This window comes from Balearica regulorum, chromosome 1, assembly GCF_011004875.1.
Source record: "Balearica regulorum gibbericeps isolate bBalReg1 chromosome 1, bBalReg1.pri, whole genome shotgun sequence".
NCBI classification, from domain to species: domain Eukaryota; kingdom Metazoa; phylum Chordata; class Aves; order Gruiformes; family Gruidae; genus Balearica; species Balearica regulorum.
Window position 1 is genome coordinate 116,092,961 of NC_046184.1, and position 71,292 is coordinate 116,164,252.

The 71,292-nt window shown below is 42.1% G+C and overlaps 3 protein-coding genes across 5 annotated transcripts in view; all 3 read left to right on the forward strand.

The window, feature by feature from the left end:
* The first annotated feature begins 12,069 nt into the window (after positions 1 to 12,069).
* IFNAR2 (interferon alpha and beta receptor subunit 2) lies at positions 12,070 to 33,040 on the forward strand. The gene is made up of 9 exons (XM_075770936.1): positions 12,070 to 12,401; positions 18,869 to 18,965; positions 21,900 to 21,941; positions 22,250 to 22,364; positions 22,554 to 22,717; positions 25,210 to 25,382; positions 26,874 to 27,036; positions 27,465 to 27,583; positions 31,006 to 33,040. Exons 2-9 carry the CDS (start codon positions 18,923 to 18,925, stop codon positions 31,687 to 31,689), a joined length of 1,503 nt encoding a protein of 500 aa, XP_075627051.1. The 5' UTR covers positions 12,070 to 12,401; positions 18,869 to 18,922; the 3' UTR covers positions 31,690 to 33,040.
* Positions 33,041 to 34,869: 1,829 nt separating this feature from the next.
* On the forward strand, positions 34,870 to 48,248 carry IL10RB (interleukin 10 receptor subunit beta). Of its 2 annotated transcripts, XM_075770949.1 has the most exons (7): positions 34,871 to 35,045; positions 37,368 to 37,491; positions 38,802 to 38,971; positions 41,196 to 41,362; positions 43,630 to 43,780; positions 45,278 to 45,435; positions 47,495 to 48,248. In XM_075770949.1, the coding sequence occupies exons 1-7, from the start codon at positions 34,997 to 34,999 to the stop codon at positions 47,705 to 47,707; spliced, it is 1,032 nt and encodes a 343-aa protein (XP_075627064.1). In that variant the 5' UTR covers positions 34,871 to 34,996; the 3' UTR covers positions 47,708 to 48,248. The 2 variants fall into 2 exon arrangements, with proteins under 2 accessions (XP_075627074.1, XP_075627064.1); XM_075770959.1 differs by lacking the exon at positions 45,278 to 45,435 and having other exon boundaries at positions 34,870 to 35,045; positions 47,495 to 47,743.
* Positions 48,249 to 62,282: 14,034 nt separating this feature from the next.
* IFNAR1 (interferon alpha and beta receptor subunit 1) overlaps positions 62,283 to 71,292 on the forward strand; it is a 23,386-nt gene continuing 14,376 nt past the window's right edge. The window contains exons 1-2 of one of the 2 annotated variants that reach the window (XM_075770702.1): positions 62,283 to 62,465; positions 70,263 to 70,383. In XM_075770702.1, coding sequence (XP_075626817.1) covers positions 62,372 to 62,465; positions 70,263 to 70,383 — 215 coding nt within the window. In that variant the 5' untranslated portion in view covers positions 62,283 to 62,371. Of the gene's footprint in view, positions 62,476 to 70,262; positions 70,384 to 71,292 lie in introns of both variants that reach the window. The other variant, XM_075770696.1, reaches the window with a different exon arrangement.

Here is a 71,292-nt window from a genome sequence, read left to right on the forward strand (position 1 = left end):
CAGGTGTAAGTACAGATCAGCAAGCAGCTTAAGAGAAAGGAACAGACCCAAGGTCTCCCAAGTCCAAGGACACAACACTGGGCTTATCATTACTACACAAAATTCAACAATTACCAGATAACCACCTTACTGTCTCTGAAACTTGTGGGAGCCCTTTTACAACTTCAGGTTTTTGACAACTGTAACACAAGGATAATTTGGACAACTTCACAAAGGGATTATCAGAACTGACTGTTTTGTGGTATCCGGCACAATGCTTGTAAATATAAATATAGATTAGGGTAAAAATTATTTTCAAAGCAAATGGATGCTAAGGTTTCTCTAAAATAAAGTTTAAGAAATGTGGTTAGTTCATTCTTTTGTAACTCCAGGAGCTGTAAAGCTTTAGCCTTTGAAAATGATCTGTGCCTTCATTTATTTTAATCCTCTCTGGATTTCCATCTATTATTTAGAAGTGTAAAGTGAGTTGTTTATGCAAACAAGGAAAATGATAGTTTCTGATTTTATATGCAGAATCATGACATTCCACTACAATGCATTATTAGCATGATAATACTTTGCACTTTTATCGTGGCTTCCATACAAGGAATTCACAGTGCTCTGAAGAAATTGCCTCTTTGGCCATTCAATTTTATATTGTCAAATTGTCTAGGAAAATATGTTTCTGCAATCTTTGGACTGCTCTCAATTAAATAAACTGTATTTAACATAATGTGAATGTTTATAATTCCAACTGGTTCAAAAACTGTTGCTTTTGAATAAATACTATATACATATCAACATTTAATTGCGTAGTAGTCCCCTGCAGCTCCCTGCACGTTGCAACTTTACAGATGTTCCAAATAGCTCAATGGACTGTGTAAAGAAAGATCACGATTAAGAGTTGTCTTGCTAAAAGTCTAAATGCACCAGCAGGTCCTGCTAGCTTTCTGTGTACCTTCAGTCCAGTACAGATTTGATATGCAACTGCTTCTCCCAAGCCATCAATCAAAAAAAAAAGCCCAACAGGACACTTGCTTGGTTTTCTTTTTAGAATTAAGAAATGTAAGGGGTTTTTTTGTGTTCTCTAGACACTGTCCACAGGAAGCACATCTTCTGAGTAGGTATCTGTGGCAAGCTGCACAGGAGCACTTCTGTTACTCTGCAGCTAGCTATCATTTGTCTGTGCGCTGTGGTTGGATGCAATTTTCTTGGCAAGTTGCTGGCTGTAGAGTTACCATTATTGTCTTTGTGAAGCACTAGGTGCCATTTACTTCATAAGGAAACAACAAAACATCGTCAGTGATGCTTACGTAGCCCTCCATTGCATATTTCAGAAGAGAAGGGAAGAAAAGAATGGGAGATTTTTAAATATCGTTGAGATTAACAGGTACCTGACTCATATCTGACTCTTACTGACTTCTGCTGGGACCTGAGGCCCTCTGAGATCTCCACCATACAAACCACCTATAAGACCTAGTTCAAAAAGGATTGTAATGTTGACCCCACCAGGCGATCATTTCGACACTGAAAAAAAAAACCAGAATGAACAACGGTGACCACAACTCACCACCACAAAAAATAATGACAGTACAAAGAGTGATCAACTATCATCCCTGTATCACGGGACTGTAGGTAATGTTCTGGCAAAGGAATACATTTCTAAGAGCACTTGATAAAGATGCTTGTGCATTCTTTCAGTTCCTGTATCTAGAGGGACCGGAGCTATATATGCATATGTGTGTGTGTATATATATACACCCACATATGTATATGTGTATATATATACACACACACACACACACATAATTTTATTTCTTTTTAATCTGGGCTAATGGGAAAAAAGGGCAATTTAATTCCTCAGCCTTGCTAGCCTGACACAGTTGAAGCAGCGGCTTACTCTTGAGAAAAAAGATGTGAAGGATGTCATGGCTGTAAGTGGCAAGATGCTGCTTTGGGTGCTTCTCTTGTCTTAACATCATTGCCTACCCTGTTTCTGCTGCTTTAGAAATCAGACAGCAAAAAATCTCACCACAATAACACTAAAATCCTCTGCCTTCCCTCCTATACACCTGTCAGCTCTTCAGTCACTGTCACATGCCAGCACTAATACTCTTGAGAGTCTTCTCAATTTCTTCCTATCTCCTCGTGCTACAATCCTCTCTCCATACCCCCATCTGTCCCTTACTGACATCTAGAGTCCCTTACCTGTCCTCACCAACACACACAAAACTCAGTCACAGTTTTTTCCTCTTTTTTGTGTGTGTGGTTTTTTGTTTGTTTAAGACCAGAAAATAACCCACACTCCAGATATAGTGGTCCCTATTTTTTTTTTAATTTAGATAATAAGCTCTTTGAGTCTGAACCTTTGCCTTATTTGTTTATACAAACTGGGGTGGGATGCTTACTTGGAGATGCAATCTGTGAGACTCTACCTGCATTGCACAGGTTCAGTCTCAGCTAGGATCTTCAAAATGTATCTTACAAAGCTAACAAGAGAGACGTACCTCTGGTTCAAAAGTCTCCTGTTCTGAAAAGCTTCCGGGATTCAGAACTAGGGATCAATAGATGGAGTTTGCTAGCTGGTTTCTATTCTCAGTAAAGCCCACCAGTAAAGAGGTTGCCTTGTCCCCCAGACAGCCAGAACTATAACCATCCACAAGGAGAATTTGGAGATCAAGGACAGCACCTCAAATCCTGGCAGTGAGTAAGAGAGTGACAGGAACTGCACATAACCCATCCCACAGGAGAGTGAGGGAGCACAGACCCACACAGGAGCTTGTGACAGCCAGATCCACGCAATACAGCATTCACTTTTGTCAGGTCCCCCAGGCAGATGTTGCTGTCATGTTCAGGTGGATTGGGCAGCTCCTTCAGGAAGGAGGCCAGGGAGAGGTGCAGCTGAGGGACAGCAGGCAGTTTTCCTGAAGCTGATTCTTTTCCTTCCCCTGAGGTGTCCTGGGAGCCCATTGTACCACAAGCTGCTTCTTCCAGCCTTCAATGAGAATAAAGTAGGGAGTTTTCAAATACGTACATCAAGCAGACTCTCTCAGGCCCTTAAATGTATTCAGGTGTCTACTTCTTCTGAAAACAATGCAAGTGTTTTGCCCCTAAGCTGATTTAAGGAGCTGGGCTGCATAGTCTTACGTTTCCTTCTCTTGCATTTTAATTTGTTTTGTTTCCTCTTTCCTGAGCCCTGTGTCTGCTAGAAGCATGATCATTTCTCATGTGTGTAAATTACCATCAGGAAATGGCTCACACCCACCGCATTGCTTCACTGGTATCTTGATGTTTCCTGTATCATCATCTAAGGAGACAAAACTACCTCCGTTTAGTAAAAAGCAACTACCAAAAGTTAAAATAATTACCTACAAAGAGAGTACATGTTTCCTTCATCTAATTAGATAATATGCCCAGGTGTTTAGCACCAAGGCATCTACTCCTTAATTGGAAAAAGTCAGGGACAGAAACTAATTAGCAGCATTAATCAAAAGCAGAGATCTAATGATAATTAACAACACATCCCCACTATAAACCCAATCCCTTTATTATAAGGTGTTCCAAATTGTAAAATTAAATGAATGGAGTTTTACAGTGTTTCCAATGGCCATCTTCTGGCAAAACTATGCATTATTTCCCCAAAATAAAGAATACCGATCAGACTAAACAATGCCATTTTTCACACAATGGCTGTAAGTAGTTTGTCCAGTAACTTAAAAAAAAAAAAAAAAATCAAATTCCTAGGTGTGCTGGTTTTGGCTGGGATAGAGTTAATGTTCTTCATAGTAGCTAGTACAGGGCTGTGTTTTGGACTTGTGCTGAAAATGGTGTTGAATATAGTACAGAGCTGTTTTCATTCCTGCTGAGCAGTGCTTACACAGCGTCAGGGTCTTTGCTGCTCCTCACCCCACCCCACCAGCGAGGAGGCTGGGGGTGCACAAGGAGTTGGGAGGGGACACAGCCAGGACATCTGACCCCAACTGACCAAAGGGATATTCCATACCATATGACATCATGCTCAGCATATAAGGGACTGGGGGAGGAGGAGGGGGATGTGTTTGTCTTCCCAAGTCACCGTTACTCGTGATGGAGCCCTGCTTTCCTTGAAATGGCTGAACACCTGCCTGCCATGGGCAGTGGTGAATTAATTCCTTGTTTTGTTTTGCTTGTGTGTATGGCTTTTGCTTTCCCTATTAAACTGTTTTTGTCTTAACCAATGTGTTTTCTCACTTTCACTCTTCTCATTCTCTCCTCCATCCCACCAGGGCGGAGTGAGCAAGAGGTTGCGTGGTGCTTAGCTATGGGCTGGGGTTAAACCATGACACTAGGTAACTCTCCATATTGCAGCCACTGAGTGCCCAGTGGCCAGGCAGGTGTTCTTGCTGGAGGAAAATGGTACCTACCACACTCAAGGAAGTGCTCACACTAGCAAGAAAAACCATATGAAGGGAAAGGAAACACAGAGTCTTGCTAAGATTATATTTTTCCTGCTCTCCACAAGCATGGGAGGCTACAGGTCTTAAAAGTGTTGGCAAAGACTTCAAACTTTTGTGAAACAAAGGACAAGCCAGCTGCAGCCAGACCCACTGCCCTCCTATGAAAGCCTCTGAGAAGGCAGGGCTGGAGGGGAAATCCCCCTCTGCAACTCCCCCCTTCAGCCCTGCCATTTAGGAAACCCTGCAGTTTTCCACAAATGTCAACACATTCAGACACATCCCAGCACATCATTTAAATTTGACTGCCGAGGGGTTTAGGTTCACTGGTGCTCAGTAAACTGAAGCTGCACTGGATTTGCAAGAGGGAGAAACCGCTGGGTTGTCACCTTAACTGCCCTCCTCTCTTCCCTGGGACTCTCCAGGGTCACTCCTTCCATCCTCCCTCCAACTTCTACCCAAACTCCTATTTCAACTCTGTTCTTTTCTGGGCTTCCCATTACAGAGCTAACAGAAATGCATCTTCACGGTGAGCTAAAAATTATCATCCCATATAGAAACATAGTCTGCAGTTGGTTACTGCCAGCTGAGCTGCAAATTATGTTATTATAATATTAACAATGATTTTCCTAGGCTCTGACATGCCATTAAGTGATTACTTACAAGAAGGAAAGCACTGAGGGAAGGAAAGCATTAAAACAGTGAGGCTCAGTGTTTAAGACCGCAGGAGTTGTGCTCTCAAGAACGAGATACCCACAGAAAGAGAAATTTCTGCCCACATCTGTGAAGCCTGCTTCCCAGGTCCACCACAGCACATTTTGCACATGGAAGCCCTTCACTAGCTGGGTAATTTCTAATGCCGCTCACTTGCTCTTTTCCCATCTACTCACAGAGTCCTGCAAGGAAAAAGGGAATTCTTACCTGGTTCAAACCTTCAAAGGAGTAAGTAAAAAACCAAGGGCAAGAGAAGAAATCTTTGCACCAGAATAACATGTAGGCCAGTCATTTGCAAACAAAATGTTCAGGTCCTGACTGAAAACTCCTGACTGCTGAAAATCCCACTGCTGGGCAATGGAAGATTTTACACTCTTTCTCTACCCTTTTGAGGCCCTTTACTCACACGCACTCATGTAAGGATTTAATAATCTCATTTATTTCACTGAACCAGTTTGTGCCAGTAAGACCAAGGGTGTATGTAGATGCTTGCAGGGTTACAGTAACACCTAAGTTTCATCACTGCTTTTAGCAACTGGACTGTGGTTTGTGTGCATTTCATGTTACACATGGTGCCTGTCAAATACTGTGGAAAAACTTCCCAGGGATCTAAGCCCCCAGCTTTCCAGAAGGTGAAGTTTACAAAACAGAAAACAGAAATAAAGCCCCCTGAGGTACAATCTTCACATGTCCCTCAAATGAAGGTTGTTAGGATTTTTCATTCTTTTGCACCGAAGAGAGCTGTTACACATCATCCTTTTCCCAAAGGACTAAGGCAACAGAGACTGTTACTGAACAACATCTGATACAAAATAAATATAACTACTCTGTCAGCCCACTGCAGCTCCAACACAATCTTTTTATTATTTTGGTATTTCTATATTATATTTTAGTGAGGAGACAAAGCAAAACAGGAAAAATATAAATGATCATTTAATTCAGTGTGTGGGCTACGAATAATTGTCATCAATATTGATTAACCCTTGGGGACACCACTGAATTTAAAACCCGCAGACAATGAAATCCCAGCTGATGCATGCTCTGCTTTGAGTAACACTTATTACATGTTTCTATGTTTATATTTATTTGAGAAAACTGTGAAACTAATGGTCTCACACTGGGAATAATATGTTATCATATGCTCCAGGATTGTGCAGTTTCTGCAGCTCCCTCCCAGGTGCTAATCAATGACAGGTTGATGAAAGTTCTTCTAAAACTGAGTACTCTGAAAAAAAAATCAAACTATTTCTGAGTGTTTAGCAGCCCCAGAAAGCATTTGATAGTCTTCTAGCTCAGTGCTGGTTTTTAATGAATATAAATCACCAGAGACCAGATTCTGTACCACCCTACTGCAAACCGTACTAGGTTAATTGACTTCACTGAGGTAGTGTGAGTTCATGCAGAATTTGGCTCAACAAGTCGTACCTATATGGTTTTAGTTATTGCACTACAGGCAGTGAAAACTATGGGTCAGGTACCAAATTCACTGTTAGTGTGATACCAAATCAGATCCCAACTCCGTTATGGGATATACCAAGGCAATAAAGGCTAGCAGAATCATTTTAATAAAGAGGACAAGTTGCTAGTAATATTAGCCAGGCAAAATAATTCTCTGTAATCTATCTTCCAATTAATAAATATTAAACCAGACTTTTTTTCACATGTATTTTGTATTTAATAGCATAACAATTTCATCCATGGCTTACTCCATGCCTAGAAATGGATGTTTCACTGGGGTTTTGTATGAAGGTTCCCCTGTCTGCTTTCATTACACTCAGTGCTGTTATGTGATGATACACTATTGTGTTTAGTTACTGAAAATACTCATTATAGAAGACATTTTAAACATAAGAAAACATTCAGTAAATGTCCTGATTTAGTTTTGTTTGGGTTTTTTAGTTTTGTTTTTTTACTTAAGACTTCTCTGTTTGTATTATAAGTACCTCACATGCCAGAGAAAACATTTAATTAATCAGGCAGAAAAGGGCAAGTTGTATTTAATCAAGTACAAAACACTAACATGATTTTGAATTAAAGCTTCCACCATTAAAAAAGAAGAGATCTGAAGTAGTGATCTGTGCAATTTGAGTCAAAACACAGTGGTGGTAAAAACTGACTGAAATGAGTCATTTGCGAGGTATTGAAGTAATACCAGAAACCTACTGTGTTTCTCGGCTTTGCACAGTGAAATCTTTCAAAACAAATACGCATAAGCATTTCTGTGCACAGAAACCACATCTCTCCCACCAACAAATCTGAAAGCATGTCAAAGCATATGTCCAAGACAAGAAGACAGATTAAAGATATGCATGAATAATTAAAAAAAAAGAAAAAGGCTCCTATTTTTAGTGTGCTGGTCCATGATACGCCAGGAGGTACATTTGAGTTCTGCTAAGAGAGATCTCAGTCTTGCAATGTGTTGATGAAATCTTATTAACACAAAGTCGAGGAGCATAATTAGGTGTATATCTAATTTTAAAGCAAGTACTTTCTATAAGACTTCCAAAGTACTCCTCTTCAATGTCTTTTCCAATACTTTTTCCTGGAGAAACAGCATCACCTTCAGGCCAAAACTGATCACATTCTGATTTCTTTAGTCAGGAAAGACTTTAAAATTACTTCTCAAAATCTTGCACATTTTTTATTTCTTTCTGATCGTTGGTTGCAAAATATGAACATATAAAAATAATTTCTAAGGCTGTACACCATTTTTTTGAAAAAAGAGGGGGAAGGGGCAGTCTCTCCTAGTTTTGTGTCCATTGAAGTTTCAGAACAGTCCACACAGTTGAACTCAGAACAAAATAAAGATAGCAAAAACAGAAATAAGATTTAATAGAAATCGATGTGTCAGAAGTAAATAATCAGGGAAAGTCATATAAAGATGACTACATCTGGAAATTGTATAACAATGTTCTCCCTAACACTATCGCTAAATCAGGTGCGCCTGTACTAATGTTGACAGTAAGCATAGCAATTGAAAAACAGGCTCACAGCACTTTCTACTACTTTTAATTAATTCTCAGCATTTATATGCTCAGTGAAACCATGCCTGGGTAGAGGATTGGCCCTTACCAGAGGTAGGAAGGTAATAGGATGTCAGGAGAAGAAATGAAATAACACAGGACATGGAAAAGTTGATGATATCTCAATCGGATGTGTGAGTTGAAATGAGTGCCCCATAAATTGACAAAGAAAATAAAAGCATCTCAGCCCTGTCTTTCTACGTCTTTCTTTATTCTCTCTTTCTTTGCAATGGGCCAGTTTTACCAATGAACCTGTCAGTAGCCAACTACTGTAGCAATTATTTTGCAACCTGAAATCCCCAGTAACAATAATACAATCAAAAAGGTTGACATGGTGTAGGAATGGCAGAAAACAGGATGTTTCAGGGTGTGCAAGCAGAAGAAACTATCAGCAGAAATTAGGTCAAACCAAACAAGACCTACGTGCACACTAAGAATTTCCTTCATATCAGGGAAAAAAACCCAGATGTACCAGTGCATAATTTCAGGATAAATACCAGCTTGTTGAGCTATTTTGAAATTACCATTTGAATTATTTTCATGTTACTACTGCCTGTCCTGAGGTATGGCATACATACATGATCATCTTTAACAGTAAAAACAACTGGAAAGACAGGGTGCTTACTTTACCAGTGTTAAAACCTAACTTTTAACCCATGTGCTGCGTGTTAACATTCCTGCTCCAGATTCAGACAGGAAGTACAAAAACACAGAAGGAAAGGTTTCTGCCATTGCCCTAATGAAAGAGCAACTACCTCTTTCTGCACAGAACAGAGCAAATGGATGACAGTGAGTTCTTCTATGTTAATCTTTTGTAAACTTGGCCTTTCTTATATTAGTTTCAGATCTAGTTTTAAATCTTCCTGCTCTTTTAACAATCATGTATGTCATGCGTTAGCAGTGGCACATTCAATCCCAAGGAATAATTTTACTGTTAATGAAATTTGACTCATTGTAGCAGATGAATCACAGTGAACTCTCTGGATTATTTTATGTAACCTTGTATTATAACAAGAGAAAGTGAGAAATAGAGGGCAGATGCCTTCATCGAATAGCAAATTTAGCACCTCAGTTATGCCTGCCTGCCTGCCTGCCTTCCTCCCTTCCGATGGAGCCATTCTCTACATTAAAAAACAAAACCAAACAAACACACACACCCCAAAAAAACCCAAAATGCCCACCGAAACAAAACCAAACAAAATAAAAAGCCAAAACAAAAATGGAGTTTTCATTACAGAATCTTATTCTTGGTATAGCTGAGCATCCCTGTGGCTTCAGCACACTTTTTCTTTCACGGGAAATGCTAGCTGAACTGCCAAAACTGAGAGGCTTTATACTTTGCACTAGCCAAATCTTCACTATTCCTTGCTTGTAGTCCTACCCTCCTTCCTGTCTGCATCAGGTCAGTACCCAAGTACGAGTACTTTGCTGAGTGCTCCAGAATCAGGCACAGCTGGGAGGGGAAGTAGTATTTCAGCACCCAAGGATACATTTACCTCTAAGTCACAGGCCATCCCATCCCCCGCAAAGGGCTCTAAAGCCTGTGGAAGGAAAACTCTACTTAAATGGAAACAAGTATGATGTTATAAAAAATTAGTCCAAATAAGGAGTTTCCTTATTTAAAAAAATAAACAAATGCAAGAAAGGAATAATTCCAGAAATGGGAAAAAATGTAAGAAAGACCCTGAGGCTAGTTAGAAAGAAAAACATTGCACATGGAGGAAGAAAGCAGAACATTAATAGATACCACATGTAAGTGAGAGGGATTTTAACTTACAAAAAGGATCAAGTGCTCTTTCAGGTAGTTCGGTGACCTTGCAGCTCAAGGATATGCTACCATCCAAGGGAACAATTCAGCTCTGGGTACTTTCTGTTAGTCTGAGCAAAAAGACTAAGCACGGAAAGGAAAAACCAAAGGCAAAAAAAGATATCTTAAAGTTAAAATATTCAGTGATACCAGAGATCATGAAGTTGACTTTGAGCATGGGTAACACAGATACCAGCACACAACTGATACAGCAAACTGCAAGTTTATTATAAGAGGTTTAGAAACAAGCTTAGCTTTCACTGCATGGGTGTAAACAGTTCCCTGTAGCCACTAGCTGAGGACCTATAAGAAGGGAACCTGATCCACTGGATCTTCTGCTACACCTTTTCCAAAAGGCTTCCTTGGAAAGGTTTTTCAAGGTTTTTCTGGCTCTTTTTTTGCAAATCACTCAGGCTGAAGACTGGTGTCCTTACTCCTCCCAGCAAAATTCCTCTCCCTTCACCCCTACAAATATTGGCAAGTAACAATCTCCCATAACATGGTCTCCTTTTTTGCTGGCTTCCTCATCACAAGTAGGTGGAGTCCCTGCAGCTGAAGAGTCAAAGTAGCTGATTCCTGCATAAGCCAAAGCCGCTGAACTCTTTCCCCTCCAGCTGTTGCTCACTTAAGCTCTTTTTCCCCTCACCACTCTCTCTCCCCCATACAATGGAGATGGTGACCTGAGGGTTGCTTCATCCCTCCTGTACCGAGGCCAGACAGAAGATTTGCTGGATGACCAAGTAACAGCGTTATCGCTGGAGACAATGAGGAAGGCTGGCGAGAAAGCTGAAGGTCTCCCTTTTTGCTGTATTTATAGTTTAAAGAAGTGGAGAGGCAAGGAATGATCACAAAAAGGGAGAAGGAAGTTTAAAGAGAAAAAGTACAGCTAAATTTCAGTGTCTTCAGCATGAAGTGCTGAGAGATCACAAGAGCCAGTGAATTCATCTGACAGGCAGGAAAGAATAACAGAGTTTTGGGGAACTTCTGCAAAGACAGCAGGAAATTAGGAAGAGGTTTTGCTAAAGATAATGCTGAAAAAGTAGTTAACAAAAAATAGGAAGGCTCATAGGTAAAACAATGTGTGCTGGAACAAACAAAAGAACAACAACAAAATAAAAATTAGAGTTTAGGAGATCTTTATGTTTGGATAGGCAGAAGCTGAATGAGCCATGGGAAAGTAGTGTCAGAGGCATAAAGCAGATGTAGGCGTGCCGAAAGGCACAGCACTATTGTGGCAGAACTGATCAAGGCAGAATATCATTAAAATTGTGATTGTCCTGCTAATTTTCATTCCTGACTCTGCTTCCAGGTAAATGTACCATCCTTCAAAAAGTTAGTTTGGTACTGGAATCAAGAAACACAAATAATGGTGCCACATAGAATACTCGCTCATGAGACAAACTCATGCAAAGGCATATAGTGAATTTAGCTTATTTGGAGTTTCTAGTCAGAAACGGGAATTTTTCATTTGGCATCTCAGATCCAAGGTTATTTCTTCCTGAGGCAAAAATGGAGAAAAACTGTCCTTGCTACTTCTGAGACATTCATGGATTAAAGCAAGATAGATATTTAACCAGAAAGTGTGTAGAAGCCAAAAGATGGTGATTGGAAATCTCAGGTTTGCTTTGCCTGGTACAGCTTAAGGAGATGCAGCATAACCAACCTCACGTCCAACTGCCAAACAACTCCCAAAATTACACACCTCTATCAGTGAAGAAACAGAGGCTGACAGACTGGGAGGTTTAGTCAGTGAGGGTGCAGATGCAGCAGGACATGGCCACAAACCAGACCTGGTTTCTTACTGCTCGCCTCTGGTAGGTACCAAGGTCTTCTCATGAAGAACCCTCCCACGGCATTACATAGGCTATATTTAATATATTATTGCAGTTTCCACTATCAGAAAATACTTCGAGAGAAGTTACAGCAAATATTTACAAAAGAACAGCTGTACCATACTTCCTCTACACAGAGGACAAGGAAACTACAAACGAGGAAAGGAATTAGCAACCGCTTTCCCAGCTTTCCGCCGAGACTTCCTTCACCACAACAAGCATCAAAGACCCGGGGAGGGAGGAGGGGATGGGCTTGGCAAGCAGGAAAAAGAAAGCGAAACAAGGTGGTGAGGGAGGCAGTGCTTCGCCAGGGGAGCCAGCGGCCACGGCCGAAACACAGACCCCGCTACGGACGAAGCGATACCCCAAGGCCGGGGTCCAACCACCACAGCGCACACCGGCCCCCAGCGGCCACTAACGCACCACACACCGCCCCCGCAGCCCGGCCGGACGCGGGGGGCGGCGCCAGCCGCGCGCCCTGCGCTGCAGCGCCCCCCTCCGCCATTTCACTCTCGGTGCAGGTATCCTGCCCCGCGGCTGCGGTCTGTGAGGGCTGGCATGGCGACCCGGCGCGGAGCGGAGCTCAGGCTGCAGGGATGCCGCGTGTTGCGAGGTACGGCTGGGAAGGCGTTGTTGTGTGTCTCATCCCCCTCCCCCCTTTTTCTTAGTGGGTTGCCGCTGGTGTGGTGGGGATGTTGGAGCTGTTCCCTTAGCGCAGCCGGAGCGAGGGCTGGGGCGGCCCCCTAAACCGCCCCGGGGCCCGGGCCGGCCGCTGTTCGGCCGAGCGCCGCGGTGTGCTCTCCCATACCTCTCCCTCGGTGAGGGGAGGCGTCGGTGGGCGCCAGGCCTGGCTTCCCGTGCGGTGGTCGGCTGCTGGGATTTCCTGAAAGTGTCGCTGGTTTCTGTTTGTGAGCGCTTTGCTGGGCGAGTTGTGGAGGCCGTTGTTAACTGAAATCCGAGTTCCTGCAGCGCGTTTTGGCATAATACCAGTTGAATCGCACGTAAAACCATCAGGTTATTGGAGTTGTTTCTTCGACTGTGTCACTGAATGCAAAATTATCCCTAGCGATAGTCTGCGAGGCGCATTGTAGCTGACTGATGCGGGTAACCATGTAGCTCGAGGCCAGAAATTTGTAAGGAAAAATATGCAACCGTAGACTCTGACAGAGGTTTTTGTCTCAAACGCTGTTTTGTTGCCCCCCCTGCCGTGCTGGACAGGCACAGGGCAGCTGAGGAGTCTTGGTGTGTTTTAATGCTGCATGTCCCACGGCGATTCCTCCAGGGGCACGTCTTGCTCACTAGGAGCAGTGCTGGCAGTGTATGGAAAATGGACTTGGATTTTTGAAGTTAAATTATTTTGATATACTTAGAAGCAACTTATCCAAAGTCTCCCAGCCAAGCCAGGAACAGAATGCGGGCATAACATTACAATACACAGCGCAATACCCTAGTTCACATGGTTTCAGTAGTAAAGTCGATGCGTACATTGTATTAGCTGTGTAGGTTTAGAACATTCCTCGCTGACTTCTCCGCCTGAAATGTCTTCTGTGGTCTCTCTCTCTCTCAATATTCAGATAAGTAGGTTTTTACAAATAAATGCGCCATCTGCTTGTTTCAAATAATAGGGTATGTTTTCTGCTCTACTGATGTGGAGCTTTTCTGAAATACAAACCAGTGACTTTCAAAACTTCAAAGCCTGCTTTTTTCTCTGATTGGAAGCAAATACAAAACAACCCAGCCTGAACTCCAATTAAAAATGAGCTGCTAGTGAAGGTGACATGGAAGTGTGAAGCTGAGTTCTTCAGGCAGCTCCCAGGGGAGTTGTGAGCCCAAGCTGATGAGATGAGTGAGGGCTGGGCTTACTGGTATTTCCATGGCTTCTCTCCAGGGATTGCTGAGGCTCTGACAAGGAAGAGTAACAAAAGTTAATCAGAGTTTTGACAGAAATGGTTTTCCTCTGGAATTTCACTGGCATTGGTAGATCTGCAGAGGCATCCAAATGTAGAGAACTGTGGAAACTCGGAGATAAACCTGTTTTGTCACACTTTCCTTATATATGCTAAGGTGCTAAACACATAACTTGGCTTTGTATCATGTAAGATACATGGGTTATTCAGTATACAGAGCCTTACACGAGTCACTTCAGATTCCAAGAGTGGGATAGTTGTTATTTGTGACCACGTGTACAGCAAGGATCAAAGGTACGCAAATACATCTATTGCATAATACTATATATGGGGTGCTTTGAACATGTCTTGTGATTAATTGCAAGGATTAAGACATAAAGGAAATATTTTGCTAAGTGAATTCAGGATCCTCAAAGTTTTCCCCTTAAAAGAAAATTTTGAGCAGCCTTAAAAATCAGATCCTGCAGGTGTAACTGTTCTTTAAAATGACTGTGAAAATAACATTGTTTGGGTTTAGGTTTCTGTGTGACTTACGAAAAAAGCTGGTAACCTTGTTGAAGTAGAAAGATATATTTTTCTACTTGTGTAATCTGTAAGCTTGATTTGAATGAGAAAGTGAAATTATTTTACCTTCTGTCACATTCAATAGTGTCAAAACTAAAATGACTCGATAGATATGTATGACTTAATTGCTTTCTAGTTTGCTGTCAGTGATAAAGATTTTGTAACTAGTAAATCTCATCTTCTTATCCATAATTTTTAATTTTGATTGAAAAGTGGAATACTGGTATTTTATATCTCCTAAATATTCCTCATGCTTAAATGAATCAAACTGAAATTAAAAGAGTGTTTTCTTTGTCTGTGGAATTATGATTATCAGTTGCACGGATACAGATTCTCAACATTTATCCAGTGACTTGCTGTAGTCATGCTAAAACTTTGAGCAGAGTAAGATTGACATCTCGGATACTGGGGTTTTTTTAATTCCTCTGATTTCAACATTTTGTGTTAAGTTTAACCATAGTATGCTTTGTCATGATTTTAAATTTTAAGCTGTTTTGTTTTGCAGAGAAAATAAGTTGTATTTAAAAATTATTTTAAATTAAAACCCAATATATTTGTATTAAACCTGAGGAGAAGATTCTTTGGAAATAGTTATACCCTTGCCCAGCTGTCTATAAATTCACAGTTGTTCCTTAGTATTTTGCCTGTAATTCAAAACCAGATCCTGCAAATATTAAAGCTATGAGGATAATAGAGTAAAACAATAACATTGAAGAGAGGGAATATTTTAATAGATTATTTTTTTTAATTAAAAATTGTAACATAAACTTCAGAACTTCCTTACATTTAATAATTTTATAAATTTTTTTCTAACCTCCCTCCTACCCTCTTTCTGGAAATGTTTTTCACAACAGTGATGAGTTCTTGTAATATTTCAAATAAAGCCAAACAATGTTTATTTTCATTGTATTTAATAGGTTTGAGTGAGTAGCATAGAATTTTCAGATGCTATCTTCATGCAAAATTAATACAAATAATCATGCAATGTTTTCTGTATTTCTTTGAAATGGTAAGAGTCTGTGCTGGTTTTGGCTGGGATAGAGTTAAAGTTCCTCATAGTAGCTGGTATGGGGCTGTGTTTCGGATTGGCACTAAAAAGTGTTGTATATAGTACAGAGATGTTTTTGTTGTTGCTGAGCAGTGCTTACACAGAGCCAAGGCCTTTTCTGCTCCTCACACCACCCCAGCAGTGAGTAGGCTGGGGGTGCAAAAGAAGTTGGGAGGGGACACAGCCGGGACAGCTGACCCCAACTCACGAAAGAGATATTCCATACCATATGATGTCACACTTGGCATATAAAGCTGGGGAGGAGGAGAGTTGGCCGGGGGCTGCTGTTTGGGGACAGGCTGGGCATTGGTCAGTTGGTGGTGAGCAATTGTTTTTCATTTGCATCACTTGTCTTTCTTGGGTTTTATTTCTCTTGCTTTTTGTTATTTTTCTTTTCATTCTTATTATTATATTTCAATTATTCAACTGTTCTTATCTAAACCCATGAGTTTTCTCACTATTACTCTTCTGATTCTCGCCCCCATCCCACTGAGGGGAATGAGTGAGTGGCTATGTGGTGCTTAGTTCATAGAGTAGTTTTGGTTTTTAAGATCATCAAGTCCAACCATTAACCTAGCACTGCCAAGTCCAGACAGGATAAGATGTGAAAAATGTGCTTTCCATCTCAGCCAGGGAAGACCAGCTCAAGGTCGACCCCTAGGATTTTAGAGCCAGGGATATAGAGGATTTGAAGCCTATTACACTCCAACTGAAAAAGAAATATTAGCAGCTTATGAAGGAGTTTGAGCTGCTTCAGAAGTAGTTGGTACTACTACTTCAGTTGGTACTGAAGCATAGCTCCTTTTGGCACCTTGATTGCCTGTGCTGGGCTAGATGTTCAAAGGGAGGGTCCCCTCTGCGCATCGAGCAACTGATGCTACATGGAGTAAGTGGGTTGCACTGCTAATGCAATGGGCTTGAATGGGAAACCCTGACTGCCCAGGAATCCTGGAAGTGATCATGGACTGGCCAGAGCACGGAAACTTCAGACTGTTGCCAGAGGAGGTGATGTGTGCTGAAGAGGCCCCACTGTGTAATAAATTACCAGAAAATGAGAAGCAATATGCCCTGTTTCGGATGGATCCTGTCACATTGGGGAAGACATTGAAGGAGAAAGCTGCTGTGTGGAGTCCTACTCAACAAGTTGCAGAAACTGCTGAAGGAGAGGTGAAAGCCATCCAGCTGGCTTTAGCTATTCCCGAGTGAGAAAAATGGCCAGTACTTTATACTGACTCATGGATGGCAGCAAATGCTCTGTGGGGGTGGCTACAGCAATGGAAGCAGAGCAACTGGCAGCACAGAGATAAACCCATCCAGGCTGCTGAATTATGGAAAGATGTTGCTGCTCAGGTAGAGAATCTGGTTGTAAAAGTATGTCACGTAGATGCTCGCATACCCAAGAGCTGGGCCACTGAAGAAGGCGGAAACAATGAGCAGGTGGACCAGGCTGCTAGAATTGAAGTGGGCTCTGGTAGATGTGGAACATATGGGTGAGCTATTTATAGCTCGATGGGCCCATGACACATCAGGACATTTAGGAAGGGATGCAACATACAAGGGGTGGACCTGACTATTGATGCTGTTGCACAGATTATCCATGAACATCAAACGTTTGCCATAATCAAACAAGCTAAGTGGCTAAAGCCTTTTTGGTATAGAGGACTGAAATATCAATATGGGAAGGCCTGGCAGATTGATTATATCACACTACCACGAACCCACCATGACAAGCAGCATGTGCCTATAATGGTGGAAGCAACTACTGGATGGTCGGAAACGTACGCTGTGCCTCGTGCCACCACCCGAAAAACACTACTGGGCCTTGAAAAGCAAGATTTATGGCAACATGGCACCCCAGAAGGAATTGAATCAGACAACGGGGCTCACTTCCAAAACAACCTCATAGACACCTGGGCTAAAGAGCATGGCATTGAGTGAGTGTATCACATCCCCTATCATGCATCAGCCTCCGGGAAAATTGAATGATACAGTGGGCTGTTAAAGACTACACTGAGAGCAGTGGGTGATGGGACATTCAAACATTGGGATACATGTTTAGCAGAAGCTGCCTGGCTAGTTAACACTAGAGGATCTGCCAGGTGACCTGGTCCTGCCCAGTCAAAACCCCTGTGCACTGTGGAAGGAGAGAAGATCCCCGTAGTACATTTAAGAAACTTCTTAGGAAAAACGGTCTGGGTTAAGTAAAGTAAACCTTATTTGTAGGATTGTTTTTGCTCAGGCACCTGGGTGCGCTTAGTGGGTAATGCAGAAGGATGGAGGAGTCCAACATGTAGCTCAAGGTGATTTAATCCTGGGTGAGAATAATGTGTGAGTTGCATGTTATGGGAATTACTATAGCAGGAACCCCTTGTTGCTAGCCAGGCTAGGAGCAAGAGGAGGAGTTCATTGCAATGTTAAACCCTATAACCTGGCCCAAAGGGACCAGGGGTGGAAAGGTAATGGAAATACCTTTAAATTGTTGTAACCCGTGATTTGAGGTGCATGTTGTAGGAATTACTATAGCAGGAACTACCTGAACCAATGGGGGACAAACCTTACAAGAAGCAGTGCAGGTGCAGCAGTGACCTGACCTGACCTGAGCTGGCTTTGGTGCCCAGTAACTCCGTGCAACACACCAGCTCTCCTGCCTGAGTGACCCCCATAACAGATGAAGCCCAAAGTCATAGGCTAAATGAACTCAATGGACATTGTGTGGACACTTGTGGACATTCTACAGACATTTCATAGGGTGGTTCCTAGACTAAGGGAATGGTATCTGTGTATTATGTAAAGGATGGGAAGGGGGGTGAGGGTGGGTAATGAGAATGTATTGGATAGTGTGGGACCTAAGCATGACGTAAATGGTATGGAATAAGGGGTGGAGAATGTGCTAGTTTTGGCTGGGATAGAGTAGGCTGGGGGTACACAAGAAGCTGGGAGGAGACACAGCCAGGACAGCTGACCCCAACTGACCAAAGAGATATTCCATACCATATGATGTCATGCTCAGCATATAAACTAGGGGGAAAGCTGGCTGGGGGGATGTTGTTTGAGGACAGGCTGGGTATTGGTCAGTTGGTGGTAAGCAATTGTTTTTCATTTGCATCGCTTGTCCTTGGATTTTATTTCTCTGTTGTTGTTTTCCTTTTCATTACAATTTATTATTATCATTGTATTATTTTTTATTATTATTTCAATTATTAAATTGTTCTTATCTTTAACCCACAAGTTTTCTCACTTTTCTAATTCTCTCCCCCACCCCACCAGGGGAGAAGTAAGCAAGCATCTGTATGGTGCTTAGTTGTTGGCTGGGGTTAAACCATGGCAGAGCCCTTGCCGTGTAAAAAAGGGAAAGTGCTATTCTCATAAAATTGCCTGTCTAATCTGAGGATCCTTGCCCCACCCCACCACCCCCCCGATAGCAGTAACTGTTTCAGTACCATGGCCTCCCCCCAAACACTGAAGAGGTTAAAATAACTCTTTGTACATAGACCTCATTTTATTTGCAAGTAAATTACTAAGATGATTTGCTGAATGTAATTGTTTTTAATGTATTTGCAGGTACAGAAGCAAAATGTTTATTTTACAATCAGTAGGTTATACTTCTTAATCACTATGGAAGCACTGATGGGTGGACCAAGGCGTTTTTATCAACTTCGTAAGTTGCTTGTACCTTTATATTGTAAGTGGAGTAGTACCGCTAATTTTTCCCTAACACTCCTTCTGAGTTACTGAAGTAAGATATCATATTATTACAGAGCTCTCCCTGGAATAATTCACAGAATCAAGAATCTAGTGTATTATAGTCTACATACTCCATTCTACACATAAACCATGATTTTTCCCATAAGAAAGAAATGCTTTGAAACAACGTAATGCATTCTGCCTCTCTAAATGTCCAGTGAACTCTTAGTTGGGTGTGTTGGTTTTCTTGTTCTAATTTTTGTCAGGACTCCTTAGTTTCTGGATTAGCAGGCACAAGAAACAGTTTGTTGGCTGAGCTGTAGTTGTAGTGGAAAACTGTTTTGATAACATGATTTAATTCTGTAAAAAAGACAAGATAGTAAAGGTTCCCCCTGCAGTTTATAGACCATCTTTTTTTTTCCAGTCTTAATTTTCCTGGTTATTTAGTCTAAGATTTTTTTTCTTGTCTATGTCTCTTATGTAAGAGTGTAACCTACAAAATTTTGCAACTCTCCAACTCTCTTTGCTAAACATGTTTGTTGAAACAAAGATCTGAGGGAGCTTGAACTCTAGATTAATGGAATTTGATTTTGGTAGGGGAGAGGGACTTAAAAATCACACGTACGGACAGAATAGAAAAACATTTATGTCAACAGGAAATACATCAGCAAGACAGCTGACACATATGAGGTGGCTGAGGTAAGAGAGAATGGCAAAGGACCCTTTGCATCCCCTAATTGGAAGGGCTTGCTCCAAGGCAGTGTGTCATTACTAGAGTCTGCATGTTTGAAATTACACTAACAACTTCTTTGGCCAACTGAGTATGGGAGTTGGCATCTCATCAGTAGGAGAATAGGCCGCAAAATGCCTTCAGAATGAGGACAGAAAGTTTATATTTGTTGCACTCAAAGTGGAAGGGAGCTAAAGGATCTTGAGAAAAAAATTACAAGGGTCAGAACAATAATTTCAAGAATGTCTTGAAACACCATGCTGAAAAGATATGAATCCAAGACTGGGTTGGTCAAGGAAAAGAATTCTTGATACAGTGAGAATCTGGATGAACAAACAGCCTTTTATAGAGGTTATACAAGAAGATGTGGGGACGTCTAGAATGTGAGGATCTGTAAGAAGGCCGAGTTCAAGAGATTACTCGGACAGTAGCCCTGACTGACAGGCTAACTGTGGCCTTAACCATGGCCTGTGACAGAACTGTTGCAGCATCTGTTGGTGGGTTTTTTCTTTACTTTTGCAGGCAGAGAATAGAATGCTGTAGAGTTAAACACCCACAGGGAAATGTTATGGAAACAGGACACAAAGAGGGAGTTATGAAATAGAGCCTGAAATAGAGAGTTACAGGACTAAAGACAGTGAGTTATATACCAAAGTTGTTAAACTACAGCCTTGAGGACTCCCCACATTTAGCAAAGAAGGACATCTGTGAAGATGATTCAGTAATGTTCTTCAAGCAGTAATAGTATCTTTTCCTACACCAGTTTTAAGATTCTTGTCATGACTTAAAATGGTGTTTAATAGACAGAGCAAGCTACCTGAAAGATAATCAGAATCCTCTAAGACAGTATTTGATAAGAACATCTTAAGTACGTTTATTCACGCTGAGTCTTGAACCTCATTTGACAGGGATCAGCATAAGCCTGAACCACTGTGTAGTTACCAAAGAATTAGCTCCTAGGACCCTTGAATTAATGACAGAGGTTGGAAGGTGATATCCTCAGGCATTCCTCAGGGGTCGGTACTGGGACCGGCGCTGTTTAACATCTTTGTTGGCGACATGAACAGCGGGATCGAGTGCACCCTCAGCAAGTTTGCCAACGACACCAAGCTGTGTGGTGTGGTCGACACGCTGGAGGGAAGGGATGCCATCCAGAGGGACCTTGACAGGCTGGAGAGGTGGGCCCATGTGAACTGCATGAAGTTCAACAAGGCCAAGTGCAAGGTTCTGCACGTGGGTCAGAGCAATCCCAAGCACAACTATAGGCTGGGCAAGGAATGGATTGAGAGCAGCCCTAAGGAGAAGGACTTGGGGGTATTGATTGATGAAAAGCTCAACATGAGCCGGCAGTGTGCGCCTGCAGCCCAGAAAGCCAACCGTGTCCTGGGCTGCATCAAAAGAGGCATGACCAGCAGGTCGAGGGAGGTGATCCTGCCCCTCTACTCGGCTCTTGTGAGACCCCACCTGGAGTACTGCGTCCAGCTCTGGGGGCCCCAGCACAGGAGAGACATGGAGCTGTTGGAGCGAGTCCAGAGGAGGGCCACGAAGCTGATCGGAGGGCTGGAGCACCTCTCCTGTGAGGACAGGCTGAGAGAGTTGGGGTTGTTTAGCCTGGAGAAGAGAAGGCTCCAGGGAGATCTAATTGCGGCTTACCAGTACCTGAAGGGGCCTACACGAAAGCTGGTGAGGGACTGTTTATCAGGGAGTGTAGTGACAGGACAAGGGGTAATGGGTTTAAGCTGAAGGAGTTTAAGCTGAGAAGGATTTAGATTAGATGTTAGAAAGAAATTCTTTACTGTTAGAGTGGTGAGGCACTGGAACAGGTTGCCCAGAGAGGTTGTGGATGCCCCATCCCTGGAAGTGTTCAAGGCCAGGTTGGATGGGGCTTTGGGCAACATGGTCTAGTGGAGGGTGTCCCTGCCCATGGCGGGGGGGGGGTTGGAACTGGGTGATCTTTGAGGTCCCTTCCAACCCAAACCATTCTGTGATTCTATGATACCATACTCTGGGGAAGGAGGGAAGGGCAGAGGAAAGTGGTAGGAAGAAGGAAAGAAACAGTTCCACTGAGGGAATGCTGAGTATTGTCTCTAATTGTTACAAATGAATATTGCTGATAGTTAGCTAATAATCAGATATTGTAGACATACAAATGTATTAATACATAGCTTCATTTTCCAGTGTACATCAGCATTCTGTCTGCAGCTTGTTGCAGCTTGCCTGGTAAGAGTTTTTATTGTCTTTCAACTGCTTTTCCTAACACAGTTCAAAAAAACTTGCATATTCTCACCAAGCATCACTTTACAACTTTATGCTTTTTGAAGAAAGAACTTAGTAGAAATATAATACAGGAGGACAGTCCTTTGCATTGTTGTTTCTATCGTGCTGAACTCTGTTCTGTGGTTGCTTTATTTTGGGGCAAATATTGGGCTGCTCTAATTGTGTTTATTGATTAGAATTGTTGCAATGTCACATTTGTTTGCTATTCATATTGGTGGATTGTTTGGTTTTGGTTTGTTTTCCCTTTCTAGACAGATTTCACGACCTACAAATGAAATCTTGCAATTTTCAGCACATTTTGTCCTGGCAGGCAAAAGGTGATCCAACTGTGCCAACATACTATCGTGTGCTGTACACTGACCGCAGGCAAGTCTTATTTTATAAGACACAAATTTTACTTTTAACATTTATTGACTGAAAATACTAAGGCTGGGGTTTTCTTGTTTGTTTGTCTGTTTTTTCCACTCAGAAATGCTTCCCCCCTCCTATGCTTTCTTGTATCAGAGAATCCAGATAGATTATTTTGATCTTTTTTTAACTTGTTTTGATTTACAGGAACTGGCAGACTGCAAAACAATGTTCATATATTACACAACTCTCCTGTAATCTGACAGATGATTTTAAAGAGAACTCTACTGAGTATTCCATATTGGTTCAGAGCTTCATAGGAACTGAAGTATTCAATTCTTCTGTACTTCATTTTGTGCCATTTACTGACAGTAAGTTCTCCCTCTGCGTTTGCTCATTTTAGTAGTTTTTATTCCTAGCTGATGTATAAATGATGTTCTGCTAGCTTTACAGTAAGACACTCCAAACTGACTTGGTCAGTAGCTTATTCCTTCATCTAAGAGAATGTGAATTTGTGTATCATCTATCACCTATCAGTTGCAAGACATAGAATATATAGATAACGTTCTAAAATTTGTGGCTAGAGTAGTTCTGATAAATGGATGAGGCTCTGGTTTTGAAATAATATGTGTATATATATAAAATATCGAGGAAATAGTGTCAAACATTGACAAGCACAAAGTAAAAATCTCTTAAGCGCATAAGATACATAACTTAAAAAAACCCAACTTTGTTTTTGACTACCTGAAGATACAATGTTAAGAGTTAAAGAAATACCATGTCTGCACTAGGTATACGGGAAGAGATTTACTTGCTTGTTCATCAAGCTGCTCTTTTTCCTTTGCTTGCTGAAAGATGATGCTTATTAGCTGTGACATCTTCTAATACCAGAGGTGGCTTCACCCTTAGTCGTGCTTAGTATTCAGTTTTGAAGTAATGGAGACAGACATTGAGGAACATCTGTTGAGAAAGCTCAACTAATTAAAGTGATGTGCTGTGACTAAAGTTACTGACAATATACTGACTATATATTAGCATAAATTTATGCTAATCCAGCTCACTCATTCTGAAAAAGCTTCCTTTCCTTAACTTTCACCAAAAGTAATGAGTGTACCTTCCAGTTGGAGGACTATGGAGGAGAAATAGGTCATGTTACCTCTGAATTCAGCACAGAGGTAGCCACTGCTGCATCCCCTTACTGCCTCAGAAATAAGGAAAAATTGGAGGGGACAGGGAGAATAGCCACAAGGATAACTGAAGGATTTGAGAACACCCCTCTGAGGTGGGGGCCTTCAGTCTTTCAGCAGTGAGTTTAATAATGAGAAGGATCAGAAAGTACATTGACTACTAGTTAATATGATGGCAGGCTTCTTCAGTCTGTAGACAAAGCATAACAGCATGCCTTGACTGGAAGCTGAAGCTAGGTAAGTTTTAGCTTGGAACAAGAGGCATAGTTTGAATTGACCACTGGAACAAACTGTCAGGTGCTTTGACTGATTATCTATCACTGGCAACTTGTAAATTGAAATTGGATGTTTGCTAGTAGTTCTTTAGTTCAAACCATAAGCAGCTGAGTGAAGTTGTGTTTTCCAGGGCATGGGACTTAGATAAACCCTGTAGTCCTTTTTTGTTTTGCCCGAATAGCAAAGAATCAATATTCCGAGATAGTTCCCTATGGGATGTAGTTGATATTTACCTTCAAATACCTATGGTGGAATCTCACACCTGTTGACAGATGGATTTGAGCAAAGACAGAAAGGCTTCGTAACAAACAGCCAGGAGAACAGCCACATTAGACAGTAATCAGATTTAAGCTAATGTTTATTTGTAACTTAAAAGATGAGAAAGGAGTAAGGGTTCAGCCATTTGACTACAACATGCTTTCCTGTTTGAGAGTAGATGAAAGCTCACTTTTAAGTATTAAACTTCTTTTTTGTTTTCTACCCTATTGCAGGAACAGAAGTAGTTAGCAAAAGTTTATCGCTTTTTGAATTTTGCAGAGGTTGGCAAACCAGGCTCCACCTTGATCAAAGCATACATGCTTCTGGAGAAGACAAAAGTCAAATGCAAACTCAATAAACTTTCATGTTTTTTTCCCCCCTGCATTATACTATGCAGAAATGGAGGATTATGGAGATAGTTTGTTCTTGCACCATTTTCTAACGTTCCTACTTCTTTCCTGTATTGGAGGAACACAGATAGGCTTGATTCACTATGGAAGTTCCTCTGATCTTGATGGATGTGTAGTTTTGGAGAGAGGAGACAATTAGCGTGCACGGCTCTTCAAGCATGTACATGTTCTGAGGACCTGAACTTGAGAGGTTACTTTGAACTCAATGGAAGTCTCACAGAAGTGTAGCTATGTTTCACAAGGTCTTCTGTCCTACTATCAGTCGAGTTTTTAGTCTTTGGAGCTCAGCTGTCAAGTTTAGACCTATAGCCTTCCTTGCAACCAGTATGAATATGTGCAGAGCTACACCACTGAATTTCTACAGAGATTCCTTCCAGAGAGTGACTAGAAAATGATGATGAGCAAGAAACTAGTCAGCTTTTCCTGTACGTTAACCTCAGCTTTCCTCTCAAATAGATTAAAAAGCTCACATCTCTGTGGAGCTGAAGCAAAGCCTCTGTCACCTTTCTGCTTCTTCCCTCCCCTCCACTGCTTTCTGTTTTAAAATCTAGTCTTGTGAGAAAAGATCGTTTGACCGTGGAACTTAAATGTTTCAAGGCCTTGTGGATTTGCAACAGTGACATACTCTGGAATCTGATTAGTCAGCTATATATCTGTCACTGAAATAGAATTGATACTGAACACTAGTGTATATTTTTCTATCTTTTTTTTTCTCTTTCTTTTTTTCAATAGCATTCCTGGGACCACCAGAAGTTAATATCAGTTCCTGTCTAAACTGCATAAATGTTACCATAAAGCTGCCAACCTCTTACTTCAGAAAAAATGAAAAGCTGCTGTCTTTAACTGATATATATAAAGAGCTTGAGTATGTTATAACACTGAAAACACATGATAGAGAGCATAAGGTAAATAACTTTTTGTTTTATCTATGGTTTAGGGGGCAAATACAGAAAGCATAAAATGGCTCTGATGGTTAGCAGATTCACAGAAGCAAATATGTGAATAGAAGACACTTAGAAGAAGAAAAAGAGAATGTCCAACATAATCTTAGCTTCCTTCTACTGCAGAGTAGCAGGCCTAGAAGATGAATACCAGTTGGCCTGTATCCTTACTTGACATAAAGCACAGGGCACTGGCTCAAGTGATTAGTCTCTGGAAAGACAGCTGAGCAGAAACTACTAGCAAGTGTATGCACACCTGATAGGAAAATACATTCAGAAAGCAGTTTGGTAGTTTTCTGTCAACCTGCCGAAACCAGGACATGTATCCAGTTAGTTTCTGAGGTCTGGTACTATTTAAATTATTTTTTGTATGCTGACATAGAGAGGTAGGTAGGCATGACTGGAACTTAAAATAATCCTCACAAAATGGAGAAATAATCTTAAAATAATAGGACATAATTCAATAAGGACCAATGCAAGGCATAACGCTTAATAATAATTGTCTGTGTAATAAGTAGAGTGGTAACAGCAGCAGGTAACACAGGCAGCAGTTTTGCCAGAAAGGATGAGAGCATTCTACAATATTACAAGCTAAACATGACTCTCATGTTGCTGAGAGAGAAAAAAGTCATATTTTTACATACTTAGTACCTGTAAAGGCCACCTACCCCACACCAGTCTGGGATTCAGAAAAGGCACAGACCACTTGAGCAGGATCCAAAAAGGAACAGTGAGAACTGGGGGGGATCCTGACACATGACCTGCGAGGAGATGCTGGAATAATAGAGGGCTGCTTGGTCTAAGCAAGCAAAGCACAGTTAGAGGCCAGAGTCTCTGCATAGGTAAACATTTACTACAGAAAAGAAGGAAATAAACACTGTGACTGTGCCCAAAAACTGAAGTGAAATAGGCAGTTGTGCAGACTTCAGGTGAAACATAAAGAGAGACCGTAATACCAGGGCTGGCAAAGCACTGGAATAAGTTGCCTAGCTAGAGCATGGACTGCCTGTATTGGAAGTTTTGAACAGCAGGGCAGACAGGTACCTGTTGGGAATTTAAGCTAACTCATTCTGCCATGAGTCACGGAAGGAGGACCACAACTTGCCTTCTATTTTTCCCCTGATTTCTGAACCAGACCTTACCACCTGCAGTTTGAAATCTGTAGAATCTATGTAAGGTTACTTCAAGGGGATATATAGTCACCAACAGCCGGAGAAAGAAGGCAATTTATCTTTGATAATATGATATTTCACGAACAGGTGTAGGGTAGGCATTTTGACATCAGCTAGAACTAGACCTGAAGCAGTTGTCTAGGTAAAATGCTGAGTTACTGTGGCAGTTTTTGCAGTTTCACATGCTACTGCATTTCTCTGAAATCGCCATAATGTTTTATTAGTGGCTAGGGATTTCTTTTTAGGCAAACAGCTAACTTTCAAACATTGTCTTTCATGGCAGAGGCCACATGAGATCACCACTGAAGAAATTTTTACTACTGTCATTGAAGAATTGTATCCAAATAGAAATTACTGTGTGTCTGTTATGGTTACTGCATCTCTAAACAAACATTCCATCCCATCAGCCTGGAAATGTATAGCTGCAGACTCAGTGGCTCAACAAGGTAACTGTGCTGTGGTGCAGGAATGGATTGTCTGACTTGATTATGTGCAAGTGTTTTCTTTTTACGTAGGAAGATTTACAAGTCAATCCTAAAAATAACGAGAGAAAGTACCTTCCAAGTGATAAACATGCTGATTTATAAGTGAAATATAAAAACCTGTTTCCTCTGGGGCTACAAATCTGTTGTTAATCCTGAGAGCCGTAGAAATACCCACTAACTGCATAAATAGTTATCAAAGATGGTGTCATTTCTTTTTTTAATTCCTGAATCTAATTTGAGATTTGGTCTTTTTTTGACTTTGGACCAGATGAGCTCCAGAGGTCCCTTCTAACCAAAATTATTCTGTGATTCTAAATAGCTGTTCTGAATGTGAACTATGAAATGTGGTCATTAGAAACTTCATTCATGTATGGTTTTTTCACTTGCAGATTATCATATGGTCACAGTCACAGGTGCTGTATGTCTTTCACTGATGTTAGCTGGTGCCCTGAAGTGTATGCAGGCAGGAGGTTATATTCTTCAAAAAAAAACACTTCCACATACCTTGGTATGTAATAATTCTCCTATTTAACCTTTCTGGTTGGGAGGAGGAAGTTTACCATCTGAAATTTCTAATTCTGTGCATTAGGTACAAGTTATGTGTCTATATAATGTTTTAATTTGCAGTTTACCTATGTGAAAGGTAGTCTATAGGCTGGTAAATCTTGTCTGTTCTGTGGAACAAATATTCAGTCTTTTTCAAAACTGTTTCATACTACTTCTGTGACAAGATACTAACAGAGATAGAGATGTGATCATCTCGCCCTACTCAGTGCTTGTCAGGCCACATCTGGAGTACTGTGTCCAGTTCTGGGGTTGCCACAGCCCAAGAAAGACACGGACAGACTGGGGAGGGTCCAGAGAAGGGCCACAAAGATGAGCAAAGGGCCAGAGAATCTGCCCTGGGAGGAAAGACTGAAAGACTTTAGAAAGACTATAGGTCTTTTCTCCTTGGAGAAGAGACGACTCAGGGGGTACCTCATTACAGTATTCCGGTATTTAAAGACCAGCTATAAACAGGACAGAGGCTCTCAAGACAAAGGGCCATGGGTACAAGTTGCACCATGAGAGGTTTCATCTCAATACAAGAAAGAAAATTTTTTACAGTGAGAACAATCAATCACTGGCACAACCTCCCCAAGGATGTGGTAGAGTTCCCATCACTAGAGGTTTTCCATATGTGATTGGACAGGGTGCTAGCTCATCTGGGCTCCCTCTCCCATGAAAGGTTGGACCAGATGGTTTCTTGAGGTCCCTTCCAGCCTGGGCTGTTCTATGATTCTATGAAGTTAAGAGGGGGCAGGCAGTGGTGAAGGGGAGGCCCCCCCCAAAAAAGTAACTTTAAATGAAGTCTTTATGGTCCACAGAAGCAGGCTAGGTCCTACAGCAGAGCACCCAGCCTAGAACAACCCCTTTCCCTTTGAAAATTACACTATATGTAAATCCTTCCTGCAGCAGACAAATTTCTTCTAGTATCTGAGCCAGGGCAATAACTCCAAAACAAAAAAACCCTACTCCAGTTCATAGTTGAAGTGCATAGGGAGAAGACCTGTTCCTCACCAAGAAGGATGCTCTGAAAATATTCAGGAGCAATGTGTATCCATTGTCTCTTAGCCAAGCAGTTTCTGGCACATTTTGCCTACCTTATTTCACCCTGCAGCATTGTACTCCTCTCTAAGAACAAAACCAATTACCCCTATAATATTTTTCCATTTATTACAGCAAAAACCAGAGCATTCCCTGAAGCTTTGAGGATAGTTTAGCCAGGTCCCTGGTTGCTGGAGTTTAAAGTCATTTTGAGAGATTCTACAACTGAAAGCAAATATTTTAAACTTGGCCTTCAAGGTCTTTTCTTTATGTTTCCATAGGAAAGCAAGAGGAAAAGACAAAAGGTAGCTTTAAGACCCAGTTGGGTATGGGCTTATTGTTCCTGTAGTAATGCATAAAAATGGCCTAGAGTTGGGAGTTTTGGTCTCATTATCCCCAAATGATGGGCCAGTTATTTAGCCACATCTGAAGAGGGAAAGTCACTGTTAGTGCTCTGAGACTTTTTTTCCCCTAAAGCTATGCTTCATGGTTATTGTCTGCAAAAGTAGTCAAGAACACCATGTGAGAAGTGCTAAAAGTAAAAGTTCAGCAGCCTGGTAAGAGCAAGATCCGAATGGTTGTTGGAAATGATCTCACACACAACAAGAACTTACTCTCAGTTCACCTCAACAAGGAGACAAAGGACAGACAATCAAAGACCTTGGTAGAGATGAGACACTGCTTTGAGAAAGCAGTCTTTAAAGCATGTTGTTTCTCAGGAAACAACAAAGGAGTCTGCTTTGTCAACAGTAGCTTCTCAGTCAAAGCAAAAATCCTCTTTACTGAAATCAGATATACCTTGCAGGTCCCCAGCCTTCCAGTTTCACATCTATCTCATACCATAGACAGTGATGCAGTTATGTGCTGATACGTCTCTGCCAGAAAAGTATCCTAGTTGTTAGTTCCAGAACTGTTACTGGCAAGTTCAGGATCACTTCTCTGGGTAGCCTGATGTCTCTCTTCCTTGTCCAGTCTCAGTAATGGTTTATTACTGTATACTGTTATAAACAGGGATAAGTGAAAAGGATGCCTGATAGTGGAACACTTAGTAGGAAAAAAAAAGGATATTTATATGCAAGTTATCTCTGCCAGAATTCAGAGCTGGCATAGTATCTTAAAAGCTAATTCCTGGACCAGGCTGTCAAAATCTCCCTGAATATTGGAGTTGAATGAAAACAAAAAAGGAAAGGAAAAAACCAATATGGTTCTGGAAGAAAACTTACTTGGGGTGGGGGTAGGGAGGAGGATGGGCACGTACACAAGGCAAACAATACCTGCATCACCTTCCAAATGCTAAGCTAGTCTCAGTAGGCACATACAGTGAATGGCAAAAAAGTCCATGATAAAGGAAGAGTACTTAAGGAAGAAAGGTAGGTAATAATAATATATCACTCAAACTGTTCCACTATTTTGAATAAAATAATCTTTCTTTGACTTTTTTTGTGATCAAGTGTCATGTTTTAGCTCAGTCAGCTACTTTTTTATTTTAATAGAAGAGACTAAACTGCCACTAAATTCCAAGCAAAAGTAACAAGATTGCTGGGACTTGATTCTATCCATCTTTGCTTGCCTTTTTTTTTTTTTTTTTTTTTTTTTAAATAGTCTCTGGCTTCTTTTACATTTAATTCTATAGGGTTTTTTCAGCATAAGTATTTTCTGTTTTCTACAAACATATCCAGTACAGATTGGTATCAATTTCTTCTAAGACGGTTTTCCTCATGTTTCTGTCTTTTGCTATGTCATTACCTCCATATCCCTAAGATTGCTGAACTTTGGCAAGCAGTGTCTAAGGTTAATTTTTTTGCTGTCAACATTTTCCCCTAATGCTTCAAATATTCAATAATCCTCAGATGTGCAAAGTAAAACTGAGAAAATGGGACTTAAGATGTTGTATAGTTCATTGCTTCAAATGGTACATTTCTAAAGGACATTAAAATTGATTGTCCATATAAGGCTTCTCTTTTGCATGGTAACTGCAAGAGCTAATAGTTGCAAGACTCACCTCAGGTTTAAGGTGTATTTCTGAAATGAGCTTTTAGTCTTGGCAAGAGGTCTCAAAAATTAGAATTAAAACACTTCATACCTGATGCTGCTTGGCACTAGTGCCATTTCTCTGAGGCCATCCAAGCTGTGTGCATTGGTTTGTAGTGAAAGCTGTGACATTTACAGGAATGGAGAAGAGGGAACAATCCTAGATGCTCTGAACTCTCAGAAAAGGCCAAAATTGTGGCACAGAAAGAATCAATTGTTTGACAACCTCATGACTGGGGGGTTTCTTTCATATTTTTCTGTGCACATGTCCAAATTTGGCTGATTTTTTTTTTATTGACTTTGCTCTTTTAGGTATTCATCAGGACGTTAACCTATTCACCTTGGACATCTGAATCTGAAGAAATAGCCTCTGTAGAGGTCATTTACAAAGAGATTAAAAAAAAGGCAAATGAATCCATTGGTAGTGTCAGTGATGAAGATGACAGCGATGACAGTGACAGCGATGCCATAAGTAATCATGACTATACAAGGCGTGATATCATAAGTAGAGTACCTCGCTCCTCTGACACACCTAACGTATTCATGCAGTACTCTATAAATAGTACATGTGACAACAGCAGAAGTCAGACAAGTGAAAATCCAGATGCTGAAGATTTTGAAGAGCATGAGATGGATGTTGAAGAAGACAAAGGCACGAGTAGTGAGTTACTTAATCCTTTCTCTGAGGTAAATTGTAACTATTCTTCCAGGCAAAGAAACAGTGCTTGCTTTACCATCAACTTAAAAACTGTGCTGTTGGCAACCTCTGAAGAGAATATGGATAGTTCTGCAGCTCTTCTTTCTTCCCAAGAAGATGCAGTTGACTGGCAATGTACTCGTGCTTTTGAATCAAAACTCGTGGACAACATAGAAAGTGTGCAGAAATCACACTGTTGTAACGGCTCTCATGAATGGCAAAATTCATCTCATTCTTCTGATGAAAGTGACTCATCAGATTCAGATATGGACCTAAAAACTGAATACATAAGAAGATGAATAAGCGAGAACCACTATTATCTTATACAAATTGGTATTGTCCAACTTTATTTCTGGACTCAACATACGGATTTTGTCTTTTTTTTAACATTCTGTGAGTCTATGCCTCAATACTGAAAATATGCAACACTCATTTTTAACAAATATGTTTCTCATCTCTCCAGGTTGCTCCAGGTATTTTTCAAGTTGGATTATCTACAGAGAAACAAAAATGACTTCAGATGCAGCAGAAAGAGTAGTTATTTCATTTTGCAGTTTGATAGTGAATTATACCTTTTAGCTGTTACAAAGTAAATATTTCCTATATCTCAAGTGAGAAGTTACCTTGTAGTACAGGGAGTTGTCAGTGGCTGGTCTCTCAGCCAGACTACTTTTTTTTAATTCAAAAGGACTCGGCTATTATTCTTTAGCTCTGTTGATGAAATCTGTTTTGGTGGATGGATTGCTGTATTCAAGTCAGTGAACTGCTTTCTACGTTTGTGCAGAGAAAGCTGATCAAGTGAAATAATGGGGGCAGAGATGGGAAAAATCAGCTTACAAAAGAGTTCTCCTTGCTGTGAATCAAGGCATTAAGTATACCTTTTTATAATTTTTTTTATATTTTCTGCAGTTATTGAATACCACATTTTCTAAAATCTATTTATGACATTTAAGCATTACTACAATGTACAGTTAGATTTTAACATTTGTGCTTCATAAAAAGAAAATTTTTCATATCCCTGCCTGAATTTTTACTGTGGTCCCACATGCCTTTGAAAAGCTACATGAGTTAGCCTACTAAGAATTTACTCTTTACTAGAAAGCTTTTGGATATCACATAGCTGAAAAAACCCAACTTTTTTTCACCTTGCATTGATCTTAAGTACTACTTTTCTGCCCATGAGCAGTTTCTGGCTGTCATGGCTGGCAGTCATTCTTTTGGTCAGGATAGCTGGGAGTAATTTCTAAGGTGCTGGAATATATTCCGCTGCTGCAGTAGGTTTAAGTACCTGACAGCTTGGATCTTGACAAGTTAATTATTTGCAGATTTATGCATCCATAGAATTAGCAGATGAAGCTTCCGCTCACAGTGATGCTGTAACACTGCTGTTTGTACGGTGCAGTTGGTGTGCACCTCTCCACGGTGGTAGGAGCCAGGGGAATCGCTCACACGTAAGCAAAGGCAGTGGGATTGTGCCCGTCCCAGGGAAGGCCAAAACTGCCTTGTAGCCTCCTTGACAAATGGGCCAGAAACAAATGTATTAAACCCGCACCAAGAACTAGTATTTTCATTTGGCAACAGTAATAGTTTGAGAAAGAACCCTTTTCCTCTGTGAATAATAAAACTTCATACTGTTTTTGATCAAACACACTGAATATTCTGGTAGAAGTAGTGGCATTGGCATCTTTGGTGCAGGCCAGATCCTGAAGTCAGAAGGTAAACCTTTCCTCAGGTAACATTCCTATTGCCTGCGGCGGGAATTGTACTCAAGATCAGGTTTGATAGTGTGCGTCATCTGATGTCTGTTTATGCATTATTTATTTATCCACTTTACGCTGACCTCCCATCCCCTGTCTTCCTAGCTGCCAGGCTCTATGCTGAAAATGCTTTTTAGAGATTATGAGTATCCAAGCAGCCAGGCATCACTAATATCATAGAACCGTTAACCTAGTACTGCCAAGTCCACCAGTAAACCATGTCCCTAAGTGCCACATCTACACATCTTCTAAATACCTCCAGGGATGGTGACTCCACCACTTCCCTGGGCAGCCTGGTGAAGAATTTTGGTGAAGAATTTTTTCCTCCCCTGGCACAACTTGAGGCCATTTCCCCTTGTCCTATCACTTGTTACTTGGGAGAAGAGACCAACACCCACCTGGCTACAACCTCCTTTCAGGTAGCTGTAGAGAGCGATAAGGTCTCCCCTCAGCCTCCTCCAGGCAAAACAACCCCAGTTCCCTCAGCTGCTCCTCATAAGACTTGTGCTTTAGACCCTTCACCAGCTTTGTTGCCCTTCTTTGGATGTGCTCCAGCACCTTGATGTCTTTCTTGTAGTGAGGGGCCCAAAACTGAACACAGTATTCAAGGTGTGGCCTCACTGGTGTACAAAGGTACGATCACTTCCCTAGTCCTGCTGGCCACACTCTTTGTGATACAGGCCAGGATGCTGTTGGCCTTCTTGGCCACCTGGGCACACTGCTGGCTCATGTTCAGCTGGCTGTCAAACAACACCCCCAGGTCCTTTTCCACCAGGGAGCTTTCCAGCCACTCTTCCCCAAGCCTGTAGTGTTACATGGGGTTGTTGTGACCCAAGGGCAGGACCTGGCACTTGGCCTTGTTGCACCTCACACAGTTGGCCTTGGCCCATGGATCCAGCCTGTCCAGATCCCTCTGCAGAGCCTTCTTACCCTCGAGCAGATCAGCACTCCCACCCAGCTTGGTGTCATCTGCACTCAATCCCCTCATCCAGATCATTGATAAAGACATTAAACAGAACCAGATCCAGTACTGAGCCCTGGGGAACACCACTTGTGACTGGATGTAACTCCATTCACCACAACTCTTTGGGCCTGGCCGTCCAGCCAGTTTTTTACCCAGTGAAGCATACACACGTGCAAGCTGTGAGCAGCCAGTTTCTCCAGGAGAATGCTGTGGGAAATGGTGTCAAAGGCTTTACTGAAGTCCAGGTAGACAACATCCACAGCCTTTTGCTCATCCACTAAGCAGGTCCCCTTGTCACAGAAGGAGATCAGGTTTGTCAAGGACCTGCCTTTCATAAACCCATGCTGACTGAGCTGATCCCCTGGTTGTCCTGTACATGCCGTGTGATGGCACTTATGATCTGCTCCATGACCTTCCCTGGCACTGAGGTCAGAGCGACAGGCCTGTCATTCCCCGGATCCTCCTTCCGGCCCATCTACAACTGGGGCCTCCCCGGTTAGCCAGGACTGCCGGTAAATGATGGAAACCGGCTTGGTGAGCAATCCCACCAGCTCAGCTCCCTCAGGTGCTGGGCATGCCCTTTCTGGAAAGGGGAACGCAGCCGTGCTGATCGGGGGAGGCTTTGGAAAAGTTGGGGTGACCTGATGGGGGTGTGGGTGATGTCCCCCCGGCGCTCGGAAGGCTGTCAGCCCCTAGGCGGAGGGTGAAGCCCCGCAACGCGTGGCGGCCGCCGTGCCCGCACGCCACCGAGTCCCGCCCCTCCCCGCCCCGCCGCGGGAAGGCGGAAGGGTTTCGTGGCCGCCTGCGAGGGTAGCGCCCGCTGCCACCATGGCGCGGCGGCGCCGGCACCTCCGCTGCTGAGGGAGACCCGCGCCGGGAGCCGCCATGGCCGCCGCCCCCCGGTGCGCCCTCTACAGCTGCCTCCTGCTCTGCGGTGAGTCCGCCCCGGGCCTGGCGGGGGGCGGCGGAGAAGCCCGGCCGGCCCAGGCGAGGGATCGTCCTTCCGATTCCCGCCTCGCCGTCGGGGGGCGGGGGGGGGGCGGCGGGAGCAAGGGTCGCTAGAGGCGGCCGGCTTCGTTCTCCGGGGCTGCGCTGTCCCGAGAGCCGGCGCTGGCGGGGTCGCAGGGGGCAGCCGGCCGGGTGTGTCCTGTGGTGCCGTACGCGGAGCGGGGAAAGGCCGGCGGCTGCCCGTCCTTCGCAGGGGGCCTTGGCCGGAGGGGCGGAGGGCTGCCGGTGCGCCGGAGGGATGCTCCGCTGGCGAGGGCCCAGCTCCCGCTGCCCACGCGTGGGTTTTGGTTTTTTTTTTTCCTCAAAGGCGGTATCTGTGCGGAGAAACTGTAACTTGCCTTTTCGGTTTTGGACACTTGTGCAAGTCTCAGTGATGCAACGTGTGTGTTGGAGCGAAACCATGCTCTTCCAGGCAGAGTAACCGTGAGCTGTGGCAGTGTGGGCCAGCGGAGCCCGACACGGGCTGCCCTTCTGCGGCAGAGCTTGTGCTGCTGCTCTGGACACGGCCAGGGCGCTGGGACAGCAGCCGCCCCGGACGCTTCGACTGGCCCCGGCCGTACGTTTCCCGAAACAGGCCGTGTCTAAGGTTGCGATGCGAGCTGCGTGCAAACCCTTCATTTACAAGGAACAAAACCATAGAAGTAATTTTCTGAGTTCTTCAGGTCCACTGTGCGGAATAAAAAGCTAACTGGAGGCTTTTAAAGTAGAAGACCCTGTCAGGGAAGTGAGGCTTCTAAGGCATCACACGTTTTACTGGGAATTTACAAGCCTACCTCAAACCTTTGGAGGGAGCTTCCTCAAAGGGCAGGCAGCGCCCTAGAGAGAGTCCTTTGTAGCGAGGACCATGTAGTGCGGGAGAGGAGAAATCAGCTACCTTTTACTAGCCAGAAATTTTTTTCAGCTGTGTTCTTCACGCTTTGCAGTCTGTTACCCGCACCCATCTTCCTTAGTGTTCTGCGTACCTGGGATTTTGGACGTAGGAGAAGGTACGGGAGCAGGAGGCCAGAGGTGCCTGCAAAGGGGCACAGGCTGCGTGTGGGCAGAGATCTCTGAAGGCGAGTGCCCGACGTGGGTTCCGCTGAGGGCACATACACGCAGGGATGGTGTTTCTCAAGGAGGTCTGGGTGCAGGGGAGCAAGCAACTCCTGCTTGCACGACGTGAAGTGCGTTCGGGTTAATTTGTTGGGTGCGAGGGTCACATTGTAGGAATTGAGTCTGTGAAACAGCTTTTCTTTACGCAGGGCTTAGATTTAAAATTCTTGTCTGCTAAAGGTGGGTAACTAACTGACACATTCATTTCATATATTTATGCATCAACTATAGACATATAAAATAGGTTGTTTAGTTTTCTCCTTAGAACGTATGTCATTAGGTTTTACTCCTGTGACATTTAAGCACTAATCTGACCGGACAGGGTTTGTTTGCATTGATCGCCCATGTTGCAATAATGGGCCAAAATCTTTTCTATTTTAGTTTCAACACCAACAATTATTTTGAAATAATTAAATCATTATAGTAATAGCCTGTTCATCGATACTACTTTAGGTTTCCTTTATTCAGTTTCAATAAAGCAAAACAATTGTGTTTTTATCACTTGTGAAGAGTGCCAATTAATGGTGTGTTTATCTATATGATGTATTCAATAGTTCTCTTGCCTTCAAAGGTACTTCTTGTTTATCTGTGTTTTTCAAAAGCCTGGTTTAATCTGTGCAGTGATGACATAAACAAGCTTACAGTGGATTATTTTTTTTTTTAATTATCTCAGTCTTATACTGAGGTCTATGTAGAAAGACTGCTCATGTTCCTCTTCAGAAAAAAACCCAACAAATCAATCCACACACCCATGTTGTTTCCATAGTGCTACTGGAGCACTACTTAGAAAAATTTCATTTTGACAATCTCAGTGAGAGTTCATGCATGTAGCCTGATGGGCCCTAAGTCTTGACAAGTCAGTCACTCATGATGAATAGTCCTGAGAAGTTGCTCCTGCATAATACATGATGATATCATAAAGACTGTACTTACTGGAAACCATTGATGCTGGCTAATTTGTTTGTGTTGCATAAGCTCAGAAAGAACAATGGGCAACAGGATTTAAATTAATTATGTTAAAGTCTGTTTAAAAAAAAAAAGTGAGGCAAGGAAGAGAAAGAAGGCTGTATTTAAGTTTTGGAAGTTTTTCTCACTTCTTCTGAGAAGTCACCAGAGGAACACATACTAAAACGTTTGTTTGTGATTGCTCCTACAGTATCTGGAATAGTGCCAAAACCCCAAAACGCAAGAATTATTTCAGTTAATCTTCATAGCATTTTACGGTGGGATGCACCTAGGTTTCACAAAGGGAATATAAGCTACACTGTCCAATCTAAGAGGTAAGTCTGTGGGAGTTGTGCTTTCTTTATTTCACATTTTACAGCTGCCTGTGTTTGTGATTTGTTTTTTTGTAGGAAGATCAGTAGCCATCCCTTTCTTTTAGCTTGTGAGAAGCTTATCCTCTGAGCTAAATAACAGGGCAGAAGCATTTTCCACACATTTCACACCCAAGGCAGCTTTGTCCTTTTTTTTTTTGAACCAGAAACACATTTTAACATTGGCCGTTATTAGCGCCGTGTGTGTTTGCTCTCTATCGTGTAGCTGTTACCTGCGAGTCAAGAGACTTAGTCCTGCTGAGCATTAGAACCTTCTCTGATCTTTCACTCCAACAGCGTTTCTTGCTTTGCCACCAGTGCCTGCGCCCTTAGTGGAAATGCCCGATGAACTGCGGGCACGTGGCTCATCCGTTCAGTGCCTTAAACTTAGGACACGTTTTTCGGAGGTCTCCTTTTGTCGGTTTGGGTGGGTTGATTTAGCTTTGACTTGGTTTTGCCACTGTGTCCTTCCATGTTGGTCTTTCCTGTTGGGAAAAGTGGTCCGTGCGGCTGTACCGAGGAAGGTGGCCGCTTCCTCAGTCCAGCGGTGGGCTCCCTGCCTGCCTCCGTGCTCAGTGGGGAAGCCACATGGTGGGCCAGAGGCCTCTTCAGCGTTCCTGCTGAAGGTTGAATTCTTTGGCCAAGACAGGGTAGGATTTAAAGCGGAGGTGATGGCACCCACAGGCAGGTGCCTGCTGAGGAGAAATCCCTAAACCAAGGGTACGGGCCATCTTAGTTGAAAGAAGATTCTTCTGAGTTCTGGTAGCGATTACCTGTTGATCACTATGTTCTTAGGTGGGCTTTTGATGCAAAACAGAAAGAATATCATATATGAAATGGTTCCCAGTCAGCTGTCGGGCTCTATTTCTGAATTTGCCTTATGTGCATGTGTTAAAGACAGTTCTGAACAAAGTCCAAGTTAGACAGCAAAGCCGTGCATAGTGGTATTGTCTAATATTTTCAGACTTGTCTGATAACTACTGTCTGTTGAATCAAGTTTTGTAAGCAATGTCAAGAAAAGGCCATCTATTTACTGAATCGTAATTTTAATCTCTAGCTTCATCGCAGATGTATAGATGCATAGAAAATGCTTAATGCATGTGTACACACTAGTAATGATGTTTCTTACACGCTTGATCTAGTTTTTCGTGTTCATGAGTCATAACTGATTGCATTAACAAACAGATATGCCACTTTTCCAGTTAATCGAGAGGAAAGACATTTAGTCAGTTATAATTTACCCATCACATGCATTTTATTTCTCTTCCATACAGCATTAATTTCCCTGGAGACATGTATGAAAACGTGAGCACAAACTTGAGACTCACAGAGTGTGATGTCTCTTCTCTGTCTGCATACGGAGACTACGTTTTACAGGTCAGAGCAGAGTCAGAAAATAACCATTCAGACTGGGCGACCGTCAGATTTAAACCAATGGATGACAGTAAGCCTTTTTCTAATCTTCCACAAAAAATATTGTCTGCTATTTATGCACCTTTACAATTTGGCTCCCTAAGAAAAGCTATAGCATGCGGATCATTTTTAAATTTAATTACATTGAACTATAAAATCTTAATTGTAACCCTTTCATTTTTTGAAGGCAGAAGTTGCTGTCAGAAAGCATAATATGTTCACTATTACAGCTAGATGTTAGTATTGGTACTTGAAACCTCTTCTGAGGAGGTTTTAAGAACTGAATATTTTTCCCTTAAAATAAGGATCATTAATATTTTTCGGCCAGGGAGAGTTTTTCTACAAGGATTCAGACTTCCTCTATATCTAAATAAGTTCAATTACTTTCTTCTTCCTTGCTATGTCAGGCAAAAACCTGTCCTCTTTTTTTTTTTTCCCCCACTGAAAAATAAAACAATTTCACAGAGAAAGATTAATTTTTAGTCAAGAAATCTTCATTGCATAATATTGCCATTCTTTTAGTGAAGCTTTGCAGTCATTTGTGAGAGATGATAAAGACATTGCCTTGCATTAGACTGCACAACAGAGATGTTGATTACGTTGCTGTCACCTGAGCTTGGGAATGAAGGAGTGGTTTTTTACCTGTGAGCGTCCTTTATTTTGTACATTCTTACGCCACTCAGAAGCAAAAATTAAATTATTTTAGATTATGTAGTTAATGTTACCAAGGCTTTTTTTCTCCTCTAGCTGTTAATACAAAACCATGCAGGAAGCTTTTGTTACACCTCATCTTGGAGAAAAAACTTTTAAAAATCCTTTTTTTTTTTTTTTTCTTACTCTGCATTTGTTTGCTCAAGTTTCATCGTTCTGTTCCTTGGAGTGTAACTTTGCAGCTTACAGCCTTATTTTTCAAAATGCTTTTATTGGTTATCTCTCTCCAAAGGCATAATGTTGATATAATTTATCTGCCTAGAACAGAAGCACTGAAACATAGCATGGAAAAAATAAAAATACAACGTTGCAAGTATAAATTACAGCCAAAAGAAAGTGTAATACAAAAAGTATGGATGGATTTTTCAGAGAAAAGAGCAAACTTGTAAATCATTAACAGAGTTGTAGTTTGACATCTATTTGAAAGAGCTTGTGGCCTTCACAACAGGCTTGGCTTTGGAAAAACAGCTTATTCCCGGACTGAAAAAATCTGCCTATAAAACTACCTGGAAAGAAAGACCTGGGAGTACTGGCCAACCAGCCAAATCTCTGAGGAGGACGTGAGGATTGTAAATGTTGTCGTAGCTGATCTGAGAGGGCATCATGATAGAAATACCTGATAGTCCTTTCTGTTAGTTCTACTAGTGCTTTTGTAAGCAATTCCACACTCTCTTTTAGGAATAGCCTAAGAAAACCAGAGTAACCAAGATCCTCCTCACATTATTTTTCACAAGTTCAGCAACGTGTGCATCAACATTACATGAATGAATGGTCCAGCAAGCAGACTTTTTAAATTATTTTTAATTAACAAAACCCATATTTCTAGAAGAATGTAAAATTGTCTGTATATTGAGCTCTTCCTTTCTTAGGCACTTGATAGTGTGGCTGTAGCCAGGCAGAACTTTAGTCGAGGCAGCCAAGATAGAGTTGTTTGTTGGAATTACAGGAGACTTTAATGGAGAGCTCACTGCAGGCACAATGTAGTTGATAATGAAGCTACTCATGAAATAATTTAGGCCGTGGCACAAAAACATAATGACAAGCCATTTTCAAAATATAAGAATATAATATTCAGTCTAAGCAGCTCAGTCTTTAAGACATGCAGAAATAATTCAAATGTTTCAGTTTTTCAAAGTGATCACAATGAAAGAAACATTAAAACACTTCACTAGAGGGTCTCCTCAGAAAAGACAGATGTTGCAACAGCTTGGCACAGAAAGAGAAGTGAGTAATAACTTATAGAAATAGTCCTTCCTCTCCCAGGTGTCACCACAGCTGGCAAAAGAGAACTGAGTTAGTTTAGCGTATGGGAAATGTAGTCTGCAACAGTACCTGTTATTTAACTGCAAAAATAATCTCCTTTCAAGGCCAGTTCTGTAAGGAAAGGATTTATTTATGCCTGACCTATGAAAGGAAATTACTTTCTTCTAAAAGATAAAATTATTTAAAGCATGAATTGTCATAGGTTGTGTAAAAACGTCAGCTTGAAAACAATCTGAAACTGAATTCTGTTCTTTCTTCTCTTCCACCATTCTAATACATAGCAGTCATTGGGCCACCTGATGTAAAAGTGAAGTCAGAGTCTGGGTCCCTGCATGTGGATTTCCTAGGCCCTTTTGCTGAACACGAACATGACAAGTGGCCTCTAAAACAATATTACGGCTCGTGGAATTACAGAATACTGTATTGGAAGAAAGGTGGCAATACAAAGGTAACTTCTGCTTCCTGCATGTTGTGACTCCATGACTTTGATATAGGCTTTTCGTGCTAAAATACCGTAGTGAGGAAGTTCTGAAAGCTAATGGTACTGAAATAAAAATATATCTCTACTAATGACAGTATAATAAAGTCTAGTCATTGCAACTGGCATTCAGAGCAAATGGCAGACAGCTGTGTTGTTAAACAGTAACATGGACATAATTGGCTCTTTCCATAATTAGAAATAACTGCAACATTCTGAGAGTTTATTCCCTCAGTTTCATGATGTATTGATTTGTGGTGGTGTCTTCCCTACCAAATCTGCGTTTCACACATGCAAGCAAGGGTAAACTTGGAAGCTGTAACATCAGCAGTAGCTGTGATCATGGCGATAAGCTGACTTGGATTCAAATCTGATGTCACTGAAGTATTTGTGCTCTTTGTGGGACTCTGGGCTGTGAATGCCACTGTGGATGAGGCCTTACATTAGCTGTGGTCACCTTCCTCCAGTTTTTCACCTCTTCACTTTCTGTCAGGTGTAATTCACTTTCTTCCTCTGATAGACAGCCTCTTCCACAGACAGATGTGGTACTTGGCTCAAAAGACTTCTCTGTACAGAATGCATGGAGAAAGATCATAAATAATATATTAACTACAGGGTCATGAGTTCTACTACAGTAAAATAGGAAGCCCCTTTACTGGAAGATACCAGTCACAGCATAATTACTGCTTTCAGTAGTACATCAGTACAATTTTCATATAATAGAACTCCTCTACATATCATTCTGATTTGTATTTGTTACCCTGCAAAATTCTTTAGCATTCAATTCCAAAAAATGAGAGATCGTAATTTCCCAAAAAACAGACTAGTTTTCAATTCCTGACTATAAGAAATGCAGGTATTTGTATTAGAAATAGTGTGGCCAGCAGGACTAGGGAAGTGATCGTCCCCCCCATACTCAGCACCGCTGAGGCCACACCTCGAGTCCTGTGTTCCATTTTGGGCCCCTCGCTACAAGAAGGACATTGAGGTGCTGGAGCGCATCCAAAGAAGGGCAACGAAGCTGGAGAAGGGTCTGGAGCACAAGTCTTATGAGGAGTGGCTGAGGGAACTGGGCTTGTTTAGTCTGGAGAACAGGAGGCTGAGGGGAGACCTTGTCGCTCTCTACAGCTACCTGAAAGGAGGTTGTAGCCAGGTGGGTGTTGGTCTCTTCTCCCAAGTAGCAAGTGATAGGACAAGAGGAAATGGCCTCAAGTTGTGCCAGGGGAGGTTTCGATTGGATATTAGGAAAAATTTCATCACCGCAAGGGTTATCAAGCACTGGAACAGGCTGCCCAGGGAAGTGGTGAGTCACCTTCCCTGGAGGTATTTAAAAGACATGTAGATGTGGCGCTTAGGGACATGGTTTAGTGGTGGACTTGGCGGTGGCTCAATGATCTTAAAGGTCTTTTCCAACCTAAATGATTCTATGATTCTATTTCAGCATATGGGATGCAAACTTAGGCAGATTACCAGAGGAAGCGGGAACTTCAGGTAGAATATGTGCTTGTAACACTTCAAAGCAGAAGTCTGGGAAATTTCCATAGGGATCAAAAAAGCAAAAGGCATAGACTATGTAACTTCAAAGGCTGTTTTTTGAAGTGAATGCTTGCTCAAAATATTGAAACCTAGCTAGCTATAGAGTCTTCTCAGCCTGGAGAAAGAATCTGTTACTACATAATTGGTTGTGTTGTAGGGATTGTTATACCCTGCAGGGACTGTATAGTTACAGGGACGTAACCAATCATGTCTCTAAACAGCACCTTGCATCCTCCGTCAGTCACCTAATAGCTTCCACAAGCCTTTTTCTTTCTCTTTTTTCTTTCTTTTGTCTAGATCATCCATCCTACTTGCTCCGTCTCAGATTAAATTATGTTTGTTTGTAACAGCACTCTTAGTTGATCTCATCTGGTTAGGCAATTGTTTCTCTCTGCTGTCAGATCTCATTTATCTCGTCTCTGTAAGCCTGCCTCTTCAGCCTAAAACTTCATTAATGCTGCTAGAAGCAGCCAGAAAGTCAGTGGTGTGAGTGGTCTCACACTCTAACCATAGGTGAAATCAATGTAGAGTTATCAGTTATGTGACATAGGCAGGGCATTTCATTCTGCCTTTAAAAGCCTTATTCACGTTGCAGCTATAATTGATGGGATTTGTCCTACTAAATGTAATTTGACTTACTTAGCTAGTCCATTCACTGGACTATTGCTTTTCAAATTTTTTGTGTTCTTCTCTGTTATTAGGTAACTCACATAGATACTAAACATAACTCTGAAATACTATCTCAGTTGGAGCCGTGGACAATATATTGTATTCAAGTGCAAGCAGTTATCCCCGAGTGGAACAAAGTGGGGGAACTGAGCGAAGAGCTTTGTCAGCAGACAACCCACAACGGTAATGCCTGGCGCAGCACAATGGGGCACGCGCTGTAGGGAACTAGGCAATGTGAAAAGCAATTAAAAATGAAAATCGGTGTAACGTGTAAACCTGCCCAAAATGGATGTGGTTGTTACTTTAGTATCGTTTGGTGGTTAATACGTGTGCACTTTTGGAGCAGAGGAGTTGGAAACTAAGTGAAAACTACAAGCAATATAGCACTGATGGCGCGATGCCTTACTTCGCTGCAGAGGCCTGAAAATCAGAGTTAAATGGAGCATAGGCTCTTCACTAATCGCGCTGTGTGCCTGAATTTCTGTTGCCATCAGCTGTTTTCACTATGAAAGCCTTTGGTCCCCTATATGTGCAACTGAGAAAGGAATTGGACCCTGCGTTGCAGTCTGCTTCATCTGTGGCGATACTGCCAGTGTCTGTCGTGAGGCTAGGCCACGATGCTCTTCCTCTGGGACACACAGCAACTATTTTGTGTCACCTGCCTTCAGAATGAAAAGGAAAGCGTCAGGTACCACAAGCGCTTTCCTTTCCAGCCACGCCACCTTAGCCGCTGTCTGCGGAGTCCAGCCATCACCACCACGTTGTCTCACCCTGTCATCTTAGCAGGGAGCTTGATGTCCCTAGTTAAAAGAAAGGATAGAGTCCTAGGTACTGCCGTTTTCACAGCCATAACGTGTATTTCAAGTAACTTACACCTTTGGATAACTTGTGGAAAATCAGAGACAAAAGCTGATGAGGAAGCCATCTGGGGGAAGCCTGGGGAAGCCCCTGAGCTGACCTGTTTCTTATATGTTTTTCCTTATAAAATGTTTCCTCATGTGTTTTTCCTACATGTATATTTTCTGCATGCAGTGCAGTTGAATTGCAGGTGGGTTTTGGTGGCAGTGTTGCTTGTTAGTTCATGGCTAGAACAGTGCTGAGCCAGTGTAGGCTGGTTTAAAGCATTTATAGAGTGATGTATGGATACATCTTTGTTCCTATTGCCTGTTGTGAAATCCCTGTGCATGACATAATTTTTTTAAAGGCTCAGTAGTTTAGAATTTTACAAACTTTTGTCCCCAGCTGTCTTTACTTTGCTGCCATTTTTACAGATTTCTTTAAGAGAAAAATGAAAGCCTACACACTGGTAGTGTTACGTGTCAACTGCTACACTCCTGAAACACCAAAGGGTGTACAGTAGCTTTTTACATGGTATCACCTTGTGGATGGTTCTGTTTAATCATTTGTCTAGTATTGCATGTAGAATCACAAGTATATGTAACTGTAGATGGCTAAATATGATGGCTTGTAAGCTTACTTTATTGAGAACTTCTGCAGCCTATTCAGGCTAAAAATTTAAGAGCTAAGAGGTATTTTGCATCTGGAAACAAAGACTATGTTTGCAGTTATTTTGTAGTATTTTATTTTTTTAAAAAATTCCATAAAGTGATAATTTGAAAATAATATATTCAGAAATTAATAGTCACAGTTTTAATTTTTTTTTTTTCTTGTCTCTTGAAGGTGTAACTCCTGTGTGGATGATTGTGACCATGCTTATAGGATCAATGTTGGTCATTGTAATATCTGTTCCTGTTTGTTTCTTTTCCATTTTCTATCTATATCGACTCACCAAACACGTTTTCTGCCCGTCATATATTTTCCCACAGCACTTGACAGAGGTTTGTTTTCTACCTAACACAATTAAAATCAACCTTTTCAGCAGAACCACCTGCCTTTCAAAGGTTCTCTGTGCCATAACCTGTCAAGTTTCTTTTATTTTACCTTCTTCCACTTGCACCTGTGGTACTTTTCAGGGTGAGAAAGGTAGTGGAAGTTAGTTCACTTAATATTTAATTCCTGTCGTTGTAAGGTCATAAATTTTGCATGAATGTTACCTCAAGCTTTTTCATTGAATTCTGTGGTGCTGCAGACTTAAGTAAGGAGCAGTGAAATTCGGCTTTCTTTTGAAGTATACTGATGTATAATAAACTCTGAAATACTGTCATTCTGAATTGTTCTGCACAGAATGGTACAAAATATTTAAAAGCAGAACAACTTTAAAACTTGGCATAGACTTTTATTCCTAAAGCAACTGCCTAATTTGTAATATGAAGCTTTATATGGCTCAGAAACAGGATGTTTTTTTTTCATTTTAAAGCGAGAGAATAACAGGTGTTAACTTTCAATTCTTCTTTATAGACGGTGAACAACTGAGCTATCTGTCTCCACTGCCTCATTTTAGAGTTAAAATTTCACATTTATTCTCCTGAAAGAAAGTTCTTTCGCAAGTATAATAATGAGTTTTGACTGAAGTAAAGAAGGTAGTGAAGTCTGAAAAATCAAGATAAGACAAGAGCAATGACTGTTAGCCATTACTGTTGGGGAATACCACTGACCCTGTTACCCATATAGCAATGTGAAAAGGCTCCTCCAAGAAACAAGGCTGCACAGAGTGTTACGTACGCTAAAGTTAGCAACCTGTACTCTTCAAAGCTTCCTGCAGTTTCTCCTGGGTCTTTCATTTTGACTCATTTTGAGATCCTCAGACAAAGGCTTTGCAGCTGACTTAGCAACCTTAGTCTCGTGCTTTAATTTGAGCACATGCTCAGCATGCAATAGGTTGCCAAACCTGGAGCTCAGCTGCTGAGAACGTAGCGGTGCTCTGATCAATACAGGATGTGGTCAAATTTCATTTTGCTCGCAGGTTTCTTACAAGAAAGGGAGAATTTTCTGTTTGTGCTAGTGGGTTGTAGTGGTTTATCACAGTAATCAAAGGTCAGTCGTGCTTACCTAAAATGACATTTATCAAAGGCAGTGGTTTCACTACATGAACATCTGAGATTGCAGGTTACTGACGGAACACTTCAAATCACAGTTTGCTAGGAAAAGGTCAAATAGTAATACTATTAGTATTTATTTTTGTAATTACAGTGAACAGGACTCTTGATAGAGCAGCTTGTTTCTTACGTAAAGTGCGCTAAAAGCAAAGGTAATAGACAGGGGTCAGGTCACAAGAACAAAATGCAGTTGTACTCCTCCAGCCACTACCAATAAAATGAACTGCCACTTCAGCGGCCAAAATGAGTGGTTGACATGTTATTACTGTGTTGAGTAGGTGTCCTAGTCTTCTGTTGACATTCAAAATACAGTCATGACATCCTGCGAAGTCCATGTTGATTCTTGAGATTGGTTCCATCTTTTCAATAGAATGGGGAGTGGGAGGGAGTTGTGATATTTCAGTACTAAAATTAAGTCATCTTTCTCACTGAACTGCATAGCCCTGCAAATCTCCCTCCCTCTCCTTTACTTGACTAAATGGTTATGGTTTATGTTGACATTTAAAGCATCACTATTTGGTGTCTGAGCAGGCAGCTCTCTGAGATGGCAGGAACGATTCACATCTCTTGGAGCTATTTGACAAATCTCTCTGTGAACTCCTTCACCTGCAGTCAAGTCACCGTTTGGTTTGGTTTGGTTTTTTTTAAAGAAAGCTTATATTCCAAAGAAGTCACTAACCCCTGGGCTATCTTCTTGCAAATAAAGGCACTTCTGACTTGCTTCCAAGCCTTGCACAGGATGTTAAAGTGAGCAGAGAGGTTGTTAGATTGTCACCACTCTGGGACTTCTAAGGACTGAGAAAGCCAATTGATGTGTGGAAAACAATAGAAAACATATTTCTAAGCAAACAGGATGGTATGGCTGGTGCAGCCTAATTCTCATTTCCTCCTTCCTTCACAGTTTTTGAGCAAGCCTCCCAGTGGTTCGCAGTTTTTTGCTCCACTCCCACAGGAAGAGCATCTTTTTTATGACAAGCTAACTGTCATTTCAGAAGAATCCAGAAATCACTGTGGTGAGACTGGGCATGAGGCCAGCAACACAACAGAGCACCTTCAGGACTCTGAACAAGAAGATTCTGATTCAAGAATAGTACCAGATTCAGAAAAGGCCTAAATGCACTCCTCATACTTCACTCGGACCAAAAGAAAAGCAAATGGGCTGTTGAGTTTGTCTTCTTGCCGCTGGATTCTTAAGACAGTAAAAATTCACATACAAAGACGTATATACAGACTTTTGACAGAATCATTTTATTTTGTTAAAGTACAAGAAACTTGATTGTAAATGAGGAATTAAATGACACATAATTTTTGCCACTGTAGTGGCTCACTGTTAAGTTGTAGCAATACCTAGGACTGTATTATGGCATTAATTTAAAAAGCAAGCATCATATATATATAAATAATTAATTTAACTTTCATGAACTATTTATTGCAAAAGCTAATCAAAATGGCATACTGTATAAGGGTTGTAAAAGAAAATAATATTTTGTAAAGAAAGGCCTGATCTGACTTTTTTTTTCATGAGAAATTATGTGTGTTTCTTAAGGATATCCCTAGTGGCATAATATTTCTATTAAATATTTTTTTTACCTGATGCAAAATTTGAAAGTTATGATGATGATGTGAACTTGGTATGAATAAACCAAACACAAATATTCAGCGTGTTTTGCATTGCAAGGTGTTACTTGTACTTCATCGCTAATGGGAACACAGCAGCGCACTGCCAGATAGCCCTTATGTTCAGGTGTTGCTCAGTCCCCTGAGCCTCTGCCCTGCAGTTTCTATGGCTAATTAAATTTTGCCTACCTAATCCAGAGTCCACCGAAGTCTGTGGAAAACTTCACAGCTAAAGTGGGAGTTAAAGGTAGCTTCATTTTATTTATCTACTGAGTGACAGATTCACAGATTGGTAAGGATTAGAAGGGACCTCTGGAGATCATCTAGTCCAACCCCCCTGCTAGAGCAGGATCACCTAGAGCAGGTTGCACAGGATCGCATCCAGGTGGGTTTTGAATCTCTCCAGACAAGGAGACTCTACAACCTCTCTGGGCAGCCTGTCCCAGTGCTCGGTCACCCTCACAGTGGAGAAGTTTTTCCTCATGTTGAGATGGAACTTCCTGTGTTCCAGCTTGTGCCCATTGCCCCTTGTCCTGTCGCTGGGCACCATAGAGAAGAGTCCGGCCCCGTCCTCTTGACATCTAGCCTTTAGATATTTACAAGCATTGATGAGATCCCCTCTCGGTCTTCTCTTCTCCAGGCTAAACAGACCCACCTGTCTCAGCCTTTCCTCCTACAGGAGATGCTCCAGTCCCCTCATCATCCCTGTAGCCCTCCGCTGGACTCTCTCCAGTAGTTCCTTGTCTTTCTTCAACTGGGGAGCCCAGAAATGGACACAGCACTCCAGCTGTGGCCTCACCAGTGGTGAGTAGAGGGGGAGGATAACCTCCCTGGACCTGCTGGCCACACTCTTCTGAATGCCCCCCAGGATACCACTGGCCGCCTTGGCCTCGAGGGGACACTGCTGGCTCATGGAGAGCTTGTTGTTGACCAGGACTCTCAGGTCCTTCTCCACAGCGCTGCTTCCCAGCAGGTCAACCCCTAACCTGTGCTGGTACCTGGGGTTTTTCTTCCCTAGGTGGAGGACCCTACACTTGGCCTTGTTGAATTTCATATGGTTCCTCTTTGCCCAGTTCTCTAGTCTGTCAAAATCTCGCTGAATGGCAGCACAGTCTTCTGCTGTGTCGGCCACTCCTTTCAGTTTTGTATTGTCAGCAAACTTGCTGAGGGTATGCTCTGTTCCTTCATCCAGGTCATTGATGAATATGCTGAATGAGATTTGACCCGGTACTGACCCTTGGGGCACACCACTAGCTACAGGCCTCCAGTAGACTCTGCGCCATGTATCACAACCCTCTGGGCTCTGCCATTCAGCCAGTTCTCTACCCACCTTACTGACCCCTCATCCAACCCACGCTTCCTAAGCTTGCTAAGGAAGATTTTATGAGAGACGATGTCAAAAGCCTTGCTGAAGTCAAGGTATACAACATCCACTACTCTCCCTTCATCCACGCGGCTGATACATACTCTTAATTCAAAAAAAGTAGAGCCAGGTTGATGTGATTCCCATGCTGCATAATACAATCTCACCTGCATAACCCTGGTCACTGAGTGATGCAAATTTTTTTGTGTGTATTATTACATCAAAATGAGAGTGAAAAATTAAATTCTGTCAGCGAAAGTAACTTGCCACGAGTGAAGTTGTGTGTAAATCATAACTTGATGTGGAAATTGCAAAATTTTTGGCTATGGTTTTGAGGTTTGTTAATTAATGCTTGAATATTCACCTCCTGGGAACTATTGCAGGAAGAAAACAAAAGAACAGGCATTGATTGTTTGTGCCTCCCAGCTATATGCAATCTACGTACGCTTTTTCTGCACTTTTCAATTTTCATCATATTTTGGTTTAATGTGGAATATGGAAAAAATGGGAAGCATTTTCTTTTTCTTCTTTTCTTTTTTTTTTAAGGCATTTTGTTTCAGTGGTGCTTTTCTTCACCTCTCACCAAAGCTGCTCTGTGAGTGCTGATCCTAATGAAGGCCAATGTCCTGCACCTGGTACACATCTCCACTGTAAAAATTCTGCTCCCTGTGTGTTCCTTATCCCTCCTTCCACAGCAGCAGCTGCTTCTGTACATTCTTTTTTTTTTTTTTGGCTTTTTCTGAAAGATAAGAACCACATAGCATTAGTCATACGACCGATGCATGTGTTAGTTGGCTGGCCAGCTGCTGTCAGAAGAGAAGAGGGTTGAGATTTCCCTGCCTTTTCCTCACTCTCTCAGTAGAGCTGCATTCATCTATCCGGTGGCTGATTTTCATAGAAGAGCAGGAAGTTACTGGCTATCAAATGTGGCTGAAATCAATCAGCTGGTTCAAAGGTTATGATGAGGGCACAGATAAGGCGGTCCCATGTGCTGTGCCACTTCATTACAGGTTCATCGGTAAGCCAAATTGAGGGAGAGAACAAAAATAATCTTGGCTATTCAGAGATACAAGCTTTTTAGATTAAAGTGGGAAGAACATGTGCAAGAACATTGTCTCCGACATTTTGAAAGGCTGGCTTCCCCCATTTAAAAAGAGGAAGCTTTTCCTCTCATGACTTTGCCAATACCAACTCCTGTACTGTCACATGAGAGGAGAGGGAAAAGCTGTTCTCAGAATACTGCTTCCTCTTTCAACATGTCCAGACACATGGGGAAAGGAAGGATTTGTCCTGACCGCTTTGTTTGTTTAACTTTTTTTTTAATGTAGAACATGGTGTCTTTAAAGAAACAGCTGTTTTAAGTTCATGTGAGCCCATCTTTAACCTACTCTCTGTATCACTGTCAAAGAGCCTTTATATAGTGAATTCCAAAGTGAAAAACATACTAAGATTCCAGTTGCATCACAACTAGCATGAAATAGGAATTAATTCCCCAATTCTGCATCTCAATAGGTCGCCAAAGTTTCCGGAGACCTGTACAATCCTAGCAAAGGTCAACCCGCAATCATACCACGCTCCAGTTGTCTGAGGACATCAAGCTAACAGAGCTGTTAGACTATACCATCGCTAGTGTTGTTCTAATGCAGATAACTTGGTAAATAAAAATTAAGAGATTATATGCCACACAGAACAGAAACGAAGGCTCCAATGCAGAATATATTTAACAAAGATCACCCTGAGAGGGCAGAGAGACATTCTGTGAAATCCTGATTAGATTATTATTCGATTATTTGATTCTTATTTCATGCAGAGCTAAGCTTGTAGTCAGGGCATCCTCTAACACCGATGTCTTCTCCTTTCAGTCATATAAGCATCCAGCATGTGCATTTGTGCAGTGTAGCAAAGCATTGTTTCTATTCCTGCTTATAAAGGAATTCAAAAGTAATGTTAAATAATGATTTGACCTTGTGGAGAACAGTGATTAATGCTTCATTGCTGACTTCTCACCTCAGGTTAAATCGCTTAGCTTTTGTCCTTATAATTCCCTCAGCTCTTAAATAAGGATTATGGTATGCAGATACTGCAGTGGTGGGACACACACGAGCCCCCTAAGTAAGCAGATGGCCATCGTGTGCGTAATGTCAGAGCGAGCAGGAGAGGGGTAAGGCCAGTAGCAAGGCTGTTCAACGCACCGTCAGGACGGCAGGGGAAGCGGTACGTTCAGTGACTGTTAGAAGACAGATTTAGCTTGCTGAAACAGACAAGGCATTTCTTGGATGACTCCTATTTTCTTTGCTAGATTTCACTCTTCTGACCTCAAAAGAGGGTTTATGACCAAAGAGACAGTGATAAACCGTATTTCAGAGTTCCTACACGTGGTGCTCATTGAGACCTGACTTGCAGTAAACATGGAGTGCGTTCACCTCCAGGCTCCATGACACACAGCGATTGAAGGAAGCTGCCACAGACAAATGAGATTCTGCCTCCACAGCTAGAAGGACCCCTAAGTAACATTTCAGGCACACGATACAAAGCGCAAATACAGAGCAGTGTAACAAGGATAGGAAGAATTCACAGCGCTGTGAAAGGGAAAGCCCGGCTCATTTTTCACTGCTGACTTCTCACCTCTGACATACTTTGTTCACCTCATTTCGTATTAACCTGACTAAAACCCAGCTAAGCCATTAATGTCTACAGCTTTTACTCACACATTGCTAAGCAGCTACCCCTGCCTGGGGATTTCGGGGGTTTTCCAGTGTTGTGTTATTTAATAGGCTGAGACCCAGTAAATCAGTTACAGTTAGATAAAAGGACTAAGTGACAAGGGTGATGTATTCAGAAGCTAATTCTAGCCCCATAACACCAATCCCCCAGGTTCTCCCAAGACAGTAGCTCCTTCAGAAGGCAACTGCCAGGGGTACTTCTCTGGCAGAGCATCTCTTTCCTTGATGACTACAGAAAAAAAACTAGGCTACTTTTTCCTCTTAGGCAAGGTTTATCCATACAAATAGCTCTCGGACATCTTGTATGTTTTCTTCCTGCTCTGCACGGAAGTGGCACTTGAGAAGAATTAAAGCTGACTTCTATTTTAAAAGGTCAGCCTTTCCTAAGAGCTCCTAAAAGCAATCTAGATTTTTTTTTTCTTCAGACTGACCTGCAGTTTGGTTTGCTTCAGAAGTCTTCCTGTTTCAAACTGAGTCCTCAGAGGAAAGTGTTTGTGGGTGAGAGCCACCTTCTTCAGCCACAAAAGCCACAGCTCCACTGGGATGTGTAAAGTGAGCCAAGACACCTGGGGGCAAGGTGCAGCCTCTGGCTGCACCCAAATGGGCTGCATGGCCCCACAGGTACCCCAGGCAGTACGTGGCACCTACTGCCTCTGTAAAGAAGACCTGATCTTGAGCGAAGCTTGTGGAGAGTATGATGAAAATGAATCAATAACATAGGTGAACTTCCATGCTGGTTTTGGCTGGGATAGAGTTAATTTTCCTCATAGTAGCTGGTATGGGGCTGTGTTTTGGATTGGTGCTGAAAAGAGTGTTGATAACACAGGGATGTTTTCGTTGTTGCTGAGCAGTGCTTACACAGAGCCAAGGCCTTTGCTGCTCCTCACCCCACCCACCAGCGAGGAGGCTGGGGGTGCACAAGGAGTTGCGAGGGGACACAGCCGGGACAGCTGACCCCAACTGACCGAATGGGTATTCCATACCATATGATGTCATACTCAGCATATAAGGGGCTGGGAGAAGACAAAGGAAGAGGGAGACATTCAGAGTGATGGCGTTTGTCTTCCCAAGTCACCATTATGTGTGATGGAGCCCTGCTTTCCTGGGGATGGCTGAACACCTGCCGGCCGATGGGAAGTGGTGAATGAATTCCTTGTCTTGCTTTGCTTGTGTGTGTGACTTTTGCTTTCCCTATTAAACTGTCTGTATCTGGAGCCATGACTTTTCTCACTTTTAGCCTTCTGATTCTCTCCTCCATCCTAATGTGGGGAAAGTGAGCAAGCGGCTGCGTGGGGCTGAGCTGCTGACTGGGGTTAAACCACAACTTCTAACTGTTATAATTTAAACTGCAAAGCATGGCAGTATGCTGCTAACTCTGGCACAGCATGCCAGGGGTTTTGGCAAAAAATGATGAGTAAAACAGACTATTTGAAGATCTGGAGGTTATTGAAAAAATATTTTAGACATGCAATGTAAAGCAGAGGAGGATGATTAAGGAATGGAGAAGTGGGGATAACTGAGGACGAACAGTCTAGGCTTGTGGTGAAAAAAACAGATTATAGAAGACAGCAATAAAGTAAGACAGTAAGAGAAGAAACAGGTCAAGGCAGTGGAGTGAACATTTCAGGGAGAAAGGGAACACTGGAGCCCATGGCCAGCCAAGGGACTAGCGATGTGATTACACACCAGCTCCACATTTTTCTTTCACTTCTCCATATTGATAGCTTCGATGTCTTCACTCTCTGGCCCATCCTGGAGGCAGCAGGGAAGGCTGGCTGGCTGCAGAGTACAAATCCACATCTGTTGGCTGGCCAGAAAGAGCCCCACTGAACAGCATAGCCAGAAAGGCTTTCAGAAACTTTTACCCTCAGCAAGTTTGCTGACAGCACCAAGCTGTGTGGTGCAGTTGACACACTGGAGGGTGTGTGGGATGCCATCCAGAGGGACCTTGACAGGCTAGAGAGATGGGCCTGTGCGAACCGCATGAAGTTCAACAAGGCCAAGTGCAAGGTCCTGCACGTGGGTCAGCGCAATCCCAAGCACAACTATAGGCTGGGCAAGGAGTGGATTGAGAGCAGCCCTGAGGAGAAGGACTTGGGGGTATTGGTTGATGAGAAGCTCAACATGACCCAGCAGTGTGCGCTTGCAGCCCAGAAAGCCAACCGTGTCCTGGGCTGCATCAAAAGAGGTGTGACCAGCAGGTCGAGGGAGGTGATCCTGCCCCTCTACTCCGCTCTCGTGAGACCCCACCTGGAGTACTGCGTCCAGCTCTGGGGGCCCCAGCACAGGAGAGACATGGAGCTGTTGGAGCAAGTCCAGAGGAGGGCCACGAAGCTGATCAGAGGGCTGGAGCACCTCTCCTGTGAGGACAGGCTGAGAGAGTTGGGGTTGTTCAGCCTGGAGAAGAGAAGGCTCAGGGGAGACCTTACAGCTGCCTTCCAGTACCTGAAGGGGCCTACAGGAAAGCTGGAGAGGGACTGTTTATCAGGGAGTGTAGTGATAGGACAAGGGGCAATGGGTTTAAGCTGAAGGAGGGTCAGTTTAGATGAGATGTTAGAAAGAAATTCTTCACTGTGAGGGCGGTGAGGTACTGGAGCAGGTTGCCCAGAGAGGTTGTGGATGCCCATCCCTGGAAGTGTTCAAGGCCAGGCTGGATGGGGCTTTGGGCAACCTGGTCTAGTGGAGGGTGTCCCTGCCCATGGCAGGGGGGGGGTTGGAACTAGATGATCTTTGAGGTCCCTTCCAACCCAAACCATTCTGTGATTCTATGATTCTATGATTCTAACTCTACATCCATGACAAGCTACAGAAAAAGCTTTTAAATAGATTCTTAACCAGAAATACAGCATAAGAAATTGTGATGTTAAGTTACCCATTTTTTTCTGAGGCGGGTTGGGAAATAACCATCATATTACTTGGCAAAATCTAATTTTCCAATAATCATCGGTTATTGAATAAGTGGTATAGAGTGTCTGTGCAAATCAAGCTCCTTCCCTTGATATTGCACTGTCGTGAAAAAGAAAGGTGAAAATAGCTATTTTACAGAAAGTACTATGAATAATCAACAGGCTGAGCTGACTGTTCGCATGCAATATACTGGAAATCGCTCATTTGTACTTCCTAATACAGAGTCCTTTCTTACTTCTACCTTACAAATTGGATTCCTTAAGTTAATTTTGCATGCTTTCTAGCAACCACTGTAAAAGATTGAAGGCATAGAATGATAATAACATCAAGAAGACAAATGAGAAACCACTGGGGAAATCTTACACAGGAAATCCTGGCTCCAGCAGCACTGATGTGCATTCACAAAGAATTGGTTTAACAACTTTCAGCTCTTCCCTTTTCCTGTCAACTCTGACATCATCAAATACTGTCTCTCATTTCTACTGTCTTCTCTCAGCTCCTGTTGTTCATTACACTTTTCGTAACTAGACTGCAAGGACCTCAGAGCAGAAACTTTCTTTTCCAATCTGAGTAGCGTAGTTACAAAGACAATGTAAAACACAACTGGAGCTTTTTACATGGGTTAGATTTTCAGATGTGCTGACATAACGGTACAACCAGGCTCTGAAACTCACCCTAACTAAGCACAACTTGTTGATCGTTATGAAATATTATCTATAAAGTTGTAGATGTATTATAGTTAGGCATTTTGAAGATACTGGATAGGTCTTCATGGGCTGTAAAAAGACAGGTTGACAGCAGGCTTTCCATGTTCTTCCAGCCTGGATGACGCAAATTATTACCCCTCTGTCCTTCAAATGCACTGTTCTGACCAGATCCCTTTGTTTTATTTACCTGAGTTTTCTCATGTGCTGAAAATATTCAGCCATCTCATGGCTGAAAATATTTCTGGTACACAGAATTGTATCTGTCCCAAGCCCAACTTTGTCCTTGTAGATCTTAGGGTGGAGAGTCAAAAGAAAAGGGCAAGAGCTGAACCTAAGTCTTTCTAGAGCTTCATGAATGTGAGAATAAAATACCAGTGCAGGAAATAACCTTTGAAATACACTTAACAATAAAGTCCTGTGGTGTGGCACTACCACTTTTATTGTTCCAGCTCTAAGCCTGGCCTTGCTCGTTGTATTTTGCTGCTTTGGGAAAAACAATGAACTGGTGCCTGTGATATGTCTGGAATACAGCAAAGGCAAGAGCAGAAGGGAGCACAGAGTGGGCAAAGGGTGTGTCATCTCAGCACCAGTATGGGAGTGGCTGTGAGAAACAAACTTTAGCCCCTGCGGAAGCAGGGACCCAGGTCATCCAACTCTCATGCAGCAAGAGCCACTCTCACAGCTCCGGAGTCTCTCCTGGAAGCAAGACCTTGCTCACATTTTTCCTAATGAGAAACGGTGGTTTGCTAGAGCAACTAATACAAAGATTAAGACTGGTGTTAGGCGTTGTCCTCCTTACCCCAGGGGACTCACTTGCTCCTCTGCTGGGTGGCTGAAGCCTTTAATAGGACACCTGGACCATATGGAGGAATTCTTTACCCCTTAAGAATCTGCACAAGAAAAGGAGGTGGGGATTGCAAGGTAGAGGAGAAGCACCACCTGGAAGTCTTAAGTTAGTTGATCAGTTCTCATGCCAAATTATAACCATGCCCTGGACAATACTAGCAAAAGTCAGGGAGAAATTCCCAGTATGGTACAAACCTGCAGAGATTCAGAAACCAGGGATGTAACGCCCCATCATTGGATCTTTGCCACAGTAAAAGCCACAGAGCAGTTGGTCAGATTGAAGTGCAAATTAGAATGAGAAGGGATACTGAAATATTTTAGAAAACTTGAACTGCTATTATATACCCCAGTCCCAATGAGATTAAAGTCTCAAAAGCAAATTGCTTGTAACACATGAAGGAAGAACTTGCATCGCATAGATGCATACATGTTCACATCAACAAAAGAGTTTACTTGTGTTAAATTCCTCAACTGTAGCCTCGCTATTTGGAAGGGGAGGGACACAACACACATCTACTTTTATGAAGTGGTGTTTCATGTGAGCACAGCAGTCCAACCACACTTTGTCCAAGAAATGTAGAAATAGAGCCCAAATACACAAGCACAGTGCTGGGAAAGAAGCAGGTGTGTGTGGGGGTGTTTAATATATATTTCACTTGTAATGTTTTTATCTTCCAAAACTATGTGGAAAAACTCTCATTCAGGTACAAAATACCAATGTATTAACAAAAAAAATGATCTAATTCCTTTCAGTGAACGTCAATGAACTTTGTGCAGAAATGGTAGCTTAGAGTTTGACTTTAGTAAGATTTTTCATAATATTTTAGAAGATACTGTCACAGACAAGTTAAGGAAAACTGGGCTAGGCAGAAGGAGACAAATGTGGGGCTTATAGTGGGTCACAAACTGTAAATGAGTCAATGTCTCACTTGTTGTGGATGAGGCAAATGCCACACAGAATACACAAACTGCACTGCAGTCCACAAAACATGTAAAATACTCCTTTATGCTATTTAGCACTAATAAGGCCATGTGGAGAGCTATATCCAGTGCTGGGAAAAGTCAGGAGGAGGACAAAAAATATGCTTTGTGAAGAAAGATGCTATTATGTAGTCTGGTACAAAGAAATCTGATGGCAACATAATGACAGTCTTCAAAAATGAAAGGCTTCTGAAAACAGGAAATTAATAATCTATGTTGTATGGGCATGGCAGACAGGAAAGCAGTTACAAGACTGCAACAAGACAGACATGAGGAAAAGTATTCTAATGATGAAAACAGAAAAAGTCTGGGAGATATATGCCTGATAGCATATTCAAACAAACAAACAAAACCCAACAACAACTAGATACAACTGATCCTGCCTTGGGGCTGCACAATGAACCACTGGACTCCCTACAGTCCTTCCTCCCTGAACCTACATTTCTACACTTTTCAGACAATGTGAAATAATGTGTTTGCGTCTTTTACCCTGTTCCAGACCTGACGTGAGAAGAAACAAGCAAACAATTTCTCCGTTGTCTGTCAGCCAACTGAAATAAATTCAGTGGAGCCTGCATGCCTTAGTTTCCTCCATCACGTGTATGTTTTAGGATCGACATTGATGACCACAGGAGCACACATTGTCTTGCCTTCTGTTTGGTTGCCTGTGTACTGGAGATAAAGCTTCTTTTCCAACAGATTGTATCAACACCAGTTTCTGTTTCTTCTATAATATCAGTGAGGAAATGGCATTCAAACTTATATTTATTAGGTTACTAAATATTTCTAACAGTAATAAACTAGCAAGCTAGTTGTAGTTCATGATCTAGACCGCAAAATGGTTATGGTGAAGTGTGGTTTACATAAATAACTTGCCATAAAAATGTTTCTCTATAAACTGTCTGAGCACAAGAGAATAAATTATCATAGAATAAATATGACTCAAGGTCAGAAGTGCCCTGCAACAATGTATCCTCCCTAAGCATAATGTTATATCCATGCATTTATCTTCTACAGGCTCAACCACAATGCATCACTTCTTTCAGTAATAGCTCACTCTTGATGTGCAGAACTGATTTATTTTTTTTTTTTTTTTTTTGTCCTGGCAAGGCGTTCATAGCTGAGCAGACTTTATCATGACCAGCTTTGCCTTATAGATGTTTTTAATAAAACTCATCATTTTAGTATCACAGTACCTTATATCTTGCAAGAATACATTTTCCATAATTCCTGCAGCCAACCCCTAACTCTAAAAGGCATACTTTTCCTCCCATTAAGACTGGAAAAAAATGTGCTAAGTACATCTCTTAGCTTTTAGCACTTTGTGACTGTGCTAGCCAAGAGCTGGTAGTCACATACTCTTAGTCACCAAAATTTTCAGTTGTCCAAAGCCTTCCTCTCATCATGTAGCAAGTGCTGCCGCCATAGCCTATAGCCTTGGGCTCCCTACCTTGGTTTCAAGAGTGTGTGGGATGCTAAGAGAGGTCATGTGAACCATTCTGGTAGCAGCAGCCTGCTCCTACTCACCCTCCTTCCAGGTGTTGCTCAGATCTCTGCAGCAACAGGCTGTGCAAGTGTTCCTGTAAGTGTGTGTGCGTCAGAAGATACGACGCTTCCAGGAAACAATGAACCTTGTGTGCACACAGTCTGCACGTGTACAGCAGATCCAGCACTCATGGGAAAGGGTGGAGCAACCCTTGTGGGACAAGTCTGCTGCTTATACGCAAGAATGCCTATCTTATGATGGGTAAGAGCTGTCTAGTATTGGCTGCGTTTGACACTGTAACATGGCGGGTGTCTTCCTCAGCTGGAGAAGCATAGCATCAGTGATGCACAAAGTGAAGGCCTGTTCGGTGCCAGCCATTAACCCTGTGGACATAACAATATGTTATTTGGGTTCCTTCTCAAGGAGACTGCCAACCTGGAGAGCCCTAGTTGTTGTTAGAAGTGTGGCCAGTCAAGATCAATATTAGAAAATTACCAAAGAATTGTTCACAGCAGACTAACAGGAATGTGACTGCCATATAAATGCTTGTCTCCTGCAAATGGCATTCCTAATATTTATGAGCTAATAAAAGGTTTTAATTTCACTCCATTTATCAAAGAGCACTGACAGTACAATAGCTACACTGAATGTTGCTTTGAAATCCTCTTGTTGAGATTTCAAAGGTACTTCAGCAATACTAACATATTGACTTTTTTTTCTTTTACAGCTTCAGGAAAAGGATAAATAACAGACTTTGTCTTAAAGAGCAATCAGTTTACACAAAATCATGCAGGAAGCTGTGGTGAAGCTGACAATATTTCACAGATTATGTTCTACTTTACTTTGTTACTTTCATCACAACACACTTTCTCCTCACTGATTGTCTATTGACTACATCATATGATGATCATGATAGGTATGATGGCCCACACCAAGTGGTACTTGATAGCTTATTATTCACTCAGTTCTGTTACACAATAAATATACTTCTGCATTATATATTTATTGCATTGCATATTTATTGATCCAAATCAACAGAAACCAGAAACTAGAATTACATTGATTGTTTAAACACTCCATAAACTCTTTTTTCTTTAAAGAAACTGTGCTAGGTACAGGCACCTGTAGCATACCAGGTAACATTAAGCACCGTGTGTTTCAAAGGACATGGTTATCCACAACCTCTTGTCCAGACTGTAATGGTATCAGCCTCTTCTCAGTGATCAGTCTTTTCGATATGACAGGTTTGCAGCTTTTAGATCCCTGAGCTGGCTAACACTACATATACGTTCATTCATTTACAGGAATCAGTAGCATCTGCATTTCATAAGCACAGTTGGATACTAATGGTACTGGCTTTTAACAAGCAAAACTGACATTGTGGTTACATGTTGATGACGACTTCAGAAAAGGAAATCATTGAAATATTATCACATAAAAGAAGATGATGCAAACCATAGAAATATTCTGTCTGGATCAAATTTTGCCATCTTAGATGGTATGAGTGATTTCGAGTGATTTGACTGCCTCACGAACTTGAGAAGGATCCCTGCACTTCTAACCTCAAATAAAATTAATTTAGTTGATTTGTGTATCTTGCCCTCTAGCAATTGTCAAACATTTCTTAAAACCCACAGGCCAAAAGAATTAAAGCTCCATTTATGCATATCTTCCTCGGTTTCTCAGGAGAGGCTAGGCTTAGTAGACATGCTCAGAGTACGTGTAGCACATCACAGCAAAAGAGGCATCAAGAGCAGCTAGGAACACTTTTATCCAGAACTATGGCTGGAAGGATTGTCATCTCCTTAAGCAACAAAAAATGTGATGTTTATTGGACCTAGGATACAGAGAGCATAGACCTTTGCCTACCAGAGTTTCAAATCCTCATCTCTGAATACATTGCTATGACCACTTTGTACTTTGTTGCTTTGAGGGGACAGGAATTGAAAGGTAAACCCTGACTTCTACCCTCCCAACCATTGCAGCTGGGCAATCTCATGAAAAATATGAAACAGAAAAAGTGAAGATGAGCTCTTTAGTCCTAAAACCAGAACTTCTGCCTGCAAATTAAGCTGGGTCCAAGCCCCACTTCAAGGACTGTAGCATTCATTCAAACATTCTAGAACCAAGGCAGACTGCACCAGCACACAGATTTCCCCCTCCCCAGACAAATGCCCTATTCAGTGAAAGGAATTATGCTCACACTCTGTGACTCAATGCATCTTGTGGTTTCCTGATTTTTTTAATTTTATTTTTGATTAAACCGAATGGGGCGTTTCTTTGTGTGAGCTGTGTGAACAGGCTCTATTGACATTTATAGGTTGGGATGGAATAACGGTGATCAGACAAGGGCAGAACAAAAAGAGGAAGTGTGAATGCTGTGAAGACAGCACGCGAGAGCTGCGCAACTGCTAACCCCTGCCCTCGAAGGCAGCAGTCCCGATGGGCCTGCAAGAACCAGAACACGAAGCATCTGCCCTGCAAGCACCACGCCACCAGCCCGCGCCGATAAGATGACTAGTTTGCATTACTTGTTCCGCATCCAGCAACGCTGCGGCTGCTGCGTGTGGTAAGAATAGACTTATGCCCACACCCGATAGAACGGCCCTCAGAGGGAGGTTCCTTACACCCGCTCGGAAGACACAGCCCGCCGCTCCCCCCCACGCACCGGGGCATGGCCTCTCCGCTGTTGCTCCAACCGAGCGTGAGGGACAGGTCCGCGTGTTGGGCGAACAACGCGGGCCCAACGACTAACGGCCCCGCCGAGAAGCGCCGTTGACGGCGCGCGCTGCCTGACCCAACGCCCTGTCACAGACGGGGTGTAGGAGGTGGGCGGCGAAACCTGAGGATACGCGTAACTATCGGGACTTTCCGCGGCCGCGGAGCGCCCAACCTCCCTCTTTCTCCTTAAGCGACACCTCCATTGCCGCCACGGGAGAATAAACGCGTGAGGGGGGGGCACCAGTCTCCCGGAGTAAATCCTTCCCCGCACGCCTCGATTACAGAAGAACCCCAAGCCCGCAACCGACAGCCCACCCACATTTTGTGCCCCGCCCCGCCCCGCCCGGCGGCGCGGAGGCTGTCTGCACATGCGCAGCCGTCCGGGGTTTCCGGTAACGGTACAGGCTCCGGCCGTACGGAGGGACGGATGGATGGCGGACCGGTGGCGGTTGGTGTGGGGCGCGCGGCCGTGGCGGCGTTGCTGTCCTGCCTCCTGGTCGCGCTGCCCTTACGCTGCGCAGGTGGGGCTCGGTGAGCGGGTAGGGCACGGCACGGCACGGCAGGGCACCGTACCGTACCGTACGGCACCGCACCGCACCCCATCTGGGTTTCGGCTGGGAGCTGGTGCGGTGGCCGTTCTCAAGGGCGAGCGTGGGGAGCGGGTCACGGTCTGTGCCGCTGCTGCCGCCTTGTTGCGGGGGGCGCGGCACGGCACGAGTGTCCCCGGCAGTCCCCCGCCGAGACGTGCGGTTGCGGGCACTCCCGCTTCGGTCCTGCAGCGGCTGCCCGGTGCCTCGGGCTGCGGTGTTGTGAGGGGGAACGTGGTCCCAGAGCCCGCTGCGTAGGCACCGCTGCGGGAATGCAAAGGCATCCAGGCCTTGGTTCCGGATAGGTGTGTCTGTGTGGGTAAGCGGGGTTCGGTTTCTGTCGGGTGCCTTGGCATTTACAGTTGAGTAGCTGTGTTCATCTCGTCGGCTTCAGGCTTACTTGCTATCTGTGAATTGTAGCGGCTGTATCTTAAGGGTGGGGCAAACAAGTTTTGAAACGTATTGATTTGCTTGAAGGACATCTCAGCCTAGCCTGACAGAGCCTAAAGTATTAATGAGGAAATGAGAGAAGTAAAATTGCAGGATGAGGAATTTATCTCACAGGATAGTAACATGTGCCTCTTCTTACATCCTAAAGCAACAAAACCCGATTATCACACAGAACCTTTTTCAAGGGGGAGGTATCACGCAGTCCAGATAAACCGTGAATTACCTTCCTGTGTATTTACAGGACCCTGTGAGTTGTGACAAAGTGTATATTGGCTAAGGCAATTTGGATAGTGGCAATATTGTAGCCATGAGTAGTGTGTGTGTGCTGCTTCTGATGGCACCTAAACTCTTGAATTCTGTGTAAGACTGTATTGCTCTAGTTTGGCATATCCAAAAGAAGACTATAGAGAGGAAGTTTTCAGGGCTCCGCACTTCACGGTCATGGTAGTATTCAGGCAGAGAAGCAGCTCTGGGACCTCTTCTCTTTCTTTGTTTTCTTTCAGCCATTTGTTTTGTAGGTGAATTCTTTGTGCATCAGCCCCAAATTCCATCCCAAAACTGGAAGCATTGTGATACATGCAGCTACTTTGATTAATCCACAGGTATCACAGTAAATGATGAGCATGCCACGTACTACTTCTAGAGTTAGAAGTCATTGCTCTGCTACAGTCACCACTGATCTTCTGCCTCGTCAAAACCAGCAGTTCTCTCTGCTGCACCTGTATAAAAGTTCTTGCAGTAAGAATTCTCCCTGGTTCTCTAGGACACCTTTCTGCTCATGGTACCAGTAACAGTTGGGTCATTTTTGGTGTGTGGCTTTTTTTTTTTAATACCACTTCTAATAGGCCTCCTTTCCTTCCTGTGCTGAAAGGTTGAGTTAAAGTTTCCATTGGCTCTACCACATGCTAAATGTGATAAGTAGTGAGCCATTGTGTAATAAAATAAAAGGCTATATGGATAGAGGAGCTTCAAGTGCATATATTTTGGTTTAGTATCCCTTTTGAATCTATATTGTGTACTAATCTCTTAAGCATACCGGAGTAAATGTATGTTAAACTGCTTCAGTATGATTTTTCCAGCTCGACAAAATTACAGTTCACTGTCAGGAGGGGAGGATGTATCAAGTAGGGACCTGCTAATGATCTGTATGATAGAGCAGCATAAGCTTATTAAATCTGCATATAACTGAATGGGAGGAGCTCACAATTGTTTAGAAAAGCAGGAGTAGAATTGAGAAGTGTCCTGACAAACTGGAGAAATACTCCAGAAAAAAGTACAGTGGTGTCGAAACAGGATGTGGGCAGGTCTTTGTACTTAGGCAAATGGAGGGTGACAAATGATCATCTAAATACCAGTTCTGAAAAAAGAAAAAATGTAACATTACAGTGCCTTGTAAGTTATGTGTAGAAGCTTGTGCTACGCTGTAGAAAACCCCAAAAGTATTGGGGCATAGCAGTGCTAAGTAGAATGAAAGTAGGTCATGTGTCTTGTAAGGTAGACTTCCATTTATTAATCTCAGCTGGAGTATTGTGATTTTCTGAAGTATACTGTTTCAAGCAAGTTCAAACGTTTGGAGAGAATGGAAAAGAGAACAATTAAAGTCGTTCAGAAAGTTAGAAATTTTGGCTTAAAAGGAAAACTAAATGAATTGTTGTTGCCATTCAGTTTTCATCATTAGAGTCACGTTTAATCTAGTTTTCAAATATGTAAAAATCTGATGTGAAGAATACTGTGCTATAATATCCGTAGACAAAAAGTACACGGGCTAAATGTGCTTAGAGGAGGCGTAGGTTAGACTCTGGGTTTTGCAGTTGTCATGGACTATGAACGACAACTAAGCAAGCATCCTTGCTGTAAGGAAATTTGGCTCTGTTCTGCAAAGATCCAGACCTCCTAGGAAATCCAGTTTGGGAGTTCTTTACTTCTGATTTGCAGAAAGCTTTCCCTAATCGTAAGGACAGCGAAATATCTCAGGAGATTAGAGGCCTGTAAAAATAGGTGATGCCGTGGTAGAAACTGCAGGACTTCTCTACACAAACATCTGATGATGTACATAGAATTCGTCACCTGCTTTCTCCAATGGGAAATATTAGTGATCTTGCAAGGTTTCTTCCAGCTCAGTTTCTGTGCTTCCATTATATGAATGGATGATTAGTAAGTGTTAAAGCGTAAATTAGTGATCATTAACTTTTAACAAATTTCAAGCAAAGACATTCTTCGGAGTATAAATTACAATTGGCTACATCCCTCTTCACCTGCAACAGGAGATGGAGTGAACAGATAAAAGAGCATAATTGTGACCTGGAACCGTCAATAAATAGTTATTTGACTTTGGATAAGAAATTTGATTTCTTGGTGAAGATAGTTTGAATTATCAGGGTTGTCTCTCAGGACTGGGAGATCCTTCTGAAGCAATAATGACCAGGGCAAGGAGGAAAGTATCTAATCAAGCTCAAGGTAGATCTACGAAGAGTGTTGTGGTTTTTCGAGGGGTTTATTTTGCAGTTATTTTTTATATCAGATGAAGCCAAAAGGCTGTTGAGTCCAGCGTTGCTCTACAGCGATGGTTGGCAGTGGAGTATGAGAGAATAAAAGAGCAAGTATATGGTGACACTTCACAATGTAGTGTTACACAATCTATAGCATCGAGACATGGTATTTGACTCTGAGTTCATAAGCCAGGTAAGAGTTGAGCCTTCACAGAGTCCTAGGGGAAGGAATTCCACAGATTAACGAAGTGTTCAATGAAGCAGCAGTTTCATTTGTTTGCTTAGAGCAGAGCGGTGCTTGTTCTGATGCTTTCGGCTTTGCGTTAAAGAGACAGCAAACAATCTTTTGCCACTTGCATTCCCCGTGCTGCTTGTTAGGTGTCTGTAGCTTTGTCATATCCTCCCCTCAGTCTCCTTTTCAAGCTGAAGAGTCATAGTCTGATTCTTCCCAGGACAGAAGCTGCTCCATACCTTAGATTGTACTTTTCACCCTTCTCTGCCTTTTTCTGTTCTGCTGTCTGCTTTGTGAGAGTGGGCACTCTAGAGCTGCACATGGTATTGAAGATAAGTCTAATGGATTTATATAATGATGTTAAACTTTCTATTTTACTTCCTTAATTCCATATCAATTTCTAACTTTTTTCCCTTTTTGACTATTGTTGAGCACTGACCGCAAGTGCTCACACTTTTACATTGTCGTTGAACATAACACGGAACAAATTCCTAAAAATTCCCTGAAAATTATGGAGTCTTCCCTGAGTAATTGGTACAAGTTACTTTTAACCCTGTAGTGGATTTTAATTTTACAGGCGATGTCTCTGAATAGCATGCTTCTCTGTATTAAAGTTCTGTAAAGGCTATCATGTACCACTGAAAAGGGCTCTTAAATGCCTAGTTCCAGCAGTTTGCAAGGAGGATTAAAAAAGGGTGAATGTCAAGATGGAGTCCAACCTTGTTCAGACTTGCATGAGGAAGTTCTTCGAGAAAGAGGCAGTCAAATCTGAGACCTGTGACAGTCATCTTTTGGGCCTTTGACCAAAGCTGTTGTGGAATAAGTTCCTTCTAATTCACAGTGTACACTCTTACTTCAGGACTGGAATACTGTATCTTCCTCCAAATGTCAAAATCCAGAGCTGTATTTTTCCAATATTGTTCATATCCTTTATGTACTGGCGTGGCAGGTTTTTAGACCTGGTATGTGTGCTGCTAGAGAACTGAGGAAACTGTATTTCACTTTCTGTCTGCTTTAGGAGGCTATTCAAACATCAGCAGTTGGATTACATTCCAAAAAGATATTTTGAAACAGGTTTTGTGTCATACAGTTTAAGATCTTTTACAAATAACTATTTAAACAGAGATTGAGTGTATCATAGAATCATAGAATGGCTTGGGTTGGAAGGGACATCAAAGATCATCTAGTTCCAACCCCCCTGCCATGGGCAGGGACACCCTCCACTAGACCAGGTTGCCCAAAGCCCCATCCAGCCTGGCCTTGAACACTTCCAGGGATGGGCATCCACAACCTCTCTGGGCAACCTGCTCCAGTACCTCACCACCCTCACAGTGAAGAATTTCTTTCTAACATCTCATCTAAACTGACCCTCCTTCAGCTTAAACCCATTGCCCCTTGTCCTGTCACTACACTCCCTGATAAACAGTCCCTCTCCAGCTTTCCTGTAGGCCCCTTCAGGTACTGGAAGGCAGCTGTAAGGTCTCCCCTGAGCCTTCTCTTCTCCAGGCTGAACAATCCCAACTCTCTCAGCCTGTCCTCACAGGAGAGGTGCTCCAGCCCTCTGATCAGCTTCGTGGCCCTCCTCTGGACTTGCTCCAACAGCTCCATGTCTCTCCTGTACTGGGGCCCCCAGAGCTGGACGCAGTACTCCAGGTGGGGTCTCACGAGAGCGGAGTAGAGGGGCAGGATCACCTCCCTCGACCTGCTGGTCACACCTCTTTTGATGCAGCCCAGGACACGGTTGGCTTTCTGGGCTGCAAGCGCACACTGCCGGCTCATGTTGAGCTTTTTGTCCACTGACACCCCCAAGTCCTTCTCCTCAGGGCTGCTCTCAATCCATTCCCCACCCAGCCTGTAGTTGTGTTTGGGATTGCCCTGACCCACGTGCAGGACCTTGCACTTGGCCTTGTATGTGTATGAATTATGTTTATGAATGTTTGAATTATGTTTATGAGTGTATGAATTATGTTTTTTAAAGTCTGCAAATACCTGAGTACAAGTATTTATGGGGAAAACCACTGCCCTAAACTTTGCGTGAATGATGTCCATCTGTTAATGTTTCTTTAAAATGGAAACTGAAAGTTTTATGTTGTATCACAATGCTTAAATAATTTTCCACTGGGTCATAAAGCGATGAATTTTACTAAGCAAGATTATAACATTCAATCTATCAGTTACCATAGGTGGTGATATTCTTCAAACAAATTATTACTTTTTTTTTTTCAAGTGGTTTTGACAGGCTTATACTTTTAATGTTAATAGCAGAGTTGTGCAGTTTTGGTTCTTGTTTTTAAATTATTATTAAAAGCTAGTGGAACTTTTTTGTTCCTGGCTTTTTGATTCTTAGATTTAATGCAGACATTCTCAAATAAAGTAAAAATAATGTTTTCCCATGAAGTGAGTGTTTTGTTTGTGAAGGGATATAAATATTCAAAATTGCTATTATTTGCCAAAATCTGAAGTAGCTGCCTTTTGTTATCATGTAGCTGCCTTTTGTTATCATAAGCTTTCTGGCTGAACTGTAGCCATCTGTTGGATAAATATCTGAAAAAAAAAAATTACTTATTTGCTTTGTTATTTTTTGATGATCAAATGTAATTTGGCATTCTCTGGGCTTATCTTAGTCTGTCGGCTTACAAGAGTAACACATTCATGCATTGTGGAAATAAATTCTGTAGTGGGATCCATGGGGTTTTATTGAATTATTTTCCTTTCAAGTTTTGTGCTTTCAGGAGTTATTTCCAAAAGTCATTAGTCTGTGGGTTCTGCTTTAACTCTGTTCTCCAAAAGGATTTTGCAGACTTTGGTTCATAGATTGCTTTTCCACCCATGTTTCCTTTTTATAAAGAGAACTTGGTCATCATGTAAAAATATGAAATAGTTTTTGCAATGAAGAGCAACTCTGTTATCAAATTCAGGATAACGCGTTAGATAGGCAAACAGACACTGATTTCCCAGGTGAAATAGGAGGTATTTGTTCTGATTTCTTCCTAATATAATCAAATATTATACTGGTATCAAAAAGCAGTTTCAGACTACTGGTCACTAACGTAAGTTTTTAGAAGTTGTAGCCATTGGGAAGTGATTAATAGTGTAACACACAACTGGTTAAAATAGAAAGTCAAGTTAGAGAGATGGGTAGTGATTTATTTTTTATTATTGTTGTGGTGATTTTTTTCCCTGATGTGTTAGAAGTTGAAAGTGCATTCTTAGTCAGAGCACAGTGGTATGCGCTGCCTAAATTGTACATAGTCTGGATTGTCAAAGATACCTAGTACAGGATACCAGGCAGAAGGACTTATAGGAAGTTTAAGTTCTGTAAATCTGGATATGGCTGCTTAGTTCATGGTTTTGGTATAATTTTAGTGACTTCTGCCAGAGGTTTCCTCAGTTCATGCGTATTCCCTGTGCTTTCACACTGTTTCCCGTTGCTTTGGCAGCCACAGTCTGGTTTAGTTTCTAGTGGTAGAAAACTTTCAGACCATACTTTCAGCCCCAATTGTAACTTTGTAGCCTTGCTGCTTTGAAGCAGTGCCGTAGACTGGTGTGAAATAATTCAAAGCAAAATGTACTTTATAAATAGCCAGATAAATTTCAGTTTTCTTAAGTATCAGGATAATTCCTTCTCCCACAGCATTGTTACTCTTATCTGTCCTCCGATACCTGAATTGTATACCAAATGGAACGCCAAGGATTCTGCATATCTCAAAGTTAGTGGTAAAGAAGTCTTCTTTAGGAAGCAGAATATAAGGTAATTATGAGGCAGTTGTGGGGTTTTTTTTAAATAATTATTTTTGAAAGGTGGAAAATAAAGAGGAGAGAACGCTATCCTGCTGGTGATTCTAGCGTGCATGCTTCCTTGCTTTTGGGAATCTGCCTGTTAAGCCTTCTCTTCTGATGATCTAGTCCTTCCCTTGATGTTATGGGTATTTTTATGTGTCCTGAGACTTAGTCCTTGCCCTCTGTAAGTCATTTTATGCACTGTTCTTTGTGTAAAAGAAAACAGGGTTGCCATGAGCAAGATACAAGATGCTGCTATGTGGTGAAGCCTCACTGAAAGGGATTTATGTTCAATACGTTGAATTTATGGCAGTAACAGGTGACCTAAAACAAGTTTGCTGTGCTCAATCTATTCTGCAACTGTGAAATGACAGCATTAGGTCAATCCCTAGCACTTTGCAGCTGAGATCCAGATGTTGGATCCAACCAATAAAATACTGGTTTAAATGCATTCAGAGTGCTTATAATCAACCCGTGACAGCGAACACAGGCCTTGAATGTTACAACTGTGTATATTTTTTAAAGGCATGTGGGGAGAAGGATTTTAAGCACAGGGGAAAGAGCTGCATAGTCAAATAGGCAAAGGAGCTACCTGATGCCCAGCTCCTGAGCTATATATTGAAGTGCCATTTGAGTAGCATGGGTTTTCTTAACTCTTATGTTCACTGTTATTTCATTTCGCTATATGTCTCTACTTCTTTTTTTTTTTTTTATCGAAAGCAGGTTATTCCTAAGTGATATACAAATTACTTATTATTCATTTATGTTACTTTCTTGTAGGCCAAACTAATCTGCAGAGTCCGCAGGATCTTCAGGTCTACGTTGTAAATACAAATTTCACTCTAAGGTGGAACTACACTGGGAATGATACCAATGTGAGATTTTCAGCAGAATACCAGTTGTAAGTAGTAACTTTATTCTGAGCCAGAAATAATTGATGCTTATTTGTGTAGAAGAGCATATTAATTAATTACTATGCTTCTTGATACTGCCATGTAAAACTTCTAGAGACTTTTTGAAATCCAGAAGGTAGAGGCTAGGAAGATTAAATCTAGAAATGAAGTGAAATCCTAGTATTGTCCTTCATTTGTCTAATTCATATGTAAAATTAGATTGTTCACTGATAGCGATGTGTTATAAATGCAGAACACACTTGGTAGTAATGCTTAACACTAGAGTGGTTCTTTGAGAAGATTGACTGGTACGCTTAGAAATGTAGTATTTAGATTAATTTATTCTCAGTTCTTGTTTTTTAAATTAAGCTGCATTGTAGCCACACACACAATTTTCAGCGTAGCTTTTAAATAATTTGTCAGTGTTTATGAACCCAGATTTCCTCTCTGCAGCTTTTAATTGCCAGATGAAGCAACTTTAATTTTTGTTCTTAAATGTTTGCTTGATTTTCTTCAATTGTTTCATATACCAATATTTATGCAGGCACATACACGTACATTTGGTATTTTGTGGCACTTTTCTGAAAATTTAGTATTAAAAAAACACTTCTAAGATAAAAATCACTTAAGTTCTTGATTTTAGGTTTTCCCGGTGTATGATTTTGGATTTTAAAAAAAAGAAAGCTTGCCTTCTTCAATGTGTAGATTGGAGACAGCTGCTTTGAAAATAGTTTTACTTTAAAAATACTAGTCTGAAAGATAAGATAGAAGTTGAGGATAAATAATTACTACTTCAAGTCTGTGCCTCTTTTTTTTGGTCGGGACGTTTGTAATCTCTGTATGAAATGTCCCTTTCTTAAATAAGGTAGGATGTCTCTTAACTCACAAGAAAAAAATAGCTTCTGTAAAGCTAATTA

Excerpts from the sequence above, each read along its gene's own strand:
- IFNAR2 (XM_075770936.1), top strand. The coding sequence starts at position 18,923 with ATGGAAGCACTGATGGGTGGACCAAGGCGTTTTTATCAACTTC. Across the intron at positions 22,718-25,209 it reads TTTTGTGCCATTTACTGACA|CATTCCTGGGACCACCAGAA; the intron begins GTAAGTTCTCCC and ends TTTTTTCAATAG. Across the intron at positions 25,383-26,873 it reads CACATGATAGAGAGCATAAG|AGGCCACATGAGATCACCAC; the intron begins GTAAATAACTTT and ends CTTTCATGGCAG.
- IL10RB (XM_075770949.1), top strand. The coding sequence starts at position 34,997 with ATGGCCGCCGCCCCCCGGTGCGCCCTCTACAGCTGCCTCCTGCTCTGC. Across the intron at positions 41,363-43,629 it reads AGAAAGGTGGCAATACAAAG|GTAACTCACATAGATACTAA; the intron begins GTAACTTCTGCT and ends CTCTGTTATTAG. Across the intron at positions 43,781-45,277 it reads TCAGCAGACAACCCACAACG|GTGTAACTCCTGTGTGGATG; the intron begins GTAATGCCTGGC and ends TGTCTCTTGAAG.